At 37.1% G+C, this 72,089-nt stretch overlaps 2 protein-coding genes across 3 annotated transcripts; one reads left to right on the top strand and one right to left on the bottom strand.

Moving 5' to 3' along the window:
* Positions 1–13,580: 13,580 nt before the first annotated feature.
* Positions 13,581–30,033, bottom strand: LOC145043584 (ARM repeat superfamily protein). Its single transcript, XM_078992284.1, has 44 exons — positions 29,701–30,033; positions 28,960–29,145; positions 28,720–28,809; positions 28,480–28,553; positions 27,717–27,872; positions 27,485–27,602; positions 27,316–27,371; positions 27,069–27,123; positions 26,918–26,974; positions 26,719–26,820; positions 26,476–26,556; positions 26,311–26,363; positions 25,715–25,784; positions 24,712–24,775; positions 24,406–24,554; positions 24,197–24,324; positions 24,031–24,088; positions 23,300–23,397; positions 23,033–23,120; positions 22,857–22,922; positions 22,699–22,758; positions 22,158–22,244; positions 21,880–22,066; positions 21,777–21,820; positions 21,555–21,674; positions 21,347–21,469; positions 20,796–20,848; positions 20,670–20,718; positions 20,059–20,117; positions 19,831–19,970; positions 19,591–19,751; positions 18,669–18,797; positions 18,325–18,410; positions 18,102–18,217; positions 17,900–18,012; positions 17,330–17,453; positions 16,803–16,924; positions 16,130–16,307; positions 15,836–16,055; positions 15,435–15,762; positions 14,760–14,899; positions 14,348–14,472; positions 14,030–14,231; positions 13,581–13,891 (listed from the first exon to the last, which is right to left on the bottom strand). The coding sequence occupies exons 1-44, from the start codon at positions 29,803–29,805 to the stop codon at positions 13,804–13,806; spliced, it is 4,908 nt and encodes a 1,635-aa protein (XP_078848410.1). The 5' UTR covers positions 29,806–30,033; the 3' UTR covers positions 13,581–13,803.
* A 31,757-nt stretch (positions 30,034–61,790) lies between these two features.
* Positions 61,791–67,189, top strand: LOC145043583 (uncharacterized). 2 transcript variants are annotated; one of them, XM_078992283.1, is made up of 16 exons: positions 61,791–62,128; positions 62,446–62,513; positions 62,586–62,707; positions 62,810–62,869; positions 62,963–63,082; positions 63,153–63,278; positions 63,480–63,621; positions 63,685–63,834; positions 64,031–64,186; positions 64,300–64,406; positions 64,498–64,588; positions 65,127–65,268; positions 65,355–65,511; positions 65,598–65,717; positions 65,796–65,919; positions 66,657–67,189. In XM_078992283.1, the coding sequence occupies exons 1-16, from the start codon at positions 62,071–62,073 to the stop codon at positions 66,891–66,893; spliced, it is 1,980 nt and encodes a 659-aa protein (XP_078848409.1). In that variant the 5' UTR covers positions 61,791–62,070; the 3' UTR covers positions 66,894–67,189. The 2 variants fall into 2 exon arrangements, with proteins under 2 accessions (XP_078848409.1, XP_078848408.1); XM_078992282.1 differs by having other exon boundaries at positions 63,685–63,855.
* Positions 67,190–72,089: the final 4,900 nt, after the last annotated feature.

The raw sequence follows: 72,089 nt of genomic DNA, 5'->3' as shown, positions 1-72,089 counted from the left end.
ACACACGATTTTCCGCATATGAGATTCTTGGGATTTGTACTTTGACATTTTACTATTTTATGACATTCTTTTGAGACATATGATTTATGGTTTTTATGAAATGAAATAACTTCATGATGTTTTCTTTAAATTGTTTTATGAATCCTTGTATTACAAATGAGATTTTTGGTAATGATTTTTGGGATGTTACAGTAATTCAGGCGATCATCAATCTGAACATCATCCAAAGGAATGACCTATGAATCATCAGTCACACACTTCTGTAGCGACGAAACATGGAAGGTGTTGTGAATATGACTGAGTTCATCTGGTAGATCCAACCTATAAGCTACCTTGCTAACCCCGACAATTACCCGAAATGACAAGATGTACCGGGGACCCAATTTTCCCCTCTTCCTGAAGCATATTATATCCTTCCAGTGTGATAGCTTTAGCAAAACCATGTCACCGACCTAAAACTCCAACTCATATCGACGCTTGTCAGCATAACTCTTTTGCTGACTTTGAGTTGTCTGCAACCTCTACCTAATTTGTTGGATGAGCTCTGACGTCTGAAGGACCACCTCATTCCTTCCCAATATTCTGTGACTAATCTCTCCCCAACATACATGGATATGACACTTCCTCCCATTAACAAACTCGACAGGTGGGGCATTGATACTGGAGTGATAGTTGTTGTTGTAAGAAAACTCAGCTAAGGGAAGGTAGGAGTCCCAACTACCACCGAAGTCTATCACACAGGCTCTTAACATGTCCTCAAGTTTCTGAATGGTCTGCTCACTCTGACCATCAGTCTGCGTATGAGTCGGGCAATGGACCTCATGTGGCTTCAGATGTCGAGGAACATAAGCGATAACCCTCCCACACTACATAAGCACCGCTCCCAAACCACACTACATAAGCACCGCTCCCAAACCGGTGATGGGTGCATCACAAAATACCACAAAGTCCTCAATAACCTCAGGGAGGGTCAACACAAGTGCCTCAAACAACTTCTATTTCAACGTCTCATATGCAGTCTGCTGCTCAGGCCTCCGACGGAAGTCCACACCCATCCTCGTCAGATGAGTGAGGGGTATTGCAATCTTGGAGAAGTCCTGAATAAATCACCGATAATACTCTGCTAATCCAAGAAACTTCTGACCTCCAAAGGAGACTTCAGGACCTCCCACTACATAACCGCCTCGATTTTGGAGAAGTTGCAAAATAGTTGATTATTTGACATTAAAAAGTAAATTGAGTGGTTACATCTGATTTTATAGTTTTATTCTGATCAAATTTACATAAAAAGGATCAATATCTATCACATTCTATCAGAATGGTTGTATTGTGTTCTTAAGAAAAATTTCACTTCTTTATTGTTTACCATATTCTATCAGAATTTATAGTTTTATTCTTTTATAATGTACATAATTTAGAATGTTCATGATGAATGTATAGAAGGCAGTTGTTCTCATAGAATGGTCGATTTTAAGGAAGTTATTCTCAAAGAATGCATGAAAGGAACATGATGATCAAGTGCTTGAAGGTTGGATGATGGCATGTAGGATGAAGATGAACAATGGTCAATGATCTTCACAAAAGAAAGCACTGGCAGAATAATTTACAATATAATGATAAGACTATATCTTATAGTATATTTTGGTAGAATATTCGGTTAAAAATAATCTACAAATTGTGTTTGTTTTGTTATTAATGAGTATTTCATTATGATAGAATAGTATATTAAGATTTTCCTTTTTCAAGAATGTGATGACAAAAATTGAACTTGTATCAAAAAAATTGTTAATCTTAGAAAGTTGATTAAATCAAAAAATGTTGTTATTTCGTTTGAAAAATGATATGATCTGATATCCTCGTAGAATATAGCATTCTAACAAAATGTCATTCTTACAGAATAAATTCAGTTATTATAAAAAAATACATTAGAATTAATACTGAATTACTTTTAAAAAATCAGAATTTAAAAATAAGAGAATTAATTATCCCTAAATTTCCGAAAATTTCCTTGTTTAAATATAGTTAATTGTCCAAAATACCCTTATGCTGAAATTTATGTAATTAAATTGATTACTTTTAATTAGTTAATAAATATAAAACCCTTACTTAAATTATCCCAAATGATTGGTTCAAAATCAATTTCACATGCACACAATACTTAGTAGAGATAAAATAACCTAAGCCTATATATATATATATATATATATATATATATATATATATATATATATATATATATATATATATATATATATATGTGTGTGTGTGTGTGTGTGTATATATATGTATATATATGTATATATATACACACACACACAAATATAATTTTATAAAAAAATATAGATACACCTATTTGTGTGCATATATATATATATATATATATACACACACACACACACGTCTACTATGAAATAGGTGTTTATTTACATTTTTTATAAATATTTGTTTGTATATATTGTAACATCCCAAGGATACGGTCCGAAAATTTCATTTTAAAACTTTAATAAAAACCATAATTCTTAATCATAAACATAACTCGTTATATCAAATCAGAGTATCATCTCAAAACATGTTCTTTTTATCAAAGTAAATATCTCAGGCTAAAACTTCTTGGTGTGTGCCATGCAATCATCCCGAGCTCTTCCCTCCGCTACTAGAAGTACCTGAAACCAAAACTGAAAATTGTAAGCACGAAGCTTAGTGAGTCACCAACCTACCACATACCACATATAACACATATTAGGCATTACCCACTGCATCGTGCCCCGCCCGGCATCGGACTGAAGTCCGGCATAACTTGGGCCCCGCCCACTGCATCGGGCCCCGCTCGGCATCAGACTGAAGTCCAGAATAACTTGGGCCCCGCCCACTGCATCGGACCGAAATCCAGTATCAGACCAAATTCTGGTATAAATAAGTTGAACATAACATAAACATAAACACATAACATAATCACATATCCTGCATCGGGCTTGCCTGGCATCGGACCGAAGTACGGAACATATAACACATAACATAAACATGCATGAATCACAATGACATCAAGCATACATAACTACTTCTCAGGACCACCTCGGCATCGGAAAGAATTCTGAAAACATACAAACTACATCGGGCTAACCCCGACAGTGGGCTTACCCCGACATTGGGCTTACCCCGACATACTGTAACTACATAAACGAGCAGGCATTAGTGCCTTATACGCGTTCCTACTGGAGGAAAACTCACCTCGCAAGGCTGACTGTAGAATCCTACAAATAACCCCTCGTTGTTAGCTGGCAAATCCCCGAACTGCTGATCGCTTGACTCCCCGAGCTATCAATGCCAAAAATATCACTTAGTCCAAAACAATAATCCTCCTTAGGGTAAAATGACCATTTTACCCTAACCCAACTTGGTCTAACTAAGGCTCAAAATCATAATATAAAAAGGCCCAAGACTAGATGGGTTTCCAAACCCACTAGTGGCCCACTAATGGCGCAATTTTCTAAATTGGACCCAATCCCTTTAATGGGACTTACTCTAAGCCCAAAAATCTTCTTGGTTCACATTATCTGACTCCTTATGGCCCATCAAAACCTAAATACCCAAAGATTGGCCCAAACCGAGGCCCAACAACGTAAACCCCAAATTTGATACGTACGTGGGGTGTACATCTATGTACGCTAAGCGTACTAGCTGATGGCTTGTACGTCGTGCGTACCTGTTTGTACGCCCAACGTACAACCCTCTTAAGCCACTTTTCCAGTAAGTGCTTAATACTACAAACCAGAAGCTACAATCACAGATCCAAGTCCTCATTGATGTCTTAATCCATAAAGTCAACTAGTTGGTGGCTTGCAACCCACCAAAAGAGCCTAAACTTGAACTGTAACAACATACTTCCATGGAAATGGTCTTAACTCGTGCATGAACCCATTAGGACATCCAAGATGGAAACTTTCTGCCTTAGGGACTCATTTAGAACTAAGAGTAGCAACTCCAAGTCCTAGAAATCATATTGAACCACAAAACTTCAACCTTTGGACCAGAATGGTCCAAAAACTCAATCTAAGAGTTCTAAGGAGATAATCACCAAGTTTACATCTTTATACCTTGAAATGGTTAGAAATGAAGCAACAATCCCAGATCTACAACCTCTCCTTTGAACCACCACATTTCCTTTGCTCCTTTCTTGTTTGGAAAATAGATCCACAACACCAAGATGCTTCTCTAGTGACCTTCTAAGCTTCAAGAACACTCAAATATGGATTGGGGTTTTGTAGTAGCTCCTTTAGGGTGGAAATGGAGGTTGTCCTTCGAGACATAAGGTTCTTTATATAGGGCTCAACCCTAAAACTAGGGTTTTGGAACTCTGAGCGTGCGTTGGGCGTACGCCCCTCCGCATCCGCGACTATTCTCGCTTATACGTTGAGCGTAACCCAGCTTACGCCGGGAGTACACTTGCGTCTACCACCTTGCATGCATGGTACTTTCTTGCCACCTTTCTTCATTAAGGACCAATATTGCCAATAACTTCAAAGTGCTACAACTGCTTCATTCAAAGTACGTTTCCGGCGAACTTTATACCCACGAAAAGGTGGCGAGAAGCCCTATGCTCCTGACTACACCCCCCAATCCTTAAAACCTTTGTAATAAAACCCGATACCCATAAAAGACCAAATCGCTTATACCCTGGGCCTTCGAACCCGCAACCGAAGTACTTTTCAAAACGAGGTGTTACATATATACATTTACTCTGAAATATATACACGTTTACTTTAAAATATGTGTTTGTATCCTAAAAAAGTTTTTTAAAAAAATATATATATAAAATATAAGATTTTTTATGTGAAACTATGTTTTATTTTGTATAAATATGATTTTAAAAAGAAAAAACATATTTGAAACAAAATTTTGAGAAAAAAAGTTGTAAAAAAAAAACTAAAGTTAGGATGAATTCATAACAAAATTCTAAAATTTGGGCCAAAAGGATAAATTTTGGATCAAATTTGTAATAAAATTTAAAATTTGGGCCAAAATTGTAAATTTTGGACCAAATTTGTAATAAATATTAAAATCTTGGCCAAAAATGTAATTTTTGAAAGTTAGATGACCTGTTGACCGGGTAAAAGGGTTAAATTGAATACGATTACTGGTTTTTGGAACTTAATTGAATAAAAAAAATATAATGACTAAATCCATTATGAGACCGATATATAAGGACTGTATTGCACTTTTTCCACACACACACACACACACACACACACACATATATATATATATATATATATATATATATATATATATATATATATATATATAGGCTTAGATTATTTTGTTTTTATTAACTATTGTGTGTCAGAATGAATAGATCTGGACCAACGGATGAAACTAATCAATGGACATGATTTGAGATTGTATGATATTACAATGGGATAGCATGTACCATATAATCAAACAAATTTCAGAAAAAGTGTATTTCGGACAATTAACTATAATTATAAAAGGAAATTTTCGGATTTTTAGGGATAATTAATTCTCCTAATTTTAAAAATCTGAATTTTTTTAATTAATTCTATTTTAATTCTAACGTAATTTGTAAGCATAACCGATTTTATTCTATCAGAATATTTTTTTGTTAGAATGATGCTCTTTCAGAATTTTATTCTATTAGAATATTATTAAAAAGTAACAAAATTCTTGAACCCGAGGTTGAAAAATAACAACATTCTAATATATTTTTATACATCTGAACTTAAATACAAATTCATACGTATTCTTACAGACTAAAAGTCTTATACATTTTAATATAATTATACATATTCTAAAAGGATATCAACAAAAATGAATAAGATTCTTAAAAAATAAATACATAATTAAAATGTGAGTATGATCAAAATTTATTCATTCTTCAAGTTATTTCTATTATGTCTTCAACGCATTCTTCGAGTCATTTTTATCACAAATACAAAAAAAACTAATAATGGTTAAAAACAGTTACCTGCAATTAACTATCACTTTATATATTCTGATAGAATACATAGAATAAGATAGAATACATAGAATACATTCTGGCAAAATACATAGATTTTATTCTGGCAGAATATATTCTGACAAAATACATAGAATACATTCAAAAGTATCGTATTTACTGTTAATATAATTTTAGATTACAAATACACAATAACAAGGGATAATATAAATTGGAATTTAAAATCACAAATTGAACAAAAATAATACATAGACAAATTAATTACCTTTTAAAAAAATCTAGAACAAGATGAGTAGCTTTCACCAATCTATATATTAGTGATGTATACAGATCTAAGTTGTGAGAACTAAATCTACAAAGAAAACATAATCAACTTTGAAATATTAAAAAATCCAAAGCATTCTAAGAGAATAAAAGCTATAAATTCTGACAGAAGGTAGTAGACATTAAATAACTGTAATTTATTCTAATAACATTCATTACTCGTTATTCTGCTAGAATATACTATCGTTCGCCATGTTTTCTATCTTTTCCATATCATAATAGAAAAAGTTGTTCATTCTATAAGAATATAAATATTACATAAAACATAGGTTGCTATTAATTATGGCAGAATGCATATCATATGGTCAGATTCTTTTTCAGGCATTTCAACAAACATTTGTTAGACATTATCATCAAACAAGCCAAAATTCATGTAAAACAATTATCATTATGTTTTATTCTACTTAAAATGCTATTGATTTCTAAGCCACAAAAAAACAAAGACATGGTATTGATTTCTAAATAGTGAAAAATAGAAAAACAAAGAAATTGATTTAATTACCTGTTGCTGATGTGAGAGCCGAAGTTGAAGTCGTAACCGGAGTTGGAGCCGGGAATGGAGTATGTTCTGATTTGGTTGCGATTTGGATGAATAAGAGTTTAGGAATCTTAAACGGTGGCCCTCGTTGGGTTTAAATGTTGTAAGTAAGCTTCTTGATGACCGATAAAAGCTTCCAGATAAGAGTTTAAGAAACCAATCGAGCATGATGCTACTGATGAAACATGATGGATTCCAAAAAAAAAAAAAAAAAAAAAAAAAAAAAAAAAAAAAAAAAAACTTTGGTGATTAGCAAACTATATTTTGATGAAGGTGAAGAATCCTTAATTTACACAGAGGTGGATAGATGATTTTGGTGAAGAGGGGCGTTAATATTTTTTGGCCAGCGATTATAAACAAAGAAGATGTGGCCGGCGGATTTTAGAGAAATAGAGGGAATAGATTATATGTTTATAGGGTTTGTGAACTAGTATCCTAATATAACGGAATATTAATTGACTTAATTTTTACCATAAATAATTATGTTTAGATTACTATTATACTCTTTTATGATTTATTATTGAATTTATTTTTACTTAATTCTGATTGGTTGTTAGAGGCACACAATACTTATTGAAAACATTTTAACCTAATTCTATCTCTCTCTCTCTCTCTCACTATATATATATATATATATATATATTCTCTCTCTCTCTCTCTCTCTATATATATATATATATATATATATATATATATATATATAGAGAGAGAGAGAGAGAGAGAGGAATGATCATTTGAGAACTCATAGTTTCCTGAGAACCCGAGAACTAAAAGTAGAATGTTGGATCAAAATAAAGGACGGTCAAGACGGAAGGTGGCATTTTTGTAAATAATCAAAAAACTAAAGAGGTTGCGGTGTTACCAATTAAATTACTGAAGGGTATTATCGGAAACAAGTATATTATTAGTTTATTACATTTGTTAAATCACTAAAAAGAAAAAAAATCCCCAAACTATTCTAGACGTAACATTCGATCTTCCCCAAACGCTCCTCACCTTCTCCGATTCTGGTGTCACGATTCCGCTTCCCCCATAGCCGATGCCGGCGAGTCGAATCTTCAGCACCGCATCTAGGTCATTATCAGAGACCACTGCCTACATCACCAATCTCCCTCAGCCGTTATCAAAAACAAAGAAGAAGCTGAGAGTCAAGCCCTAATTGATCAGTTTAGGGCTCCGAAATGATGCCAAGGAGCTTCAGTCTTTGCTTGGAATCGAACGGGTTACTTGGGATCGTTAGCATCATAATTGATTTCATCTGGTTTGGGGCTTGGTAGTTGAACGTATTGAGGTCGACATCAAGTTGTTCTGTGGAAAGTAATTTCGTTGTGTGTTGCTAATCTTCATTTTCTTCCGACAAGTGAAGTCGAACGTGTCTGATTGAGGTCAATTCCATATCGAACGTAGTTTGCCCCTACCCTAGGCGTTGCAAAACCGGTCGCCCTCGCACTAAATCAGGTATCGATCATCTAGACATCTGCACAACGATCTTAGATTTCATCTTAGCTTTCGTTTGTGATTACTATTAATTCATAAAGATCTCCTGCTGAATTGGAAATATTGAACAGAGTTTATGATGATCTGTTAAGTTTCATCGATCAAGCCCTAAATTTGAGTAAATGTCTAATTTACCCATTATATTACAACTGTTTGATAACTTTACAATACGAGCAAAACCTACCTACAGATTATAAGAACACGGTTGGTATTTGATGAATCATATTTACGTCACATATGAATTACATGTTATTAACATGTGGATCACATGCAATTCACAAATTCATATGTAAATCACATGTGAATCACATATGAATTACATGTGATTCACATGTAAATCACATATGAATCACATGTAAATTACAAGTAAATCACATATGAATTACATGTGATTCACACGTAAATCACATATGAATTACATGTGATTCACATGTAAATCACAAACGAATCACATATGAATTAAATGTGATTCACTTGTAAATCACATATGAATTACATGTGATTCACATGTAAATCACAAGTGAATCGCATATGAATCACATGTGATTCATATGTGAATCGCATTTGATTCATATGTGAATCGTATTTGATTCATATGTTAATCACATGAAAATCATATATGTATTTTTGTGAGTATTTTTGCATTAATCATTTTTTTTTAATTTTCTTGTAGATTTGGAATAAATTGTGGTGAATATTGAAGAGATGAAAAATGATAAATTGAAGAAAATAAGGAAATATTGACACGATGACATGAAAATGCTTTGAAATTTGTAGCCTTTTTTATTTTTTATATTTTATTTTGTATCGAATAAAATACTTGGACTATTATATTTATAGATTAATTAATAAAAATGAGATTTGTTGTGATTTTTTTACGAATATTACAGTATAAGAAATATACATATATGCATTTGTAGTTTTTTTTTTTTAAATACAGTTTTTTTTTTGAAAAAAACGTAACTTTCTTTAAAATACTTGCAGCTTTTTTTATTTAAAATGCAGTTTTTTTTAAAAAAATTCCAATTTCTTTTGAAAAAAATGTAGATTTCTTTAAAAAAATTGCAGTTTTTTTGAAAAATAAATAAACACTTTTTTTAAAATTGTTGCCTTTTGAAAAAATTGCATTTTTTTTTAAATATTTTTTCAATTTTTTTTCAAAAATTATTGTTTTCTATAAAAAAAAACTAAAAAATCTGTATATTTTCTTAAAAAAACAAAAAAAAATATTTTAAAAAAAATATGAAATTTTGATTTATGATGTAATTTTTAGACATTTATATTAATATATTAAATAACACAAAAAAATTAAAAATTAAATGAGATTTGTAAGATGACGATCACGTCCTTAATGAATTATTTTTGATCTAACGTTCCACTTTTAGTTTTCGGGTTCTCGGGAAACTATGAGTTCTCAACCGATCTCAACCCTATATATATATATATATATATATATATATATATATATATATATATATATATATATATATATATATATATATATATATATATATATATATAATGTTGATGTAATAGTTTAGGTTAACCTTTGTAACCCATTTTGAAATAATAGAAGTGTATTATTTGAGTATTATATGTCTTGTGCTTAATTGTATGTCTTAAATGAATTAAGAATGAAAATAATCGTGAAAAAGAAATGTTAGATAAGCCCAATATCGATACATGAAGACGTAGTGGTCGTAACGAGCTTTCCGAATATATAAAGAATGCCGAAATCCGAGTTATAACGAAGAAGTTATGATTTGTCGAAGTTTCGCGACAGAACCGGCACGACACTGAATGACGTAAAATACGAAATTAAGATAGAGCGATATTTAGCCCTAGTGATCTAAACGAATATTGTAGAGTTCGTTAAACCGAGAGCATGCATAAAAAGAATGCCCAAATCTGACTTCATATGAGGCAGCTATGATTTTTCTAAGTTTCAGTTTAGCAATATGCAGCCCAAAACAAAAATTCGAGATCGAGTGATTGTTGGTCGAAACAATCTAAATGAGAATCGAAGATCTCGTTGATAGTAGTGCAATGGTGAAAAGACAGACGAAAACGAATGTCAGATGAAGAAGTTATGAATTTATAATGGAGTTTTCCTGTCCCAGCCTACTAACAATAAATAATAAAAATAAAGTCAAAATTAGACGACGGAATCTAAACGAAAGTTGTAGAGTGTAGTCTCTCACCTATGCGTGGATATAAAGAACATCGAAAACGGAGCTCGTATGTAAAAGTTATGAATTTTTTAAGATCGTGGCACGCATACCAAAGCTTATCCGAAGAGAGCATGGGGATGCAAGGTATGCCCAGCATACGAGATGGGTACGCGCAGTGTACTGCTGTTTTCCTCGATCCAGAAGAGGCCACGTTCCCCCACCCGAAGTTCGCCACGTGGAAGCCTTATCTGGAGTACGCCCAGCGTAGGGCCTCGGTACGCCCAGCGTAGCCCGAGGTCTCGCTGCTATAAAAGGGCATGCGAGGCTGCCGATTTCTTTTGCCAAAATTCTTTCTTTCTCTCCCCAATTTTCCTCGTTTTGCGTGCAACTTATACCCTGAAGCCCCAGTATTATTCCCGAGCCCCGAAGCAAGTCCCGAAGCCCCGAAGATCCCGAGAAGTGCAATTCTCGAGCCGAAGCTCTGCCCTCGAGAAGCCCAGTTTTTGTGAAGATCTTCCAGATTTATCGACGAATATTACTTCTACAGGTCGTAGTTATGTCCGATCATCTTCTGATCATGTGAGTGTGTAGTTACCTTCTTCTAACGCATAATTATGAAGTATTTTATACGAAATACGTGTTATGTGTATATTTTGTTGTTATATGTGTGAATGTATATTCATTTTCTTCTATCTTATAGATATGATTTATTCTCTATGAAATACGTGTTATGTGTATGTGTCTCATATGTTGTTTGGAATATGTATTGAATGAGAATGCTATACAGGTTTTAAACTATGTAGAAAAATATATATTTTTATCTACTAATATGTTGGGTAGAACATGGGTAGATAGTTGATGTGTGATAAACAGATGAGAGGCATCGATGTTGTTGTTGTTGATCTAGTTATTCAGCGGAGTATGGATAACGACCACAGACTCTTTCTAGATAGTCATGTGGAACGTTAGCAGGCTCATAACCTGTAGGTGTTGTAAACGATGTGTTCACCAGTGTACTCTATCCCCCTCATGGTTGCCTTTAGAACATCTATTGTTGAGGAAACCTCTTTGCAGTATTGTCCGTCCCGATGAAAATCCTAGATTAGGTCCCTTGAGATAGATGTTGTTTTAGGAACGTAAAGTGAGGATAACGGGAATGGGTAATCGGGTTATTGTTGGTTGGTGAAATTAAATATAATTATTTATTGCGGGTTGAAAACCATATATGTTCACCAGGCTCCCAAGTCTGACCCACTTAGTTTATTTGTATTACAAGTAGTGACGCGAGGGCATAAGATGGATGAATCATCAGGTTATTTTGTTTATTAGACCAATTGTTATATGTAACTGTTGTGTGGTCTATCTTTTGTTGTTTATGTTTTGTTTCTGTATCGGAACATAACATCCTGAGTTTTGATTATATAATGAAAATACATTTCTTTATGAAATGTTTTGGTAAATATTATTTTATCATACTTTGTTTTTGGGAACAACTTCCGCAACTCTTTTAAATCAAAAAGATTTACTCTGAAATTATTTTAAAAACATAAATGAAACCGGTCTTTTCTGGCCGTGATTTTGGGGATGTCACATTATTGGTTCTTCAAGGAACCAAATCTTTTTTTCAATTTCTAAAGCTTATTTTTTATCGAAAAAATATCAAAAAATATCTAAATTCATATATTAACATTGTGAATGTGAAAAATATTTTTCGGATTCACCGTGTGAATCCGGATTCATGTTGTAAATTTTTAAAAATTCACATTATCAATTTGACGTAAAAAAAATAATAAAAAAAATAATCGAATTTGATATCATTGGAAAAATGATAAAAAGTTATGAATTTCTGTATTTTTTTATAAAAAAATAAATTCTAAAAGTTGAAAAAAAAATGGTTCCTTGGTTAATTATTGAACCTCACCCTATATATATATATATATATATATATATATATATATATATATATATATATATATATATATATATATATATATATATATATATATATATATATATAAAAGGTCAAAATATAATTATTTTATTAGAATTTTTTTTTTTTTTAAGTTGAACTTTTAATCGTACCCAATTGAGCTATAAACCTTTTATTTTTGGTTTCAATGTTACCACAACCAATTATACCGTCATATATGTATTCATTTTACTTACGTTTTAATGTCGATCATAACCTTTCATTTTAATTTTTGTGTCAATTATAGTATTTTACTTTAACTTTAATGTCAATTATAGCATTTTGCATCAGACAAACCTTTTTTGCGTTGGATCAAACAAATTTTGCACCAGGCCAATTTTTTCTTTCATCAGACCACATTCTACTTACATTCCTCAATTCATTTCTCGATCGACCCCCATCCTCCGTATTTGCCATAAACAGGTTTGGCTAGCTTGGTTAGTATTTTCCTTCATATTTTTCCTCTTCTTCATCTTGTGTGTGCTTGCTTTACAAAGGGACAAAGCTCAGTCAAGAACCGATTAGTATCATCTAACATACCATCGGTATGAATATTAACCTCAATTATCTCATCTTTTCATTGAGTACATTCTAAAAAACAAAAACCCAGAGAAAAAAAAAAAAAAAGGCACTCAGTATGACATCTGAAAAAAAAAACGAAATCAAAAAGAAATGTTCAATGCGGAATTGCAAATACAAATCAAAAGAAACAAATTTGGAAAAAATAAACCCAACTATGGTTCACATAACAAGTGGTATAATAAAACAAAAAATAGAAGTTTACACGCCCAATTGGATAAGATTAAGCAAATATAATAGTATTATTGGTTTTCATTCTCTAACATTATCCTTTAAAACTGTTTGGTTTAATACACAAAAAGTAATAATGGTATTTTCGATAATTGGCATATAATTTTGTAATGTCTTTTCTTATATGGCAAATGTGGTGAATTTGATTGTAATTTAGTACCCTAAAAAGACTACACATAGCAACAATACAAATGATCCCTACATCCAACTATCATATTTTATCTACCGGGCGTCATTATATTCGTTTACTCCAAACAAATAAAAAAAAAAAAAAAAACAATTGAAAACATATATAGATTGTGGGTATGTGAATAATAAGAGAAAAAAAAAAAAAAAAACATTCTAGAGTCGACTACACTAATTGTTAAAATCATATCACGAATCACGCCTACATTCTATTATATAAATAAATTACAAATACACAAGGAAATCAAAAATTAAAATACAATTTTAATAAAATAATTGAGAAAGAAAGCCAAGCCAAGATCAAAACTACCACGTGTACAAATTAAATCCTCTCTCAGTTTGTCAAGCAAATTTTATCTAGTCCGAGTTCTGTACTCACGAGTCTAAGTAAAGCTTGAACCAGATCTCTAACTCGAGAATTCCTGAACAATAAATTAATTCCAATATCAAGAAACAAACTTATATTTCTAACTTTAGTATTTTTGTCCATGTAAGGAAATGCAAAGTTGGACTAAAGTTGTAACTTCCACTATACCACAGGGATCGTTTCTGTAATTTACCTGGACTTAACGAGGTCGCATAAGGGGGAAAATAAGACGAATAAATGTGCACGTTGACCGGGATTCTCCTCTGAGAGACCGCCTTTCAAAAGTGGATGCAATGGAAGAACTGAAGCTGTTTTTGGATGCAAGACAACACGCGCCATCTCTTGGAGAACAAAAGCAATCTCACTGATTCTTGCTGCTGGAAACGCCTTTTCACCTTTTCATAATATAATAATAATCCAAACAAAAAACTTATCATAACTTATAATACAATTACAAAGCTTTGCTTGTGTTTGTTACATGGGATAAGAAGCATTTAAAGATGTTACGCACCTAATTCCTTTTCGTTAGTCAAGAACTTCTTGAGTATGTATTCACATCTTGTCACAAGTATCATGACAGAAATTTTGCTTATTTCACTTCGAGTTGGGTTCCAGTTGTTAGCTTCATTGTTGTAACTGAGAAACACAAAACAGAAGCATCCAGTAAAACAATAATTTAGATGATTTGAAAGTAAAGTAGGGGGAAACATGAGCTAAGCATTAATAGCAATAATCATAGGTTTAGTGTTTTTATCATTGACTATTTCCTCAACTATGTAGGTAAAAGTGTTATTTGGAAAGAAAGAGCAAGACTGATGTTATTAGGCATTTAGTAAAAAATATATATTCCAATAACTCAAAATCAATAAAAAAAAAACTATTTGAGAAGAGATGAAAGGTTGGAAGTCATAAATATTAAATACCTGCTCAAGGAAAACAACTTATGTAAGCAAGTGAGAGAGAATCTGCTACAGTGAGGAGGCACAAGTTCAACTGTCTCAACAGGCAAAGAACATGTACGAGAAGCACATCGGTCAAGGGTAATTATCAACCGTTCCAAGATCTGTCAAGAAAGGAATTCGAACGTAATTTTATGTCAAATCACCAAAATACCCTTTATAGTATTTTCTTTCTATTACAACATTGTACTTACAAGAATCTACCGACATATAAAGCAATTTTCAAAGTATAGGGACCATTTCTGTAATTTTGTGAAACAGAGGGACCATTACTGTATTTTTCTATTAGGCAGGGACCATTTTGTGATTTTGTGAAACACATGGTCCATTTCTGTAGTTTTGTGAAACACAGGGTCTATTCCTGTAACTTTGAGAATTGCAGGGGCTATTTTCAGCAATTTTGTGAAATACAGGGACCATTTTATAAAATATTCTAGCATTTCTATAATTTTGTGAAACACAGATCATTTCTGTAGTTTTGTGAAACACAGGGTCCATTTCTGTAACTTTGTGAACTGCAGGGGCTATTTTCTGAGGCTTTGTGAAACGCAGGGACCATGATATGAAATATTCTGTAATTTTGTGAAAGATAGGGGCCATTTTGTTAAATATATAAGTAGAATGGTGAAAGGAAGTTACATCAGGAGAAGCATCGATGTCTGACATGAGAATTTTGTCTCCCAAAACATCTAAAAGTTCCATTTCAAGGGATTCATCATCCTCCTTTGATATTGCAGCAAGTGAGCTGGAAGGAAGAGCACGTCCACAATAGCCTACAAGGAATATCTCATACACATCAGCAACTTCTTTCCAAAGCCGAATTCTTGCAGGCTTGTTATTGTTACTGTTGATGCTGCTTATGTCTTGTGATAATTTGCTGATGTCATCAACGAGTAACTGGTTGAAGCTTTTGACAGCTAGTCCCCAAAGTCCACCATCAGGATTTTCTCTTCTTGTTATCATGCACCTGTAATGATGTAGTAATAATAATAAGGATTAAATGTAACTAAGAGATAGCAATTGATATGTTTTTACTTTACCTTCCAAGAGCTTGAATAATGTAAGGAAATGTAACAGCCTTTTCAGCTACTGGAGCCTTTAAGAACAAATCTACCAACACAGGAACAAGCTTTTCAGCAAATAAATCACTTGAGATGGTGATTGCAGGGGCTTTTTTTGAATCAAAGCTTGAAGATGAAGATACTTGAATTTTTTCGCTAAAAGTGGTTCCATTAGTCACATCACTCATCTTCCTACCATCTGTGGGAGATAATACATGAAACTTTTAGCTTCAAACAAACAAAAAAATAAAAATAAAAAATCTTAGTGAATACCAAAAATGGAGCCCCTTGATTCAACACGATTTGCAGCATCTCCTTCTGAAGAATCAGAATTTGGAAGATATTGCAAGAGCTTTTGGAAGAAGACTGCCCACAATGATGGAAGGTGTTCAGGTGGACTTAATTGTGGGATGATGTCCAATACTACACGTTGTACAGGTGGTATGTGTCCCTGTAAAATATATGTTTTTAATAGTAAGCAAAATATATGTTTTTTATCGTCATTATTTTGTAGATATTTCTATAGGCTAAGAATCTGTAGTGTAGCTTTAGGCTGCTATTAAGAATCTCCTATAATATCACAGTAATGGCTTCCACATGTATGATAATATTCTTCTAATAGTGTATGTTCTTTACCTTACTCATGAAGGATTCTAGAAAAATGATAGTGCAAAAATGCTTTGTTATTTCTTCCATTTAACCCAAGTAATTATTACTATTGAGCCTTTAGCCTTAATTGAGTATTTTTTTTGTTCGTTATTTTCATTGGTTCCTATTACAACATTTCACGTTTAATAATATACCAATTATAGCAATGTCATCTAAATACAAAGCAATTTTCAGTAAATTGCAAATAGAGAGAAATGAAAGTAGGATATGCTGTAAGAGACGAATATATGATAGTAAATTGCTAGCATCCAACTTATGCAAAGATTAGCACACTCACAAATTCAGCTTCAAAGTTGTTCTGAGTGATCTTTGCTTCTTTGATAGCAGAATTGATGATGGAAAGCAACTGCCCATACATGCTGCTGTCAAACATCCCTTGTGCATGTGCATACACTTCTCCTGTTAAAAAGAGAAGAAATTCAGAATTTTTTTGGTGAATGTGATGGTTTATTGAAAACTGTTATATGAGCAGCAGGGGGTTGATAAAACATGAAGCACATGTTTATGGTCAAAATGCAAGAAATAGCAACATATTTTTATTGATTTGTTTATTATATCATCATACTTCCATTTCTTCCTATTACAGCATTCTACTTTGAAAAATATATCCAATTATAAATACAAAGGATTTTTCAATGCTATAATTAGGCAGATTTTTCAAAGCACAATGCCTTAGTAGGAAAATATATTTAAGTACAATGTTATAATAGAAAGAAATGGAAGTGGGATGCTATAATACACAAACAAATGAAAGTATGTTGCTATTTCTTGCAATTAGCTGACAAAGGTCATGGAAACTATTACCTAGCCCGTGTATTATCTCCTGCTTCACCTTGTTTGCTGCCATGTCACCACATGCAGTTGGATTGCGGAGAACAATATCATAAACATCAAGAACAGATTTGAGATATTGCATTGGCAGATTTCCCTAGTCCAAAGGATTACATTATAAGTAGATGGATGAACGTTTAACTAAATTAATTTTGAACCATTATAGCAAAATAGTTTCCAACACTTAAAACGAGATTGCAAGAAAAGAATTTCACATAACAATACCAACAAGGCTACATGTGTGTTTAGTTCATGGATTCCGACGGAATTTGAATACGAGATTCCATTCCATGGCCTCTTTGCCAAATGGGTGGAATTCAATTCCGCCGGAATCCTTGGAATTCCATGTTTGATGGATTTCACCATATTCCTAGGAAGGAATTCAATTTCATTCATCTTTTTTTATCATATGACCAAAATTATATTATATTAAAACAAATAGAAATAGAAACTTCAATCGTCTACATTTACAATAAAGAAAAAAAAAAATACTTAAATATAAATCAAACTTTGAAAGTTAATTAAAGAAAATAGCATGCATACCTTGGGGGAATGAGAGAGGACTGTTGACTGCAAACACCCTACTGCAGCAAGGGCAACCTCTTTACTGCCATTTGCAATGCTGTTCTTCACAGAACAGAGCAAAGACTCCCATCCTACACAACAAATATTCAACTTCACCATTGTTCTTTTTTAAAGCACACATGTTTTTGATGAAATTATAATCTTTTAAATGAAGACATACCTGACCAAAAATTGGTTAAACTTATTAATAGTGGAAAGAAAGTACGCAGGATACGAGCAATTCCACCAAATACAAGCACAAGTGTTTCATCCCATTGTTTTTGAGCAGTGTTACGACTGGATGTTTTTAAAAAAATATATTAAAATTAGAGTTATTGTAAAACTGAAAAGAAGAGTGAAATTAGTGTAGAAATATGAATGAAACAAAGTCTATGTTGACATGCCTATGATGTATGAGCATATGAACTGCTTTTCCACCACGGACACCGAGTTCTTTCCCCTGCCATTCGTCTTTGGAAGATGTTGCAGCCTGTAAATATATATATATATTTTTGTTTTTTCTTATTAGGGCATTATACTTTGTAAAATCTATTAAATTATAGAAGTAAAAATTATTTCATATTTGAATGACATTGCTATAATTGGGTTGAATTTTCAAAGTATGATGTGGTAATAGGAAGGAATGTAAGTATGATTATATAATAAACAAAAAAACGGAAGTATGTTGTCGTTTCTTGCATGTAACTGTAAACACTATGATGTATATCTTGCATACACTAAATCTTACCATGTGAGAAGCACGATCCAAAGTGGTGAAAACATAATTCCATAAACAATCTTCCCACATGCTTTTTGAAAGCTTTTGCCCATGGCTCCCAAGGGTTTGGAAAAGTGTTCTCACAGCTGAGTTCCTAACCTAAACATGAATAACAAAAGTAATAGCCAAAGTTACATGTAAATAATAGCTTCCATATGTAGACATAGCATATATATGAATCATAAGCATTTTATATACAAATGTATACATGAGAAAAGGTATTGCTTGCTTTAATATTCTACAATCTACACTACCAAAGAAAATATTTTATCATATATGAAGGATATCACAGATACCTAAAGCAATAACCCAAAAGCCTTAACATATCTCCACCATAACAATAACCTTTCCTCAACTTATTTATGGTCCCCACCAATTTTAAATTATTCTTTTTTATATAAATCAATCTATTTGAAATTAAACAGTGCATATAATTTTCTTATTACATTAAATAAATTTAAAAGATAAAACTTATTTAATATATAATTTTATTATCATAGAGAAAAAAAAAATTAAAATAAATATAACTATTAGTATAAATTTAAATTGATTTTTAACTTTTTATATTGTTCATATAGATATTTTTATTTTGCATTATTTTAAATAAAGTATTTATATTTCAAAATGATATTAAAACTTATAAAGTAATTAACAAATTGAAAAAAAAAAAATGAAAAGGGTTTGAAAAAACTCATTGGCAACAAGTTGCAGAGAGATAAGTGAGCTGAAAAAGCTCTTGCAATGGTTACCAACTTTTTCAACACAAAAAGCAAAGTAATAAACCCCAATTTCTATTCAATGATATCATTTAATTAATTTCAGGCTGGAGTATATTCTATAAGTTTCAAGAAGACAAATATGGTTGTCTAAAATCTAAATAAATAGATATTACCTCTGGCCTGTCATCAGCTCCCAGTTTTTGGAGTAACGAAAAAACAGAAAACAGCAATTTTTCATGTTCAGCTACAGTTACTGAAGGATCATGTTGGTTAACTTTTTTAACAATATTCAGACTCTGTTCTATCTTGTCACCATTCTTGTTCTCTAACATTTCTGCAAAATAAACAATCTAAAGATATAACTTATTTGTAAACTGAAGATAACAAAATGATATACCAAATCAGAGCCAAACCTCTTTCCCTATCCTCTGTAGGGACCTCTAAAAGACCTTTTGCTATAAAATCAGTTGAAGTCCACAGCAGGCCAATTGCTGTTAAACTGATGTTCAATTCAGTCTTCTGAGCACTATATGCACCAGTAACATCTAAACATCTGCATAACTCCAAGAACAAGCTCAGTAAAGAACCAAAATAATTATTTATCAAAACTCATAAATATTTTGTTGAAAAAAAAAACTCACACGTGGAGAAATTCTGGAGGTACAGTTGAAAGCCCATCATTCATGATGACTCGTAGGCTCTACAAGAAAAGAGAGAAAGATGGGTAAAGTAATCAATGATAAAACAGTTTTCAAAGCATGGGATAAATGTAAAATTAAACAAATCCATGAATATGCTACAACTGTAGTTTTTTTTGACTTTTCACCAGAACTGCTACTGCTTTCAGTCATTTTATGCAATGGTTTAACTAGGTATGTAGCCCCCAAACTAATAACATGAATTAAAAAAAAAAAATGAAAATAGTCTGCTGCATACAATATGGTATCTTATCTTTTTTCTACTTCTAGCATCATTTTTGTGATTTGTTATAATATGAATCTACAAGAGGTATGCTCAGTTCTGGTGATTAACTAATCAACTGGTCTATCTGGTTGGATGGAATGGAATAAAAATGTAATAGATTGGACAAGCTAATGGAATGAGTGATTACATTCGGTTATCTTTTTAGGATGACCTATTGGAATGGAATGGCTATTTAACTATATTGTTTGATATGCATTAATAATTTAATATACACATGAACTGAATTAAATGGTTAAGCAAATACAAATACAAGTTCCTTTTTACTAACCTGGAATCCGAGTGTGACAAGATCCTTTTCAGATGATCCAGCAACTGATCTAAAGAAGAAAGGAATGAGAGGTTTAACCAACATCACAGCATACAAACACCAAACAAAGATGTGACCAATTGTTACCTTAGCATTTCAAGAATATTTGGCCAGCTATAACACAGCTTATCACCATGCCTCTGCAAAAAAAAAGTTTCCACCAAAAGAAAGAACATGAACTATGAAACAAAATAAAGTACATACTCCATTCATCCCACAAAATTGGAGGATTATAAAATCTTGAGTAAATTACAAAAAGTCAAAAATGGTAAATGTGGGACAGTAAAATGACAGATTTACCCCCATTTCATCCCTTTGTTTTTTGTCTTTTATACACACCATTTTAACAATTCCAATGGAGTTATATTTTATGATTATGATAACAATAATATTACAAATAAAAAAGAGGGTAAATAGGTTATTTTATGATGTTAACACATGAACAGTTAGAATTAACGGCCCAGGGACCAAAACCGCATCAAATAGAAACCATGTAACAAAATCTGTAATTGGGCTATGTGAAAAAAGTCAATTGATATCGGGCATCTTTAAATTGGAACCAAAAGAATTTATATGGGAAAGAGGATATACCAAATACACACACACACTTGAACATTTAAAAAAATGAAACACGTTACCTCTAAAACATGCAGAAGGATTTTTAAGGATCCAGCCTGAACATCACTGCTCTGACACGAACCATAGAGGACATGAAGTGGAGATATCACAGAGATTTCAAGTGCCTTCATTTCTGTTTTGCTCTAGTAACAAAAAAAAATGTTTTTTTAATAAACTGAAGTGTAATTCTTGTATAGAAAGACATAAAATTGGAACATTTTCACATACACCAACGTGTCTTGACAATGCATGCTCCTCAAACTGATCTGAACCTAAAACTGCAGAAATTGATTGGTCCAAAGCATTAAGCGCCATAGCTCGCAAGTGGTGATTAGGGCTATTAGCAAGCTGCAAAAAACACCTTATCATGTTAATTACAGGTTTGTAATGATGATGTCAGCATGTTTCAGAATGCATAAAATGTGATGTAATCATGTAAAATGTAATAACCTCAACAAAATGTCCAACAACTTCTTCCCACAGTGGCTGAATCCCTGCATGAAAATAGGTAAGCCACAAACTAAAGCAAATAACAAGCATTAAAATAACTTACTGTGAATATTATTGACTAGAATGGATATCATTCTCTCAACTGCAAAACTAATGCTTCCTGTTTTCTGACTTGATGTTTGTGAAATACCACTTAATGTTCCAGCCATTGATTGATGTGACAGCTGGCGGAGTGCAGAAAGAAGTGATTTAACTGCAGATATATGCATCAATCCAGAGCTTTCAAACAACTTCACACAACAAAAAAAGAAAAAACAAGAGGTTAGTAAATTGATAAAATATTTGGTTATATTTATTGTTCAAGGGAAATATAAAGGTCACCTGAGAATTTAAAGATGAGAGAATACTGAATTCACTATACTGGCCAGATGTTTCTCTAGGAAGCTTTGAGACAGCTGCAGATGCATCCTGAATAAAGAACCAATATTTTTTAAAATGATAATGGGTCAAACAGTTGATTTAGAAAGAAAAAAGTAATTAACATTTACTCATTATGAGCTGTAACCCAAACCCGCCAGTTTTACACCTCTGAAAGACTTATTATTTTTGCCACATCATCTTTCCAGTAATATTTATTTTACAAAAAACAATTAACACAAACCTTCTCTAGTAGATTAACCTTTTTCAAAATCGTTTTTTAAAAGTTAACTAACTTATCCTCCTCTGTCTTATATATTTTATAAAGTCCACTCATCTAAGTAACTTCTGGTTTTTTAAGCACGTGTCACTTAAATTTAACTAATTTATCATAATCTACTATCACCAACCTTCTCCGATATCTTAATTTTTATTTTGTATATTTAATATATAGATAGATTAACTAGTCAAAAAATAATAAAGAAAAAAATGACCATTGTATTACCTGGGTTGTTGCATGTGGAGAATGAATTACTCGATCAAGTGCTGCTAGAGTCTCCAAAACCTACATTGTAGAAGATAAACTGCTGTTATATTTATATTTATATTATTTTAATTTAAATTATTATTATTATATACACACAAAAGTAAATGGTCATATACCAACACCCACGAAGGTCCTAGAACATTGTATAACCGATGAGTTATGTTGAAGAGAGTCCTGAGGGCCTAACTTACATGAAACACAAAAGAAAGCAAGTTACTGATTGGATGATCAAAATAGGCAAAAATAAAAAAGGGAATTTAACAACAATGGCATTCACATAAACCATATATACCTGAACGTTCTTAAGTGTAAGAATAACAACATCCCTTTGATCTACCACTACTTCTATCCGCTTTGACCCCACAGATTGTAAACTTCGGCTAAAAATAAACAATATAATTAATGTAGATTTTACAAATGAACACATGGTAATCTTTGAGCTTATTCCTTTATAGATAAGAATTGGAATGCAAAATGAATAATGCATCAAGAAAAAGGGATGGAAGAATAAAGCTCATATAAAACAACCATAGAGAGAGGAGTAGTGAGTACTGAGTACCTTCTCCTTTCAGATTCATTTGATGAACTTATGGTGAATTTGCAAAGTGATGCAAGAAATGAATTTAAAGGTTCCACAGCTCGAAGAACACCACATGCCTGCAAAAAAAGCGGAAATACCCAATGTACCCTTTAAAAAAGATAGTGATTAATAATGCAAAGTAAAGAAAAAGCAGGACCATATGTGGAATTACATGTGAAAAATCAACCACACTGGATTTATTTCTAACTAAGAATAAAGATACAAATTTATTCATCTATGTATATATACATGTAAAAGGCACATGGCACAGTTCAAAACAATTGTTTGACTATTGGTTAAATATCTAAAATACCCCTTAACATGGACAAAATAGAGAAAAATCGTAGAACAAAGTCAACTCATCGACATCAAGTAATAAATAATAATTAGCATGATCCTAAATTTGAATTTAAAACTTAACAAAAAAGAAAATAGACACAGTTTTTAGGGCAACTCAAAATAAACAAGTATTTCATTTTTTAGTAAGGGATATTTGTAACTTATCCAGACTATAGTGAACTGGTCAGAGTTCTCTTTTTCTTTTACATTTGCTATTTTTGTCTTCATCTAAGGGTATTTTAGTCACATTACAAAGTTCCAAAAAGAACACAGTGTGTACTATAAATAGATGGACAAATATATGTGTCCCTATATATCATTGACCTTTTATACAGCATATTGTTCTTTAAGAATTAGAATTTAGCAGCTACCTGTGTGAACGCTTGATAACCCTTCAATATCTCTAACACTATAGCCTCACCCTGTGTTCTGTTTGTTAAAAAAAACTTCAGTGAGAAACAATAATTTGTTTTTACAATAAAAAAAGAGAAACAATAATTTGTTTTTACAATAATTTAAAAAAAAAAAAAACAGTACTTGGATAAAATCAAGGATAGTGCATCAAGGACAGTCAACCACACTGAATCAACCATGGTTGTACATAGAACTGCAGTTTTTCCAATAAGCTTTGCAGGTGGATCTGACTCACATCTTGGGGATTCAAGCTGAGTAAAAAAAAAAAAGCATGTCATGTTACATAAGAATTAAAGCATAGAAATAAATAAAATAAGAAAATGCAAAGTTACCTCACCAACATCCACTGCCTCATCTGTCAAGGTAGCCACTGTGAAAACAACTCCAAGTAGGCCCTCAATGGCTAAAGTTACTGCATGGGCTTCACTTGCAACCAAAACAGCAGCATTGGATGCATCATTATCTAAACTCCATTCAACTCCTGAAAGAGAGGAAGAAAGGAATTGAATTCCATTTTGGAAGGAATGAAATCTGTCATCGGAATTGGAATTTGAAGGAATTCTAATATGAAGGGATCATAAATGCATAGCAGTTGAAAATAAGCATAAAGATATTTCCTGTTTATTGATCATCATTACCTTTAGCTTTACTAGTAAACATTCCCGCAACAGCTGCCAAGCTCTCTTCACTTGTCTCCTGAAACTGGGAAATGGAATTGGAGTGATATTATATTTAGAGCAAATTACATTATTGGTCCCTGGAGATGGAATATTTTTGTAAATTTGGTCCCAAAATGTTTTTTCTTGCAATTGTTCCTTAGTATGGCTAATATTTGTAACTTTGCTCCCCAAAATATAGTCATTTTATTTGGAAAAGAAACCAAAAATGTTAAATAAGAACAAAAATAGCAAGAGAAAACTTTTTGGGACCAAAACTGAAAGATAAACTATACTTGGCGACCAAAAATGTAATTTTAACCAACATGAGAAGACTTGGAGAGAAAAGTATGAAATATTCTATGATTGAATGACCAAACCACCCTCCCTGACATAAACCAACTCATTTTATATGATAAGGGTACCATTGTAAAATTGACAAGTTTCTTTCCTTTCCTTCCAACACGAGGAAAAAAAAACATTGTCAACAAAATAATAATTTAAGAACTCACAAATCTAATCTGTAAAAGGAAGAAGAATCCACTAAGTGATTAAGAAGAAAGGGAACACTCCATTAACACCAAGATCAAAGATTTCTAAAAGATGAAAATTTCTGGAAAATAAAGGGTATTCTATATAACTTCATATATCTTTCGAAAACTGACTATTACAAAAGTACAAAACCCCTAGACTCTACAGGTTTAGTGGACAACCTGTCAACCTCTAGACTTATATACCTTTTATATATGCAAAATTACCTTTTACTCAAGCAAAGTATTTAACCTAACTAAACAAGTCAAAAAAGCACAAGCAATAGAGAATTTGCATTGAAAGAGTAGTGTTCGAAGAAAAGAGGATATTATCACAACTTGAATTTCTATCAACTAGATGAAATATTTAGACAAACTATAAGTTATTGGATATATATATATATATATATATATATATATATATATATATATATATTAAAAAAAACATGTAGTACCTGCACACTTGAAACCACTCGAGCAAGAGCTTTTATCATACCCTCAACTACATTTGTGTTCTTTGGGTTCCTGCAAAAAAATGGCACTTTGTTATCTACTTTATCAGTCAACTATGTGGAAGTATTTTGTAGACTACTTGATGAAGCATGTAGACGAACAAAGGAAGATCTAATTTTTTTGTGTGAATTAATCTAAATAAGCAGAAAACATATGAAATAAAGATTCATTAATATGTATTGTTACAATATGTAGTCAGGGTTCTTGAACGCTTTTAGGACAGATATTGTAGTACATGACTATTACCAAGTTCAAGATCATGTAACAACTAAACATCATTTATTTCTTATATGTTTTATATAAGGAAACATGATGATGCTAGAAGAGGTCAGATTTAATGTCTAGTGTCCACTTAGTCATCACATTATTCAAAAGACATTAATCAATTGCCCACCCTGTAAAATAGAAATTCATTATGAACAAATGCATGATTGCCACAGCTTGAAAAACTATCCGTTTGTGTGTGAAAAGGGATGCATAATGAATAGGTTATCTTAATTAACTTCAACTAGCAACATAAGTATGTTAACTAGCTTACATGTCAAAATTCTGAAATAGAATTCTCAGAGTATGTGCTTCTACACAGAAACCCTGCAAAATGTACAGCAACTGATAGTTGGATGAAAGGTTTTGGGAGGTAATATTTATATATAAAAGACTAAAAACTGCAATAGTTAGCTGTATTCAACCCTTCCAGATTTACCCTCAAGATTTCAAGTACAAGAATACGATGCCACAATGGCAAATCAAGTGATGTAGCCCTCACTAACATGCTGAGAAACACCTGTACATTCAAAATTAAAACTGCCAAATCAAAATTAAAAAGAAAACAGAAGTGTCATTGCAAAAGGCTAGTTCTTCCATTAAGATTGTACAGAATTAGTGGTTAGCTTTTCATTTTTTAAACATTCACAATTGCTAAATAAACATAAATAAATAAACATACCTCAGATTCAGTGATGAGGGATGAACTATAATGCCTAATTATATGAGCTACAGATCGCAAGACAAGGCGACGAAAATAAGGCTCTCCAGTTTCTCCTTCAATCTATTATGAAATACAAAGTTAAGTAAAGTAAGCAATATGATTTAAATTAGAGCATGTTGACTTGTTGACTTGTTGACTAGTTGACTAGACCATTTACCTCTGAATTAGTACGGAGTGATGTCATTAGAAGTGAGCATATTTGGTGACGTAAGACCTGTACATTTTTAAGGCTTGTAGCAATTTAGAACTCTTTTTGCTTCATGAGAGAGAAACTCTATAAAGAAAGTGGATTACTAAATATTAATCACCTGCTCATAAGGAAGCAGAGCTCTAAACACAGCCACATAATTAGATAAAATAAACCTGAATATTAAAAGAGAAAAACACAAATATATTAGGTCAGTTGGAATGTTGGATTTTCAATAAAGATGAATAATAGAACAGTGTAATAGTTAAAACTAAAAGAGCCTTATTTTGCATGTCTAATTTACTATAGGGAAAATTACAGATAACCCATTATATTTTGATACCAAAGATTGAAAGAAGAATCCTTACTCAAGTATATCAAGTGCAAAAGTCCGCTGAATGGAACCAACATGTAACCAAATGGCCTGAAACAAGGAGACACACACCTTTTATCTTACACATCTTCAATAAAATAAACTAAAAATTTAGAAATTTTTACAACTTTTGGAAAATAATAGAAACAGAAATTATCACATACAGATCCACCTGCAGCAAGAGCTGTCAGGTCCTCGAGCAATCGTAGCCCAAGTTTTCCAGCTTTGGTTGATGTGTCTCTCATCTTTGCCTTTTCTAAATACATCAAGCCTTCCATTGACCTGGTCAACGGAATTTAGACATGTGTGAAATACAGATGAGTTATTACTTATTAGTATTACACAAATAAAAAAGAAAAGAAAATCATTATGTTGAAAACATGGTGTACATAATACCTTGAGTTGTTTATACTATGATTAATGTCAGAAGAAACTGAAGAACTTCGTGACATGTATCCTCCATGAACAAACTTGCTAGCTGGAAGTGACTCAGTAGACACAACATGATCAAAAATTAATGCCACTGCTTGTCTGAAAGTAGCTGCTGCAGTACTGGGAATGATTTGTGTTAAACAAAAAAAAGTGAAACATAAATTAGTTAACACAGAACTGAATATAGCTCAAACAAAAACATGGAAATATAGAAGTATCATCAACATATATGAGAAAAATAAACAGAGAACATTAAACACCTGATTTAGAAAAGGGGGTAATCACAAAATGACCAAAATGGTAGGGTCCATTTAACAAATTTTGTGAAATGACACCATCATTTCCCAAAAAATGATGTCATTTGGGAAAAAAACGATAAGGTTTTTGTGGAATATTTGGAATTTCCAAAGTAAATTAAATTTTACTCCTTTTATTTTGTGCGATATTTGGCATCTCAAAAATCAATAACAAACAAATATTATGGTAGTTTGTTTGCATTTTATTTTAAGCTACGGGTAGTATTTGACTATTTTTTGTTCATCCTTCAATATAAATGCAATGAGTATTTGTCATATTACGAAATTACTTGATAAAAAAAGGAGCAACAAAGAGGGGTAAGTTAATGTGTATTGATGATGAAAGACAGTAGAGTATGTTACTGACATTTTCCATAAAAAGATTGGGCTCAACCCAGGTAAATATGTAGTATAATTCGGTTGCATCTTACTTTCGTACACTATCAGAAGATTTGTTGTTCTCAAGAAGATGGAGACAAATACCAAGAGCTTGGGCAGTATGCTCCTGCAATCCACAAAACAATCAACTCAAAAAGGATATGTATAGACATAGAAAGAAAGAGAGGAAAACTAATACACAAATACAGATAGTTTGAAAAGAAAAAAAGCAAGAAAAAGAAAGAAAAACAATCAGTAAAGAAAGAGTTTAAAAGCATCTTTGCAATTCTCACCTCACTATCAGGTTGTAAACGGGATTGAAAAATTATGAGTACTGTTTGAAGGGTCTTCAGTTGAACACCTTCATCTGCCATCTCACCATGCTGGAAAACAGCAAAAATTATGTATGTATGTATGTATGTATGCATACACAAACCAAACCATTTTGCTTATTATAGAACACTGGTGCATGGATAAATCCATTATGGTATGAAACAATTAACAGTAAAGAAGAAAGATACAATGGCACTTACATCTATTAAGGTGGCAAGAATCTCATTCAAAGCTGATGGGGCTACAGCATCATGTGCTATGAGCTTTTGTAAGCAGGATAAACCAATGACACTCAGTTTAACTGTCTTAACTTCACATGCCATCAAAAATATCCTCAAAATATCATCATGTTGTGCAATTTCACTAGAACTTGACAATGAGCGGAGCTGCAAGTTAAGAAAATAGACATGAATCTCAAGGTCAATCATCAAATATCCAAACAACATAGCACTAGCTCAAATTGGATCACTTATCCAAGAGAAGGAAATCATCTTATTAAGTTTCTTTTGTATGTGACACGATAAAGTAAAGTGTAGTAAATGTAAAATTGATTGTAAGGCATGGCATCTTGTTTGCACTAACAGCAGGATTTAGGTGGTAGACTTTTTAGCATTGCTCAAGTAGTATTGAATTAAACTAGTTTAACTATTGATTATAGTTTAATGTAAAGCTGTAGAACCCTAGGCTGCACAAGAACCTTCAAATTAAGTTTTTACATGTTGATCAACATAGACAGAATTATGTACAGCAGCTGCTGCTAAATGTTCAGGTTCATGAAGCAACAATTCCTTTCAATAGCAATATCGAATGAGAATGTACACTAGCTCATAGAAAGGTCAAATGTTCAAATGTAAGAATACTAGAAAACAAAAATTAAATCAATCGAACAGAAATGTCACAGCCTAGGGAAAGAACAGAAGAGGAATTAGAGTAAAATTAACCTTCAAGATTGCGTGCTCTGCTCCGTCTTTGATGGCGGGGTACCTACGGCGTGCTTCGGCGGAGAGGGCCCGTAGATCTGACTCCAAAACCGCCATGAAAGCCATCCCCCTTCCTCTGTTTCTCCCTCCCTCTCTCTTTCTCTATTCGCACATATGTCTGTGTGGCTAATTCGATCGATCGAAATCTTGAGCTCAGATTTTTCGCTTGCAGATCTTCTTCTTAGTATCAGAGTGGCGAAGCAAAAAAAAAAAAAAGATCAGTTTTGTTTAGTTGCTTTTCACGTGTGACGTGAAGAAGCGCGCGATCAGCGAGTTGAAGCTTGAAGTTAACCGAGCCAAGTTTGATCGAGATGGGGTTTTGGTCATTTTCTTTGTATTGTTAACCGCGACAATGGCAAAAAAAATAACACTCTATGGGATGTTTTTTTAACCAACTGAAAATGTTTTCTATCAATCGCTGATCTTATATTTTTAAGAGTAAATTACATGAATATTAATTACCTATCCTTTACACCCCGTTCCCGAGTTGTAGCAGAGAAAATAAGAGAAGAGAAAAGAAAGTAAGGAGAGAAAAGAAGAGAAGAGAAAGGAAAAGAAATTTGTGTTTTGTGTTCTCGAGTTGGAGAGAAATGGAAGGAAAGTTAAACATTTTGTTCTTTCTCTCCAAATCCTTCCAAATCGGAAGGAAAGTTAGGAGGGAAAGTGATCCCTTCATTTCCTTCCACTTCCCTCTTTTAATGAAACTCGGAAACACCAATTTCTCTTACTTTCCTCCCACTTCCACCCATTTCCTTTCTTTTCTCTCTTTAAATTGAACTCGGGAACGGGGTGTTAAGATACCTTGTTGCTGAACATAACTGACAGCTCAAGCCAAGCTCCATCATGCAAGTCTCATTGCGTGTCAATCCGATTGACTATCGAGACAACGCGCTCTTGTGGGCCCATCACTGGCACGTGAGCATTGTGTGGAAAGGATGACTCAACATGTACGGGACATACGTCAGCCAAAGTGGAATTTCATGCCACTAATGAAGATTCCTTCCCCACCAATCAAAGTCACGGAAGATCTATCAGGAATCACATGGACCGATAAAGACGTTGAGCAGGCGGTCTCGTACCCATGTGATCTTAGTGGTCAACTACGAAAAACCCTAACTATATAAGAGTATGGACATTTTAGGTACATGATACGATCTCTACTCTCACTCATTGCAGACTTACAGAATCAATCACCAATCACTAACTTGATCGTTGGAGTGCCTCTTCGGGATCTCCTCCCGGTACGTACGTGACTTACATTATTCATTGTTGAGTGTGACTGCTAGTCTTGAAGGATTTCACCAAATCGAAGTACTTCGGAGATTGACGTCACATCATTGGCGTCATTCCTTTGTGTGCAACAGCAAGGAAAAGGCCACACAATCAAATTCATCATGTAGCACCCGGTTCCTGGTACGTAAATGTTATTGAGTATTTCCTTTCTTTTTTTTGCCTTGGACTCGGCGAGTCATAGGTCCGACTCGCCGAGTGGAGGCGTGAACCGGGACACGTTTAAGTTGGTGACTCGGCGAGTCCATATCCTGGACTCGGCGAGTCACAGCTGTTGGATGAAACCCTAAGTTTCAGGGGTTTGCACCCTATTTAAAGGACTTATCAGCCCCAAGCCGGTCCCCATTGACCCTTACAGCCCTGTATCTCTCGTTCTAAGCTATTTCTTTGAGAGTTTGAGGTTAGTGGGTGTGTTTTTGAAGGCTTTGAAAGAGGAAGGAAGTAGATCCAGAAGAAGGGAAGCCATCCAAGCATTATTTGTGTCCTTCCAGCAGTTCCTTTGAGGTATAACCCGTTTTCCCCTTGATTCTATGCTTAAAACTTCATTTGGGTCCTTCTTGGTCAATTCCCCAAGTTTGTATGTGCATTATATGTCGTAATAAGGCGTTTGGCCTTTGGATCTATGCAAGATTGAGCTCCAGGAGCTCAGATCTATTAGCTTTTTGGCCCCATGAGGCTTGTTAGCCCTAGATCTACCCTTTTGAGACATTTTGAGCCCTATAATCCATATTGGTGAATATCCACACGTAAAGTTGGAAACTTTACGTGTGATTCGTGTCCTAGAAGTCCAGATCTATGAATGGCATGGACTGGAATCGAGCAAATCGGTATATTTAAGGAGTGCATGGCAACGACTCGGCGAGTCGTTCATGTGACTCGGCGAGTCTGCTCGCGAGTCTTCGAGTTTGTCCCTTCTTCATGTGTCGAGTTGAGCCATGAGTCACAGGGGGTGACTCGGTGAGTTGGGAGCTGAACTCACCCATGTTAGGACTCGGCGAGTCAATGCCCTGACTCGGCGAGTCCAAGGCAATCTTCATAGATCAAGAACAGACTCGGCGAGTTGTTCATACAACTCGGCGAATCTTGCATAAAGTGTTCATCGGATGAAGATGAACTCGACGAGTTGTTCATGCAACTCGGCGAGTAGGATGAAGGAGTTGAACGACAGTTAGAAGGTGAACTCGTCGAGTCATAGCCCGACTCGACGAGTAGAACCAGGGACCCAGGACAATGGTTTGCTAGGGACTCGGCGAGTGGTGATCCACTCGGCGAGTCGGGTCAACTGAAAGTTGACCCTAGCATTGGCTTAGAGCTAAACCAGGGGTAAAATGGTCATTTTACCTAAAGGACAGTTAGCAGTGTTTGATTGAGTATGTTGTGGGAATTGCAGCCGGAGGACTCCCGGAGCAGCAGCAGTCAGTTAGTTCCCGATCAGTTCAGCAGCTACTTTGAGGTGAGTTACCATCCAGTAGCAGTGGGCCTAAGGCCACAACTGCCGACCCACCAGTAGGAGATGTATGATAGATGATTGTCTTTGTGATATCATCTAAGTTTGCTACTACCTGATATGTTATATGCTAGCATGATATGTTGTATGTGATAGTAGTAGAGTTTGGTTGTTAGGACCAAAGGGTAGTCAGACACCCCAGATACGTCTGACAGTATGTGATGATATGTTTGCATGCTGGCTTGTTATGTTATATGTGATCGTAGTAGTAGGGGGTGAAATAGTCCCCGAGGATCGGTTGTTAGGACCGATGGGTAGTCAGCACCCCAGAATGGCTTGACATGGGTAGGTCAGCACCCCAGAATGGCTTGACACGGGTAAGACGGCACCCCAGAATGGCCGTATGGGTAGGTCGGCACCCCAGAATGGCGGTACCGGGTAGTCAGGCACCCCATAATAGCCTGGCAGTACGTATGTTATGTGTTTGTATGGTATGCGGTACGTTGGGGGAACTCACTAAGCTTTGTGCTTACGTTTACAGTTTTGTTTTCAGGCACCTCTGCATCGAAGGGGAAGGAGCCGGCGCGGTAGCGGCACGTCATACACACACTCTTCGGTTTCCGCATTTATGAGATTTACTGGGATTGTACTCTGATATTTTGATGTGATGTATGGTTTGACTTTCTGGAACATGGTTGCGATGTGTTATGGTGTGAACAAACAATGTTTTTATTTATTAATGTTTTTCTAAAGTAATACCTTAAAAATGAAATTTTTCGAACGTAAAAATTGGGTCGTTACAAGTTGGTATCAGAGCCCTGGTTTGAGGGATTCGGACACGCCTTCGGGAGTGTTTGGACTCAAATCGAGGGATTGAAAGATTTTCCAAAAGAAATTGTTCTTTAAAACCCGGAAAAGAGTCATAAGAAAGAGCAAAGTGTGTGACGTGCGCGACCGGCCGAGCTCAAGTAAGTATTCCCCATAGTACCCATACAAGTTTATGTTATGTTTATCAGCTTTATGAATATTGCATGCTAGAATAAGCTAAGGATCTAGGAGTGATGCCTTATGTGCCTGTTTATTTGCTACAGCTTTATGGATATTGCATGCTAGAATTGAGTAGACAGCAGTAGGATAGCCTGTTTAGGTTATGCCTGATAGTGTGAGCTTAGCATCCTATGTTACGCGTCGTTTCTTGTTCTAAGAACGGTTTTGGCTTGAGTCTGTTTTTCTTTATCCGAATGCTGCTTGCTTCGTGCTTGGTGGGATTCTGAGTAATGGGAGTGAGCCACTAGGTAAACACGTCACACCACATGTAATCAGGGTTGAATAATCCCAAAGTGTTGGAACTGGCCCTATTGCGCAGCTCTTGTTTGAGTCCAACCGTTATAGGGACGGATCTTTTACTTGAAGGATTATCTAATCCTCATCACATGTGATGGTGTTTAGGTGGTGGCTAACTGGCATTATGAGGAGACCTACAGCAGCTGAGGACCAGTTGTGTTGAACTTGAGTTTTCCCTAGGGCAAGCCTAGGACGAGAATATCAGAGAGTAGCAGTAGTAAAGGGGAGTTGGTGGAGTCGAGGAATTCCTCGGAGAAGGTACGGATAGATGTGGAAGGTAGTATGGGCCCGTACTACTGAAAGCAGAGGATCCGTACCCGAGCCGAGGAAGGCCAAGACGAGACCAAGGAACTTGTAAGTAGTTGAGATCCCTCAGAAAGTAGCAGTACCACTAATGATTATTATGATGTTTTGCAGAATGGTGGTACTTCGACCGAGACCGACAGATGGCGGGTCAGGAGAGGGGTCAGGTTCGGGATCTGGCACCGAGCCGATTGAGGAGAGGCTACGTGAGTTCATCACGTCGGAGATCACTAGGGGCATCCTTGAGTCGACCCACATCATCTTTGGGTCGATCAAGGAAGGGATCGTGGAGTTGATGGAGGATCGCCTACGGGCATTCAGGAGCGACTTGGCCTCTAGCCAGTCGGGATCTCGCACACTGTCCTTCAAGGACTTCAGGGGCAGTGGTGCGCCGGATTTCCATGGGGTGAAGGACCCCATTGTCGCCAGGCGGTGGATTGCGGATATCGAGTCCGCCCAGTTGACCAGCTTCTGCCCCGAGGGGTCGAAGGTGAGGTACGCAGCAGGGTGTTTGCGGGACCGGGCCCGAGATTGGTGGGAGTCAGTGGGTGACTCGTTGGGAGCCTCGGCTATCGAGGCAATGACCTGGTCGGACTTTGTGGCTAGGTTCAGGGCAGAGTTTGCGCCAGCGGTCGAGCTTCAGCAGCTGGCCAGGGAGTTTTTAGACATGAGGCAGACGACAGAGACCGTGGCGGAAATCACTGCCAAGTTTCGGGAGAGGGCTTTATTGGTGCCCCAGTATGCAGGTGACGAGGATATGAGGAGGACTCGTTACCATGATATGCTACGAGCTGACATTCGGGAGCATGTTAGCTTTTCGGCTTGCCCTACCCTGGACTCCATGATTGCCAGGGCTAGGGAGAGAGAGATAGATTTGGAGCACATTCGGAAACGGAAACTTGAGGATGGTCAGGCATCAGGGGCTTCGGGGAAGAAGCCCAAGGGATCAGATGGGAGGCCAAAAGGCCAGTCGGGACCGAGCCGCTGCAGGAGGTGCGGCAGGCCGCACGAGGGGGCGTGCAGGATGGGGTCGTCAGGCTGCTACAAGTGCGGTAAGTTTGGGCATATCAGCAGGGATTGCACTGCTCCTGCGACAGTTATTCAGACATCGGAGTTGCTGTGTTTCCACTGCAACCAGAGGGGCCACAAGAAGGCCAATTGCCCCATGTTGACAGTTTCAGCGCCAGTGAAGGCGCCAGCTCCAGCGACCCTGCGGATCACGGATGGCCGTCAGGGCAAGGCAGAGGCTCCAGTGGTGAGGAGTCGGGCATTTCAGTTGACTGCTGAGGAGGCACGCGCCGCGCCCGATGTGGTGACGGGTATGATTCCTTCCTTCTATCTTTTATTTTACGTTGTTATGATATTGATATGTGCTCCGTGTGTATACATGTGTATTAGGATCGTTCCATGTGAACGGCATCCCGGTTCAGGTATTGTTCGACTCGGGTGCATCCCGATCGTTCGTTTCTCTTGCTCTTAGCAAGAGATTTCATGAGACTTCAGGTGAGTTAGATTGCCCGTTAGAGGTAAAGATTGCTGACGATCGATCGGTGCGAGCATCGATGGTGTTTCGAGATTGTGTTCTACGACTGTTTAAGGAGCGTTACCTGGTAGACTTGGTTCCCATTCCATTGCGTGGGAACAAGGTGATTATTGGTATGGATTGGTTGAGCCCTAATGGGGCAGTGATAGATTGCGCACAGCAGCTAGTGCGAGTCAGGACCCCAAGCGGGGGAGAGTTAGTGATTCATGGAGAGCGGCCGCAGTGTGGACCCACTGTATGTTCAGCAGCGAGGGCTAGGCGCTACCTTCAGCAGGGATGCGCGGGTTATGTCGCGTACGTGATGGACACCCGGGAGGCGGGTAAGGCGACCGTGAGCGAGGTCCCGGTGGTTCGAGATTTTGCTGATGTTTTCCCGGAGGAGCTACCTGGGATACCTCCGGAGCGACAGGTGGAGTTCAGGATTGACCTCATTCCCGGTGCGGCTCCGATAGCCAAAGCACCGTATCGGTTGGCTCCTCCCGAGATGCAGGAGTTGTCTACGCAGCTGCAGGAGCTGCTGGACAAGGGATTTATTCGGCCGAGCAGTTCGCCCTGGGGAGCCCCGATTCTGTTTGTGAAGAAGAAGGATGGGTCGCATCGGATGTGTATAGATTATCGGGAGCTGAACAAGGTAACGGTGAAGAACCGTTACCCGCTTCCGAGGATTGATGACCTCTTTGACCAACTTCAGGGCGCGTCTTGGTTCTCCAAGATTGATTTGCATTCGGGTTATCATCAGATGAGGGTCAGGGAGGAGGATATGCAGAAGACCGCGTTTCGAACGCGCTATGGCCATTACGAGTTCGTGGTGATGCCGTTTGGGCTCACCAATGCTCCTGCCGCGTTCATGGACCTCATGAACCGTGTATGCAGACCGATGCTGGACCGGTCTGTGATAGTCTTTATCGATGATATCTTGGTCTATTCCAAGACTCGGGAGGAACATGAGGAGCATTTGAGAGAGGTGTTAGAGACCCTGAGGAGGGAGAGCTTGTATGCCAAGTTCTCCAAGTGTGAGTTTTGGTTGCGCGAGGTGCAATTTCTGGGACACCTCGTCAACCAGAACGAGATTCTGGTCGATCCGGCCAAGGTCGAGGCCGTGATGAGATGGGAGGTTCCGAAGTCTCCATCTGAGATTTGGAGCTTCCTGGGATTGGCAGGCTACTATCGGAGATTTATCCAGGATTTCTCCAAGATAGCCGTGCCCCTGACGCGGCTGACGAAGAAAGCCGTGGTCTTTCGGTGGGGACCCGAGCAGCAGGCTGCATTTGAGACGCTGAGACAGAGATTGTGTGAGGCGCCGATCTTAGCCCTGCCTGAGGGCGTAGAGGACTTCGTGGTTTATTGTGATGCGTCCATTTCTGGGTTGGGCGCGGTGCTGATGCAAAGGGGGCATGTCATTGCTTACGCTTCGAGGCAGCTCAAGCCTCACGAGGCGAACTACCCGACGCACGATTTGGAGTTGGGGGCGGTGGTATTTGCCCTCAAGATATGGCGACATTACCTCTATGGGGTTCGGTGTACCATCTACACGGACCACAAGAGCTTGAGGTACCTCATGGATCAGCCGAATCTGAACATGAGGCAGCGTCGGTGGTTGGATGTGGTGAAGGATTATGATTGCGAGATCCTTTACCATCCGGGGAAGGCCAATGTGGTGGCCGATGCGCTTAGCCGCAAGGCGGCGCCGATCAGGGATGTTTGCATGCGGATGACCGTGGTGACTCCCCTGTTGGAGCAGATTCGGGAGGCCCAACAGGAGGCTATCAAGGAGGAGCATCGGAAGAGCGAGCGTGTAGTAGGTCAGGTTTCCTCCTTCGATTATGATAGCCGAGGGTTATTGACACTACACCATAGGGTGTGGGTGCCATATCACGGAGGCGTGCGCCAGATTTTGATGGAGGAGGCGCACAAGTCCCGATTCTCTATTCATCCCGGGGCGACGAAGATGTATAGGGATCTTCGTCTAGACTATTGGTGGCCCTGCATGAAGCGGGATGTGGCATGGTATGTCGAGCGATGTTTGACCTGCAGGAAGGTCAAGGCCGAACATCAGAGACCGCATGGCAAGATGCAGCCGTTGGATATTCCACTGTGGAAATGGGAAGATATCACGATGGATTTTATCACGAAGCTTCCCAGGACCGCACGTGGAGTGGATTCGATTTGGGTCATCGTGGATAGATTGACCAAGAGTGCTCACTTTATTCCGATTCGGGAGAGCATATCGGCCGAGAAATTGGCCGACATCTATATCAGGGAGATTGTGGCACGGCATGGGGTGCCGGTATCGGTGATCTCGGACAGGGATGTGCGTTTTACTTCCAGGTTTTGGAAGAGATTCCATGACGAGTTAGGCACTCGTCTGCATTTCAGCACCGCCTTTCACCCGCAGACAGATGGTCAGAGTGAGCGGACCATCCAAACTTTGGAGGACATGTTGCGGGCGTGTGTTCTGGATTTCGGTGGTAGCTGGGATACCTATCTTCCTTTGGCTGAGTTCTCCTACAACAACAGCTATCACGCGAGTATCGACCGCCCTCCCTTCGAGATGTTGTACGGACGGAGGTGTAGGACCCCGATATGCTGGGGTGAGGTTGGCCAGAGAGTCATGGGGAGCACCGAAGTGGTGCTCAAGACGACTGAGAGGATCCAGCAGGTCCGGAGCAGGCTTCAGACTGCTCAGAGTCGGCATAAAAGTTATGCCGACAAGCGTCAATCCGATTTAGAGTTCCAGGTCGGGGATATGGTCCTCCTGAAGGTGTCGCTGTGGAAAGGCGTCATCCGATTCAGGAAGCAGGGCAAGTTGGGCCCGCGATTCATCGGACCGTTCAGGGTCTTAGCCCGGGTGGGCAGGGTAGCATATAGGCTGGATCTGCCAGCCGAGCTTACCCAGATCCACAGCACTTTCCATGTTTCGCAGTTGCGGAAGTGCCTAGTGGACGATTCTGCAGTAGTACCTTTGGAGGATATTCAGGTTGATGACAGCCTGAACTACATTGAGCGCCCAGTCGCAATCCTCGACAGGAAGTCGAAGGATTTAAGGAACAAGAGGGTGGAGCTAGTGAAGGTGCAATGGCAGCACCGCAAGGGTTCAGAGTGGACTTGGGAGCCGGTAGACGAGATAATGGAGCATTATCCCGAGCTGTTTCAGGATCGAGCAGCAGACTTCGAGGACGAAGTCTAAAATAAGTGGGGGAGATTTGTAGCACCCGGTTCCTGGTACGTAAATGTTATTGAGTATTTCCTTTCTTTTTTTTGCCTTGGACTCGGCGAGTCATAGGTCCGACTCGCCGAGTGGAGGCGTGAACCGGGACACGTTTAAGTTGGTGACTCGGCGAGTCCATATCCTGGACTCGGCGAGTCACAGCTGTTGGATGAAACCCTAAGTTTCAGGGGTTTGCACGCTATTTAAAGGACTTATCAGCCCCAAGCCGGTCCCCATTGACCCTTACAGCCCTGTATCTCTCGTTCTAAGCTATTTCTTTGAGAGTTTGAGGTTAGTGGGTGTGTTTTTGAAGGCTTTGAAAGAGGAAGGAAGTAGATCCAGAAGAAGGGAAGCCATCCAAGCATTATTTGTGTCCTTCCAGCAGTTCCTTTGAGGTATAACCCGTTTTCCCCTTGATTTTATGCTTAAAACTTCATTTGGGTCCTTCTTGGTCAATTCCCCAAGTTTGTATGTGCATTATATGTCGTAATAAGGCGTTTGGCCTTTGGATCTATGCAAGATTGAGCTCCAGGAGCTCAGATCTGTTAGCTTTTTGGCCCCATGAGGCTTGTTAGCCCTAGATCTACCCTTTTGAGACATTTTGAGCCCTATAATCCATATTGGTGAATATCCACACGTAAAGTTGGAAACTTTACGTGTGATTCGTGTCCTAGAAGTCCAGATCTATGAATGGCATGGACTGGAATCGAGCAAATCGGTATATTTAAGGAGTGCATGGCAACGACTCGGCGAGTCTGCTCGCGAGTCTTCGAGTTTGTCCCTTCTTCATGTGTCGAGTTAAGCCATGAGTCACAGGGGGTGACTCGGTGAGTTGGGAGCTGAACTCACCCATGTTAGGACTCGGCGAGTCAATGCCCTGACTCGGTGAGTCCAAGGCAATCTTCATAGATCAAGAACAGACTCGGCGAGTTGTTCATACAACTCGGCGAGTCTTGCATAAAGTGTTCATCGGATGAAGATGAACTCGACGAGTTGTTCATGCAACTCGGCGAGTAGGATGAAGGAGTTGAACGACAGTTAGAAGGTGAACTCGTCGAGTCATAGCCCGACTCGACGAGTAGAACCAGGGACCCAGGACAATGGTTTGCTAGGGACTCGGCGAGTGGTGATCCACTCGGCGAGTCGGGTCAACTGAAAGTTGACCCTAGCATTGGCTTAGAGCTAAACCAGGGGTAAAATGGTCATTTTACCTAAAGGACAGTTAGCAGTGTTTGATTAAGTATGTTGTGGGAATTGCAGCCGGAGGACTCCCGGAGCAGCAACAGTCAGTTAGTTCCCGATCAGTTCAGCAGCTACTTTGAGGTGAGTTACCATCCAGTAGCAGTGGGCCTAAGGCCACAATGCCGACCCACCAGTAGGAGATGTATGATAGATGATTGTCTTTGTGATATCATCTAAGTTTGCTACTACCTGATATGTTATATGCTAGCATGATATGTTGTATGTGATAGTAGTAGAGTTTGGTTGTTAGGACCAAAGGGTAGTCAGACACCCCAGATACGTCTGACAGTATGTGATGATATGTTTGCATGCTGGCTTGTTATGTTATATGTGATCGTAGTAGTAGGGGGTGAAATAGTCCCCGAGGATCGGTTGTTAGGACCGATGGGTAGTCAGCACCCCAGAATGGCTTGACATGGGTAGGTCAGCACCCCAGAATGGCTTGACACGGGTAAGACGGCACCCCAGAATGGCCGTATGGGTAGGTCGGCACCCCAGAATGGCGGTACCGAGTAGTCAGGCACCCCAGAATAGCCTGGCAGTACGTATGTTATGTGTTTGTATGGTATGCGGTACGTTGGGGGAACTCACTAAGCTTTGTGCTTACGTTTACAGTTTTGTTTTCAGGTACCTCTGCATCGAAGGGGAAGGAGCCGGCGCGGTAGCGGCACGTCATACACACACTCTTCGGTTTCCGCATTTATGAGATTTACTGGGATTGTACTCTGATATTTTGATGTGATGTATGGTTTGACTTTCTGGAACATGGTTGCGATGTGTTATGGTGTGAACAAACAATGTTTTTATTTATTAATGTTTTTCTAAAGTAATACCTTAAAAATGAAATTTTTCGAACGTAAAAATTGGGTCGTTACACATCAAGCAATGGCAACTGAAGGCTTCCAATGAAGGTTTTTCTTGGACGCGTATATGGGCTATCATTAAATATTTATGAAGAAAGAAGACGAGGAAAATACAACATTCTACATGGACCACGAAACCTTCTGTTACAAGAAGATGCCTTTTGGGTTGAAGAATGTTGGGGTGAGGTATCAACGATTGATTGTCAATATCTTCAGGGACCATATTGGCATGAACAGTGAGGTATATGCAGACGACATGGTAATCAAAAGCCTAGTTGAAGCAGAGCTACTTAGAGAAGTTGAAGAAACGCTACGAATATTTGAAAGAGTTCACACGAAGCTCAACCCAACAAAGTGTACATGAAGGTAAATTCTTAGGGTACTATTTCAAAAACACTAGGATACAACCAAGCCCATATAAGGTAAATGACCTGTTGGACATAGTAGAACCAAGGAATTTAAAGGACTTTTAAGCGCTAAATGGGAAGATTACTGCCCTGGGAAGGGAAGGTTCATAGAAAGATCACCAGACAAAGGTCTACCATTATTTCAAACAATGAAAGGTTGTGTAGACGATCGCAATTTTTGCTAGACACCACAGGAAGAACAAACATTGTGATACTTAAAAAAGGCTCTACGTTACCAATTTTAGCTAATCCGTAACGTCCTAAAAACCCATGCTAAATTTTTCATTTTTAAACTAATATAACATACATTTTAAATAAAGTTACATTCAGGATATACCATGTAATGTCCCAAAAATTACTAAGTAAAAATTTTATTTTAAAAACCAACAAAAACATCATTCATTCATTTCAAAACCCTTTAAGACGTGGTAATGTATAAAATAGTTATCAGAGTACTAATCATGTCATGAAATGCGGAATGATGGTGGATGTAGTGTGATCATGTCGGGCCCTTCCTATTCGAACTGAAAGTACCTAAAACCATAAACATAAAACTGTAAGCACAAAACTTAGTGAGTTCCCCCAAAATACCTCATACTATACATATATTGTTGGATTAGGTGTCTAAGCCCATAACTATAATCGGTATGTACTTGAATTGATAGCAGTACAGTCCTTTTGGGTTACCCTCAAACCTAGCAACCGGACAAGGAAATTATGAAATGAGAGATATTGATTTATCATAAGATTAATAAATTAACATAAATGATTCATTAATATGTTAAAAGATTGATATATTAATTAGAAATCATAAGGTTTAATTAATAGTTAGCCACAAATTAATTAGAATTAATTTTGGGGTTAACTAAAGTATAGAGACTAGTTTGCAATTATCAAATAGTTGAGTCGAAGGTTCCAGAACCTCCTTGAAAGTGGGTGGACGAAATCTATAGGGGAAACCCTAATGATTTCGTCCAAGGGGCTTGGATAAGGCCTTTGGATAAGCTTAGGCCCCAAGCAAAGGAACATTAGGGTTTTCCCTTAACCGTAGATCCCTTAGTTATATAAGGAGCCTCCTGGCACCTAAAACCGGCCACTCCTTCCTTGAAGAAACCATAGGGTCGAAATTGCATACCATACACACACACACACACTCTCTCTCTCTCTCTCTCTCTCTCTCTCTCTCCTTCAAGTTTCCTTCTTGTTAGCTTTTGGGTGTGACTCCATTAGAGGCATTACATTTATGGTGCTAAGCTTCCAAGAAGATCAAGATCAAAAGGATTACCAATTATTTGCTATAACAATTGAAAGGTATGTAACTCTTAAACCTTAATTGGTTAATTTCGAAAATAGCCTCTCTCCTTAGGGTTATTATTTTGCAATTCAAAGTTATATGTTCAATAGTTAAAACATAGATCCAAAGTAGGCTGCATGTGAACTTAGGAATTGTTTTTCTAGTTTATTTGTTTTACCTAAAACCCATCATATATAAGGGTACAAAATCAAATTGGGTATATTTCACCCCCTTCAGCCTCTTTCAACCAGTATTAGGTCTATTTCACCCCCTTTGGTCACTTTCAACCGATATTGGGTCTATTTCACCCCTACAACTAAGAATATAATCATATCAGTAAGAGTCACAAAGACAACAAGCAAATAAAGTAATATCAACAAATGTCACAAAGACAACTATCACATACAGGCATACCAGTAAATGTCATAAAGATAACTATCATCCTACATACATAATCCAATGGGCCGACATTTGTGCCTTCGACCCAGGAGTATAGTGAAGGCACTCACCTATCAAACGATGATCAACTACAACTGCTACTATTGTTGCGAACATAGATACTACCAACCACCTATTCAGCCATATAAAATACACCCTTAGCTTATCTTCCAAGACTAGGGGTTTGGCCAAAAGTCAACGCAAGTCAAAAATCAAAGTCAAAGATCAAAGTTGACCCTCCACGTTGTGGCCATCCTTGGCCACATTGTGCCCTTTCAAACGAAAAGACAGTCGCATTTTTCCCAGTCGTCACGCCGTGGAAACTAGATCCAAAATGTCTTAATGAGTTAAGTCAAATCCTCGAATACCAAAGGTTCCAAATTCTATATCTGATCATTTCTAATTCCCAAATGGATAAAGTTCCCGCCTTTATACATTGAGACCCACCAAGAGGTCTAGATCTCAAGTCTTAGATCCAAGAAGGCGAAAAATGGCAATGACTTAACCAAGAAGCACTTAATCCTTTAAGTCTCAAGCCTATCTGTAACGACGTAAATTCCCAAAACATATTTTAAACACAATAAAGATTTGTATCTTAATTCTTAAAACACATATGTCTCAAATGTTATCAAAAGAAAAGACAATCCTATAATCATAGAAACAATCTCCTATCGGTGTGTACAATCATGTCAGTGCCTTGCCGCAATCCTCAGAACTACCAGAAACACATAACACATAACACATAACATGGTAAGCATAAAAGCTTATTGAGTTCCCCAAAATACCACACATATCACATTAGCCACTCAAGGCTATAACTCAATTAGACCTTCTGGTCAATGTGTCTCAGTGGGACCCTCTGGTCCCACAACTCATGTGGACCATCCGGTCCCTCCACTCAGCATCACAATATATTACTCATAAAGCATAACACAAGTAAATAACAGGATATCTCATCACATAGTTCATGCGCATAGGACCCCCTGGTCACACATAAGATTTACCACTCAAGGTGAGTATAGTGAGAAGACTCACCTCAGGAAATCTCGGAAAGTCTCGAACTCGAAATACTGATCTAGCCTCCGCCTAATTACACAAGTAAATTATCTCTAATTAACAACGATTCTCAAATGCTAGACTAATCCCTTCCTATAATCTCTCAGAAGAGGAAAAGGCCATTTTACCCCTTCACTAGTCCAAATGTCTAGATGTTGACCAACCCTACAAGTCAACGAAAGTCAACTCCAGTCAACGGTCCAACCTTGACCAGACTCGTCGAGTGCACTCGGGTGACTCGGCGAGTCCATGTGTGTTCTCTGAATACTCCTAAGGCTTCACTCGACTCGTCGAGTTAACCTTTTATGTCACAACTAGCATTTTCGCTAGGAAATTCTACTCTTATGCAATCATTCACCTAGTGTGATAACTTGTACTCTAAGTGAATACTATGCTCCATTCCTATTTGTATATACCTCATATGCTCAAATAAGGGTTGGAAACCCTAGATATCCCATTTCAAGTTCACTATGGCCTAGGATTCTCTTATTGGGCCTAATGGACCAATAAACCTTCAAGTTGACTATCTTGGGCCTAGAAACCCTAATTGGGCTCTAAATAGACCACATTCATAAAACCTTAGCATTTTGGGCCATGTGGGCCTAAAATAATTCATCTTATCACTAATGAGACTTATTGGGCCATAACTAATCCAATTAACCCAAATGGGCTATAAATCCATTCCTTTATGTCAAAGTGGGCCAAGAATGCACTTAAGGACTCAATAGGCTGAAAAATGATTTTTGGGCTTCATAAATTCAATCAAGACCAAAAATGGGCAAAAATTACCTCATCCTAATTTACCTTAGCCCAATCTCGGCCCAAGATCATTCCAAAACAAAAATAAATAAATAAATAAATAAACAAATGAAAGGAGGTTGATTTAGAATTTGCCAACACATGATTATCTAGCATATATCTAGATAATCACATACATCTAGACAATTATTACCCTTCATGCGATACTCCTTATCTCCTCTCCTTCTCTTCTTATTCCTCTTGGCCGAGAAGAGCACACACACACACACACTTCGCTTCCAAAAATTTCTCTCAAGCTCTCAAGAACAAATCTTCCATCATCCCCCCAAAATTTCGAGATTTAGGGTGTTTACAAGAGGATTTTTCACCACAATCTCCATATTGGTAAGTTATTATCAAACACCAACATCTCCTTTCAATGTAACCTTAAGAACTCCTTCTTACATAATTTTATTCCATGATCACACCTTAGAAACTTCATAAGCTCGAAAACTACTTCAAGGTGTTGCTAGGACTAAAAATCTCCTCACCTCTTCTTCAAAACCGAAACATCAAAGCAAAGGTGAGCTTCATACCCCCTTATTTTCGGTTTTTATAAGTTTTTGTGGGGGAGAATACAAGCAAAGGTGTAGATCCATCATTATGTGTATGTTTTGGTTGATTTCTATGATTATATGTGTGTTTTGTATGATTTTGATGCTAGATCTAGTTATGAATTGCTAAAAACCGAGATATATTTTATACTAGCATAAAATATACTACTACATGCAAAGTATACCAAGAAAAATAGCCAAATGGCTTGACAACACTTATTTTGGGCTAAAAACTCATTTTTTTTTTTGACATAAAATGTTAAAAATACAAAGTTGAAGGGCCTAAAATGAAATATTTCGAAATCTGATGGGTGAGATGAGTCAAAACAGTTTCCATAATGTATTTACTGAAAATATACTATTTGGAGGATTAAAACATAAATTCCAAGCTTAATGGGCTAAAAATGACAATTTCGGCCCAATGGGGCCCATTATGCGAAATTTTCTGTTTTGGAGGGCCAAAACTGTGTTTTTCTGTAAACCAATGGACTACTAGTGTTACAAGTACTTTTCAAAGGTTTAAAATGCTTTTCAAATTTAAAAAGGACCAAAGTTGCAAAAAATTTCCAATTTGGGCCAAAAATGTAAAAATTGCGAAAAAGAGGGGTTATAACCGAGAAAACTGCAATTTTAGGGACTTAAACTGTTTTCAATGAAAAATATGCTGAAAAATATTAATTTCAATAATTTTTGGTGTTAAAATGTCAAGAAAAATGGGTTAAGGACTAAACCGGAAATTATTTTACCTAAAGGGGTGAAAAAGTAAATTTACAAAATTAAGGGGGGTTGTAAACAGAAAATTTTCAAGGGTAATTCAATACACTCATTGTGAACAAAGATTGACACTACGACTCTCGATAAATTACAATACACAATATCACCAACAATCGTTATCAAACGAATTGATTCGGTCTCGAATCAATAACAAATCCAAAACTACTAACACTATAACGCTCAATACACATATGAAACTCTTGGAACTCTTTACTCTCGTGGAATTACTCAATACGTCGACGTACACTCCTTAGGCCCAAAAGTTGCAAATCATGCTTGTCGCGCCTAGCTAGCCCGATGACATGATCTTTAGGCCCAAAGGATACTTGCTTACATGTAGTTGGGTCTAATACGACTCGACCGCGCGTAAGAGGACTTTCAATGGCAAACATGCTGCTGGTCCCCCAGGGTCCTTCAGTGCTGCTAGTAAAGTCGGTAACTCACGATTGCGGGATGGGCTTTGGGCCCTTCGCAATTGCAATGGTCTTGAACGACGCAGGGAATTACCGAGGGTTTCGCACCTTCACTTTTTCTCTCCGGTCGTAGGACTACACAAGTCCGGGAGGATTGAGTTGTGTGAATAAGTGCGAGTGATGCCTAAGGGATCACTAGCACGGTTGCCAATTGGACGTTTTCATTAACGTACGATACAACAATTCACCACCCTCTGTATACTCAATGCCTCCGGAGCTCAACGAATACCTCTAACGTAACGAAATAACAGTACCCAAAATAACTAAAGCAAAGTGATAGGAAAACGTCGGGTTTTCCTAGGGTTTTCAACAAGTACACTTACGAACTACATACCGAGTTTTACAAACCATACGCTTACATCTATAGAAAACAAACAAGCATACTTACGGATCTTCACACTTTTTACACTATACTATTTTCAGAAAATATCGGATTTTCTGGTGGTTTTCGAAACAATACAAACATTGGATTTCAAACATTACTTATGAACTCACCAACATTTCATATGTTGACGTTTTTCAAAATACTTGTATTCTCAGGTAAAGATAAAACGAAGGGATAAGTGTACTCAGTGACGTTTTGTTGCTTGTTTAATTAGCACCGAACAATCTACTTTTTGGGCATGTAATGTTAGGGAACAATGTACTAAATGTAAACATTACCAGTTGTATTATTCCAATGCTTGGTGATGTATGATGTTATGTTTCATGTATATTCATTGTGATGGTATTCAATTGAGTCACAACAGCCCCCGGACGTTTCCGCCGTCTGGTTCGGGGGTGTGACAGGTTGGTATCAGAGCTCTGTTTATAGTGAACTAGCATATCTAACCATACATTGATATGCAACTATAAACCAAAAGAGGGACTAACATAACTCTGAACAAAACAAGTAAAACATAACAATAAAACACCCTTGCATGTATTAGGAACGAGAACCTAACACCGAACCAAACAAGATAATGGTAGTATCTCGGTTAATCCAGGACTGTTCTTGGTTGTATCAAGGAGTGGATGTAGCCTGATCAACTACATTCCCTCCAAGGTACAACCATCACATGCCTAGAAGAAATCGTGATAGTTAGGGAATCTAAAAACATACCCCTTAATCTCCAAGAGGGGAACCCCAACTAAATCTATGCAATAGTTGTAGAATTATAGGAGTAATTGGTATGCTATTTGTTTCTAGTATTCATAGTCCTTCGTGCAATGTGCTATAGACAAGTATCATTAGTCAGGAAAACCCTATCTCCCTAGTCAAGGAACAGTAGGGTGACTCGATCCAGAGGAAGAACCACCGGAGGAACACAGAGTAGAACTCGCAGGTGAACCCGCTGAGACAATAGTGGACCTCGAGGAGAAAGAGCCCAAGGGCAGAGATGATGATGACTCGGATGCAGAATCTGATGTCATCAACCATCCATGAAAAGCCAGAATACCGACTTATCTTGTGGGCCCCAGTGGCCCCATGCCCCCCTTGGACATACGAAATTTGGAAATAGAGTCACCAGCAGGGGATACGACCACACTAGGGCAGGAACCGAGGTCTCTCCAACCATCGGCCATAAAGGACCCGTTGACCAGGCCCTCCCAGTCTTGGTCTGACACACCCGAGGTATTGATAATCAAGCTCAGGACACCCCAAATCGAACGAAACAAATGCGGTTTGCTAATAGGAGGGATGAAAGGCAAACACGGGAAGTGAATGGAGACTCACGAGCAAGACAGTTAGTTTGGGAAGTACGCCTACGAGATACCGAGCAACAAGTAGCTCGTCTCCAAGGTGCATCCACTTCACCAGCACAACCACCAGACACTTCCCGCCACGATTAGGATCAGCCTTTTCTAGTTTCTCCATACTATCCGACATGACTCTCTTTCGTGTACTGAGATGGTACTTACCCCTGAAACAATTAGGTGCTATATTGATTTCACATTACTGCAGAGACTCAATAATATGCACAAGCGAACCCTCAAGACCGCTAGACACTCAAGGATCTCAAAACTAGAACAACCTATATACTCTAAGGATAGACGCAACGATCATGTCAAATATGTGATTACGTACTACCACAAATACATCATAGCGATGTAGATGGAAACACAGGAAAATGCCATCCCGCAAGGATAACAAGCGCGCCCGCGAGACACCGCTCCTGCAGATGGACTCTGCTACATTTCAAGTTGCTGTAATGGCGGCAGTAACCGCTACTATGGAACAAATCGATGCAAACAACCCAAATGGAGGCGGGAATAGCATTGACAACTCCAGCCAAAGGGACAAACATGGAAATCAACAAGTGACAACCTATCAAGGAACTCCAAACCCCAAGCTTGAGAGCAGGAAGCTGAGGTTTGGAAGTAAGAGAAAGGGACATCCCACTCAAGGGTTCTCAAGGAAGCAACATGTTGTTGCTGTTCATGAGACCATGACCCCCATTACACCAACAACCAGGAGACCATATGTTGGAATCCTTCCAAAATGCAACCAGTGCAAATTCCATCATAAGGGAGCCTACCGGGAGATGCACTGTGACGAATGCAACTGAAAGAATCACCCCGCCAAATTCTGTAGAACTTATCCATGCCAGAAGCGTCAGTCAAATGAAAACGACAAAAATCGAAACAACCCTAACAACAACACCAATAATGAGACCATTCACACCTGCTATGGGTGTGGAGTAACCGGTCACTTTTGGCGTAGTTTCCCCAAGGATAACAATCAAGGTGCAGAGAGATCAAAAATGGTCCTGACCTGGGGTCAAGGCGAAGCAGTCCAAGACCCAACGGTTGTTATTGGTATGTTCCCACTTGACGACTCTTTCGCTTACCTCTTATTCAATGGTAAACCCGAGCGAAGTTTCGATTAGTAACATATTCAAACACTTACTAACACAACATCCCCAAAGCTAAGCTAAGCCTTTTCAATGGACATGGCCAACGGGGAAGAACCGATTTAACCTAGGGTACTTATGTGGAGTACACCTTAACACTAAACAACCATTCATGACAAATAGATTTCATGCCAGTAAATATTAGGAGTTTTAATGTGATAATCGTCATGGTTGGGTTAAGCCCCCACCGTGCTGATACTATGTGTCGCGAGAAGGCCGTTTGCCTTCACCTTCCTAATCACAAAAACTCTAATAATCCATGGTGATGAACCTGGCACCAATCCTCTTCCTATCTCGTGCATCAAGGCGCAGAAGTGCCTGCACCAGAAGAACTACGTTCTCCTCACTCATGTTGTGGACAAGACCGAAGAAGAGGTAGGCATACAAGGTATTCCAGTAGCATGTGATTTTTCCAAATGTGTTTCCCGAGGAACTTTCGAGAATATCCCAGAGAGACAGGTCGAATTTCGAATCAACCTCATAGCGGGAACCACATCAATTGCCAATTCACCCTATAGGTTGACTCCGCCAAAAATTCACAAGTTATCCTATCAACTGAGTAGAATTGTTGTGCAAAGGATTCATTGGGCCAATCTTCTCATCCTAGAGAGCTCCGGTCTTGTTTCTGAAGAAGACAGATCCTTTCGAAGGTACATCGATTTTAGGAAATCGAATAATCTCCCTATTAAAAATCGATACCTACTTCCACGGACTAACGATCTATTTGGCCAGCTCCAAGGAGCTAGCTACTTCTCTAAAATAGATCTAAGAATCGGTTATCAACAACTTCGAGTCCGAGGAGACGACATTTCAAAAACTGCTTTCCGAACTCGTCACGACCAGTTCAAACTCATTACAATACCCTTCGGTCTAACGAATGCTCCCATGCTATTCATGGACCCTACGAACCAAGTTCTCTCAACCACTCCTAGTTAGCCTTTTTATTATCAATAGCATACTCGTCTGCTCACAAAACAAGAACAAACACTGTCGACACCTACGACCAGCCTTGAAGGCATCAAAGCCGGAGAATATCGTGAAGAAAACACTATATGGACGGATAAAACTCTTGAAGTCGAGGAACGAACTTATAGTTACGCAAGTTGAAATGGGCATTATCCGGGTGATCGTCGATAAGTTAACCCGATCCGCCCGTTTCCTGACAATATAGAAATCAAACAAGACGGAAAGATTAGTTGGGATTTATATCAAGGAGATTGTGAGACTCCATCTCGGATTGAGATAACAGATCTTCTTCAAGACTTTGACAGTCATTCCAGAAGGCTATGGGAACATAGCTAAATATGAGCATTGTTTGCTACTCTCAAACCACTAGCCAAAACAAACGAACCATTCAACCACTCGAATTCATGCGACAAGTCTGGGTGTTTGAGTTCAATAAGTCAGGGGATACCCGCTTGCCCTTGGATGAATTCTCGCACAATGACAGCTATCGCACGAGCGTCAAGATTGCTCGTTTCGAAACTCTTTATAGTCATAAATGCAGATCACTCGCCAGTATTCTTATGAGCCCAAAAACCATTTGCGAAACAACAGAGGAAATAATCCAAAACAAAGCTTGACTTCAAACATCGCGAGACCGACATAAGAGCTATTCTGACAAGCGGCGTAAGCCATTAGGATGTCAATTCGGGGATCGCGTGTTATTAAAGGGATCTCCTTGGAAAGGAATGATTCGCTTTAGGAGTCGAGAAAAACTAAACCCACGATACATCGGGCTGTTCAAGATTCTTGCCCGGATTGGTCCAAAGACTAACAGGCTGCAGCTACTTGTAGAGCTCAGCAACGTACACCCTGTGTTCCGCGTCTCGAATCTGAAAAAGTTCCTATTAGGCAAAACTCTTATCATTCCTTTATATGGGATCGAAGTAAACAAGAATCTCATGTTCATCAAAGAACCAGTCGAGGTGTTTTAGATAGGGAAGTAGAGCATACAAAACAAAGCCACATTTCGATTGTGAAGGTTCAATGGAGCACAAAGCGTGGACCGGAATTCACATGGGAAGTGCAAAGACCAGATGAAGTAACTATTCTCTCATTCATGAACCTATCTTTCAAAGGAATTTCGGGACGAAATTCCCTCTAACGGGGGGATGATGTCACAACTAGCATTTTTGCTAGGAAATTCTACTCTTATGCAATCATTCACCTAGTGTGATAACTTGTACTCTAAGTGAATACTATGCTCCATTCCTGTTTGTATATACCTCATATGCTCAAATAAGGGTTGGAAACCCTAGATATCCCATTTCAAGTTCACTATGGCCTAGGATTCTCTTATTGGGCCTAATGGACCAATAAACCTTCAAGTTGACTATCTTGGGCCTAGAAACCCTAATTGGGCTCTAAATAGACCACATTCATAAAACCTTAGCATTTTGGGCCATGTGGGCCTAAAATAATTCATCTTATCACTAATGAGACTTATTGGGCCATAACTAATCCAATTAACCCAAATGGGCTATAAATCCATTCCTTTATGTCAAAGTGGGCCAAGAATGCACTTAAGGACTCAATGGGCCGAAAAATGATTTTTGGGCTTCATAAATTCAATCAAGACCAAAAATGGGCAAAAATTACCTCATCCTAATTTACCTTAGCCCAATCTCGGCCCAAGATCATTCCAAAACATAAATAAATAAATAAATAAATAAACAAATGAAAGGAGGTTGATTTAGAATTTGCCAACACATGATTATCTAGCATATATCTAGATAATCACATACATCTAGACACTTATTACCCTTCATGCAATACTCCTTATCTCCTCTCCTTCTCTTCTTATTCCTCTTGGCCGAGAAGAGCACACACACACACACACACTTCGCTTCCAAAAATTTCTCTCAAGCTCTCAAGAACAAATCTTCCATCATCCCCCAAAAATTTCGAGATTTAGGGTGTTTACAAGAGGATTTTTCACCACAATCTCCATATTGGTAAGTTATTATCAAACACCAACATCTCCTTTCAATGTAACCTTAAGAACTCCTTACATAATTTTATTCCATGATCACACCTTAGAAACTTCATAAGCTCGAAAACTACTTCAAGGTGTTGCTAGGACTAAAAATCTCCTCACCTCTTCTTCAAAACCGAAACATCAAAGCAAAGGTGAGCTTCATACCCCCTTATTTTCGGTTTTTATAAGTTTTTGTGGGGGAGAATACAAGCAAAGGTGTAGATCCATCATTATGTGTATGTTTTGGTTGATTTCTATGATTATATGTGTGTTTTGTATGATTTTGATGCTAGATCTAGTTATGAATTGCTAAAAACCGAGATATATTTTATACTAGCATAAAATATACTACTACATGCAAAGTATACCAAGAAAAATAGCCAAATGGATTGACAACACTTATTTTGGGCTAAAAACTCATTTTTTTTTTTGACATAAAATGTTAAAAATACAAAGTTGAAGGGCCTAAAATGAAATATTTCGAAATCTGATGGGTGAGATGAGTCAAAACAGTTTCCATAATGTATTTACTGAAAATATACTATTTGGAGGATTAAAACATAAATTCCAAGCTTAATGGGCTAAAAATGACAATTTCGGCCCAATGGGGCCCATTATGCGAAATTTTCTGTTTTGGAGGGCCAAAACTGTGTTTTTCTGTAAAACAATGGACTACTAGTGTTACAAGTACTTTTCAAAGGTTTAAAATGCTTTTCAAATTTAAAAAGGACCAAAGTTGCAAAAAATTTCCAATTTGGGCCAAAAATGTAAAAATTGCGAAAAAGAGGGGTTATAACCGAGAAAACTGCAATTTCAGGGACTTAAACTGTTTTCAATGAAAAATATGCTGAAAAATATTAATTTCAATAATTTTTGGTGTTAAAATGTCAAGAAAAATGGTAAGGACTAAACCGGAAATTATTTTACCTAAAGGGGTGAAAAAGTAAATTTACAAAATTAAGGGGGGTTGTAAACAGAAAATTTTCAAGGGTAATTCAATACACTCGTTGTGAACAAAGATTGACACTACGACTCTCGATAAATTACAATACACAATATCACCAACAATCGTTATCAAACGAATTGATTCGGTCTCGAATCAATAACAAATCCAAAACTACTAACACTATAACGCTCAATACACATATGAAACTCTTGGAACTCTTTACTCTCGTGGAATTACTCAATACGTCGACGTACACTCCTTAGGCCCAAAAGTTGCAAATCATGCTTGTCGCGCCTAGCTAGCCCGATGACATGATCTTTAGGCCCAAAGGACACTTGCTTACATGTAGGTGGGTCTAATACGACTCGACCGCGCGTAAGAGGACTTTCAATGGCAAACATGCTGCTGGTCCCCCAGGGTCCTTCAGTGCTGCTAGTAAAGTCGGTAACTCACGATTGCGGGATGGGCTTCGGGCCCTTCGCAATTGCAATGGTCTTGAACGACGCAGGGAATTACCGAGGGTTTCGCACCTTCACTTTTTCTCTCCGGTCGTAGGACTACACAAGTCCGGGAGGATTGAGTTGTGTGAATAAGTGCGAGTGATGCCTAAGGGATCACTAGCACGGTTGCCAATTGGACATTTTCATTAACGTACGATACAACAATTCACCACCCTCTGTATACTCAATGCCTCCGGAGCTCAACGAATACCTCTAACGTAACGAAATAACAGTACCCAAAATAACTAAAGCAAAGTGATAGGAAAACGTCGGGTTTTCCTAGGGTTTTCAACAAGTACACTTACGAACTACATACCGAGTTTTACAAACCATACGCTTACATCTATAGAAAACAAACAAGCATACTTACGGATCTTCACACTTTTTACACTATACTATTTTCAGAAAATATCGGATTTTCTGGTGGTTTTCGAAACAATACAAACATTGGATTTCAAACATTACTTATGAACTCACCAACATTTCATATGTTGACGTTTTTCAAAATACTTGTATTCTCAGGTAAAGATAAAACGAAGGGATAAGTGTACTCAGTGACGTTTTGTTGCTTGTTTAATTAGCACCGAACAATCTACTTTTTGGGCATGTAATGTTAGGGAACAATGTACTAAATGTAAACATTACCAGTTGTATTATTCCAATGCTTGGTGATGTATGATGTTATGTTTCATGTATATTCATTGTGATGGTATTCAATTGAGTCACAACAGCCCCCGGACGTTTCCGCCGTCTGGTTCGGGGGTGTGACATTTTACTCGACGGGTTACCACTGATCACGAATCGCGGAGCAACACGATCCGACTCGTCGAGTCTTCTCATGGACTCGGTGAGTTTCCTCCGTGACAATGCTCAAGCGACCTTCTGAGGTCAGATCTGTTTCTCTAACTTATAAATCTGACCTTCTGCCAAGGACAATCTAAGGTTCGCCAAGGATTGGTCGCTTGTGGACAGTTGAAAGTATAGTCATGGATGGACCATATTGACATTATTATGAATAGATAAGATTCTATTTAGAATGAGTTGTCATGTGGAAAATATGGAAACGTTTCCATATTAGGAGTTGGATATCGAGAATAAATGTCTAGATTAGAAACTTTTATGCGAGAAGGATGTTCAAAGGAATGTACTTTGAATGTGAGACTTCATCACTATGGAATTGTCTTCGATTAGAGTGTTTTTGTAATTTCATTGGCCGAGTCTTGGTGACTTCTGTGCCATGACATTGCAAAAAGGAATGTTGCATGAAATGTTAGAATCTTACATATTCTAGTAGTGACAAGAATTTTGTATTCTTACACTAATGGATTAGGAATTGTGAAATGGGTGTGATTGAAAATGTTATTCAATTATACTATTTCACAAAGTAAGGACCATAGGTAAAGATAGTGTGCATGCTAAGAGCATTGGACAATTGTTGTTATAATTCAAGTAAGAAGTTGATTACCCGAAACAACAAATAATGAGTAATCAATATGATGATTAAATAAAATGTTTTATTTATACCCGGAGTTTGGGGTCATATGGGATTAGTATTATTCTTGTGTTTCACTTTGCATGTTTTGACTTCCTGAATAATTAAATTATTTCAGAATAATCAAATTATTCGAACGGTCCACAATCGTTCATATGTTGGAAGTAGGTATGAATGAAGACTGTCGTGAATTGGTGTGTGGATTGTCTAAAGTGTATTAGACATAAGCAAATGTTTGCTGCAACATTCATGAGTGCTTATGAATATGATTTGAGCATTGGATTAAACCCACACTCACTTGGATCACTTCATGGATTTTATCACGAGTGATTGGTGAGACGATAACATCTTATATTCTTGAAACCAAGACGTGTGAGTGGTATTTTGCGAGTCGGTTACACATTGATAATATGTAAACGCACCAGTAACTTGGTGTTATAAAACGTATTGTTGTGTGTGATTCGGTAAGTGAGTACAAGCGAACATTGAGTCGAAGTTTATCCATTTCTACATACAGATAACAAGAGTATCATATCAAATAATTATTTTGTATAGTTATTTATACTCTACTCAGTATACAAATGATTTCAAACATGAGAACAAAAGAACAACATGTAATCTAGTCAATACATGATTTTGAGACATCTCTTCATTATACCCTTCGGGGTACTGGTGAATCCTCTACATTTAGTATACCCAGAGAATCCTGGAGGGAAAGCGTGAGATTTGTGAATAGATCTATCCGGGACCAACAATCCTACACTTGAATTGTTAGCTACAGTTAAGCAGGCATGCCTGGGGTGACAAATTTTGTAACATACGACGCCTGAAGAAACGTCGCGGAGGTCATCAGTCACATTAGCATGGCTATACGAACTCACAATAGTATAAACTAACATTTGTTTACAGGATTATCATTCTTCAATAGTTTTATTTTAATTAATAAGACTACCTACATACACTGGAGGGTATTCCAGGGATTCCTCACTTGGTTTTATTTTAAGTAATAAGACTACTTTACATATTGGCGATAGTCAGGGTTTTCAAACAAGAACATACATACTGGTAGCCAGGGTTTTCAAACGGATCGTACTATTCATATTGAAATCAACAAACATTATAGAAAATATCGGATTTTCTAGAAAAGCAAACAAACATTTATACAAATTAAGTGACTGGTTTTAAATTCAAAACATACTTATGAACTCACTAGCTTTATGCTGATACGTTTTCAAAATCGTTTGTATTCTCATGACAATAATAGACTGGCACCCTTGCCAACTTTTAGAGAAGGCGGAGCATTTTGGAGTCTCATCTTTATCTTTTGCTACTTTTGATATATATACAAACCTGTACCAAACAACAATGTAAATATTTATATTATATTGTAATGGTTGTGTTTACTTTGATTACTATGATGCAGTTGTTATGATACTACATATGACACCATCCACCTCCGAACATTTCCGCCATTTGTTTTTACGGTTCGGGGGTGTGACATCTTCTTATAAAACTTTCGTTTCTCTTCAGCTTGCTCAAAAAGCTAAGAAACATATCTGAAAAATTGGTTTTCCATCTCTAGGCTTTTAAAGAAAGCACCAAATAAACAACTTGAATGAAGTTATATACATAAAATTGTAAACTGAGGGTGGGTTCTTTGATAAAAATAACTAGAGATAAGATAAATAACCACAAAATTTTCTCTTATTCTCAAGTTGTTTGATAAAACATAAATATAAACAAAGATGGGTTAAGAGCTCATAACAACCTCTTTTTCTCCCACTTACTTAAAAACCCATTAAAATATAGATGAAAATTAGATCTGATAAAGACTTTTAAAACTTGAGAGTTGCTCAAATGAACTAAAATGAAACACATCTAGATATCTGAGCAAAAACGAGGTAGATCTGAAGATCTAAGCGAGAAAAACTCAAAAAATCAAGAGATTTGAACGAAAAAGTAAGCAAATCGAAAGATCTGTACAAAAAACTAAGCAAATCAAGATATATGAACGATGGTGAAGCAGATATTGGCAAGAGCCAAACAGATTTGAACAAATGGTGCTAAATGTGAACGAATCTGAGCAAACATGAGCTGAAAGCACAACATATCTGAATAGATATAGGCAAGAACGAGATGGTGGCTGCTCGTTCAAGTACGGGATGGTGCCAAATGATGTGACATAGAACTCTGACCAATTTCTCTGAGGATGTGCTTCTATGCCGGAGAGGATCTGCGAGGTCACAACAGACAAGGCCGTTAGATCCGCCCCAGGGACTGTGCCCTGGGAACGGACTCTAACGATCAAGTTAGATTAGCTAGTAGATATGAGATGGTTCTCCTTAGCTGGAGAGGACCATGTTGGTGCTGGTGGTGGTGTATGATGGCTGACGGTGGCGGGTGGCGGTTGAGCCACCCGGATGGAGTACAATGTGGCGGCTGAGCCATGGGGGAAGTCTAGTGGCGGCTGAGCCTCTTGGGAAAAGGTTCCCTTCCATAGAGGAGACATTGCTCTATTTATAGTGGACAATTAGGTCAATGGGAATTAGGTCAAAGGGAATTAGGTTAGGCCTTAGGCCGACCCAATTCAGGCCCAACTAACAAGGAGTTGGGCAAAGCCGTTCGGAGGTGTCGGGCGGGTCTAGCGGGTGCGCGCCAGGCAAGGCTAGCAAGCACGCAATAGGAAAGGCCGACAAGGGGGTGTCATGCTAGGGAACGTCAGGTCGGGCCAACAGGAGAGTCCCCAGCAAGGCTGACAAAGGAGTCTCCAACAAGGCTGACAAAGGAGCGCCTGGCAAGGCTGGCGTGACAGAGTTGTCTAGGCCATGCTAATGGACCATATGTCATCACCTTGCATTTTAAGTTAGGTTTCCTGATCAAGTCCTTCACAAAAATTGCCTTGCTAACTAAGTAGATTTCATAAGCTTTGAATTGCTAAAACTCCTAACACATGTATGTAGGTCTACAATCTTTTTTACTTGGGATGACCTCTCAGTACTCGTCCAAGAAACCCTAACCATGAATGGGCACTTCTTTGGATCGCTACCATATATTGCCACTGGTCTAACACCATCACACTTTTTGAAATGAATTTGATAACCCTTACTAATAACATGGTTAGTTAAACATAATTTCAACTCATGTGGGGATTCATACCTTTCACGAAACACCTGTTTCATTATGTTCCATTTCACATTTGGGTGGTGGGTAGAATACTCAAAACCATCATCGATATCTTCTTCATCACTACCTTGCACATACTCCGAGTCCGATTCTTGGTTATTGTTTTGAATTTGAGCATTGTTTTGAGCTTGAACACTATTTGGATTTTTCCGATGATTTCCCATTTAAATAATTAGGGTAAATTACACCATTTGTCCCTCGTGCATGTGGCAAAACGCACATTTAGTTCTTATTTTTAAAAATTAACTCAAACCGTCACTCATTAGTTTAAAACTTACATACCTCATCCCTCCGGACATAAAAAGACCATTTTTCCCTTATTTATTTCCTTTTTGATTTGTTATTAATTATTAATCTATTAAAAAATGTTTAATTAAATATAAACACCATCACTGCTATTGATTAAATGTCATATTTCTTCCCAGTTCTTTCTCAACTTTAGCTACCACCACCTATCACTACTTATGACCACCGTCAACCACCACTTATCACCACATAGGGTGTGCAAAAAACCGCATAAACCGCACAAACCGCCCACACCATAATGCGGTTTAGAATTTCACGGTGGGATTTGCGGTTCGTAATTTTGTCAAACCGCACTATGTGGTGCAGTTTGCGGTTTATAGTTACCAAACCGCGGTTCGAACCACACCACATCATATATATATATATATATATATGTGTGTGTGTATATATATATATATATATATATATATATATATATATATATATATATATATATATATCAAAGTTTCCAATCACCAAATGCTTCATATTGTCCAATAACTTTTTTCTATATCACGATGGTTAAATATGATAATTAAAGATTTAAAAGACTATATATATATATATATCAAAGTTTCCAATCACCAAATGCTTCATAGTCCAATAACTTTTTTCTATATCACGATGGTTAAATATGATAATTAAAGATTTAAAAGACTATGATATCAAATTTCATAAGTCATAACAACTTAGCAAAACATTATGTGGTTTTTTTGTTTGCAATATCTATGTCTTTTAAAGGGTATGCAATATAATTAATAAAATTTGAAAGTGTTTAAATGGAATGAATACCAACCAAAGTTATAAACTGAAACAACTTATCAAACCGCATAAACCGCACAAATCGCCCGCATGAAATCGCACCGCATAATGCGGTTTAGAGCTTTTGTGGTGCGGTTTGCGGTTTCCAAAAAACTCAAACCGCATGTGCGGTGCGGTTTGCGGTTTCAACTCTAAACCGCACAACTGCATCGCGAACACCCCGATCACCACCAGAAACAACCACTTTTCACTCCTATTTCTCTCCCACCACCTATTTTGGAAGATATGCATTATGTCCGTCCACCATTGAACACATCCCACATTTTCCTTACCAAAAATCCGGCGGCCACCTAAATTTAATAAACAAGAAGTTGAAATCAAATATAACTAAACCCTAAACATGAAAATCAAACTATAAACCTATAAATCGAAACCCATAAGTTACAATATAAGAAATAGGATTCATATTGACCCATGTTCAAATCCTAGCACCACTCAACCCTTGTGGCCATGGAGGTTCACCTGCAGTGACTCCAGGGCATGAGGCAAAGCTTTATGTTTGCAGCGGGGGATTAGTCGGTGTGCGAAAGCTGGCCCGGAAACCCTCGTTAGGGAAGTTCCCTTTAAAAAAAAAAGAGGATTCAAAATAAAACGCATTGGTGGTCACCTCAAATCCCGTTGTTATCAAAGAACCTCATATCGATGATGCTGAGCACCACCAAACGTGAAGAACCTGACCTCCGACAACCACCACTTCATCTTGCTCACTTTATTTCTAGTGTTACTATCCCCAGACAAGCGGTGGAGCTTGATCTGAAACCCTAGATGCGGTTCGAAGCCCTACGCAGCGACAACGTCTTCATCTTTATGTAGAACCCACCAGAAACCACCTCTCCCCCTCTACGATGCCATTGATCTGGACTTTACTCTTTTTTTTTCCAACATCATCTCCATCAATGGTTTGGATTCAAAGAAAGGTGACATGAGTGGCAGAGACGGAGAGGGGACCGCCGGAGATAGTAGTCTTGGTCCATATAGAGAGGGGATTGTCAGATTCACTATGGTGAGTCTATTTCATCTAAACATGACATCGAACAAGCAACAATTACAACAAACCTTCTTTCGTTAAAGAAGCAGATCGAATATTAGAATCCGAGAAGAGGCATTGATATGAAATTGATATCCTCGTTTCTAAGGCTGAGGGAGTTGGTTGGAGATGGTGATAGATGGAGATAAAAGGTTCACCTTAGGTGGAGATGATGGTGGTGGCCGACGATTTGGGTCTCTATTTTCCATCTCATCGAATCTGTGTGTTTATTTCTGATTAGAAGCATGGGGAAGGTGAAGGGGCTTTATTTAAATAATAATAATAAGGGTAAAACATTAAATTAATTATAAAATAAAAACATAAGGGTATTATCGTCATTTTAATTCTGGAACAGATTAAGTTTGCAATAAAATTGCATTTGAGGGATGAAACGTGCAAGTTGAAACCAAGCGAAGGACAATCCGAGTTAAAATTTTAAAATAAATACTATATGTGCATTTTAACAAATGTAATTTCCCTAAATAATTAAGTTTGAAAGTAAAATTAATCCTAAACAATTTTTATCAATCTCTGGGCACACAATTGGTCCGGTATGTACCAAACAACAAATGCTATTATTGAGAGGGGTGTTTGGATAAATAATTTTTAGCTTATTAGTTTATTACTTATTTGCTTATTATTGTGGAAATAAATATTTTTTTAAAATGTGTTTGGATTAATTTAGTGTAGTGAGAATAAACAATAAGCAATAAGCATTTTAAGTGTTTGGAAAAAAAAAACAATTTATATGAATAAAATGATCAATAATCAATAAACAATAAAGAAGCTAATTAAATTCAGTTTATTTAACTTATTAAGGTGATTTTTAAATTTTAAAGACTTTACGGGCACTTAAATTTCTTTTGCTGTCAATTTTTTCCCTGTCAAAAACCCTGAGATTTGAGATCCAAAAACCGGTGTAAATTTCAAAGGAATAAACTGTCTGCAACTGATACCCCCTCCAAATTCTCCGTTCATTACGGACATAACTTTCCCATTTCACACTTGCGTACATTCACAAAAAGATGTCCTCCGGTTGAGCATAAGGCGGTGGCAGCGAAATCCTCTTGACGGTTTGGGTAGGAACGTGTCCGTGGCAGTTTATGGCGGCGATAAAATGGCAATTGGATTCTGATTTTGGTTATTAAGCTACCAATATCGGGATTTGATGGGAATTTGCAGTAGTTTCAGAACAGTGATTACAAGTGTCTGCACATGTGGAGAAGGTAACAAACTAACAATTCCTTCTCTATATATAATAACTCAGACTACCGTGGATCACTTTTGTTGGAGTTGCACCATGAACTCTTCATTCCAAATCACTATATAATTCTATTCTGTATCCACGGCAAATTCTATATGTATCAATCTGCAGCGATCATGAAAGTTACCCTTATATATGGCTATTTGTTTTTTCGTTTGTACAAAGCTAAAGAGGATATGGCGATTAGACGTTTATAAAGAAAAAAAACTGTGCTATATCTCATTCCATTCAGGGAATCATCTTATATAATGTCATTTTGCTATATCTCATTCCATTCAGGGAATCATCACGAAGGACTTGGACCAATGTCTTGTATGGGTGTACGATTGCGGATTCAAGATCACCATGTAACTTCATCCGCTTTTCTCATTTTTTTTTTTTTTTTTTTTTGGGGTTATTCAGCGTAATGGTCCTTTCAGGTGGTGATTGATAATGGCATACTGCAAGTGACATTATCGAAACCAGAAGGCCTTGTGACTGGGGTTCGATACAATGGCCTTGACAACATCCTTGAGGTTCTTAATCACGAAGGTAACAGAGGGTAAGTTGCAATCCAAACCAAAGTTTTACATTTCAACTTGTAGCTTCAGGCTATCAGTGGTATACAAATTTATTTATGAAATAAAATAAATAAATAATGCAGGTATTGGGACATTGTGTGGAGTGCTCTAGATGACTCAGGAAGAAAAGGAGTATTTGAAGTGTACGTTGCTATTCTGAAAATTTCCCTATAAATATTTGGATAGAAAAGTGAAAGAAGTTGTACATTTCCCATAGTGATTGCATTTTGTTGCAGGATCAAAGGAACAAGCTTTAAGGTTATAGTGGAAACAGAGGAACAAGTAGAGGTGTCTTTTTCAAGACCTTGGGATCCTTCCCTTTGGGGAAAAGTTGCTCCTATAAACATAGACAAGAGGTTATCGATTTTGTCTTCTATGATGGTTTCTAGTCAATGAGGGAAAGCGATTGTAATTTTTTTTTTTTAGGTTTGTTATGCTTCGTGGTTCCTCTGGTTTCTATTCGTATGCCATTTACGAACACTTGGGTTCTGAAGAATGGCAAGCTTTCAGTCTTGGAGAAACGCGAATTGCATTCAAACTTAGAAAAGACAAGTAAGTAAAGTTAGTAAACTACATATTCTATTTTCAATCAACTCATGCAAAGTTGTCCCGACTTTTTTGTCCAACTGACATCAGTCCCAGTCCCAGTCTAATGAATGAAAAATGTAGTACAAGATCACGTGTTGTATCTTGTCCTACAAAACAAAGTGTGGGATTTTGAATTATGAATTATGAGTTTTAGGGTTTGGGTAGGTTTCATTACATGGCAGTAGCAGATGATAGAAGAAGATACATGCCCTTGCCAGAGGATCGACTACCAGGAAGAGCCCAGCCCCTTGCCTACCAGGAAGCTGTTTCACTTGTCAACCCAGTCGTGCCTGCCTTCAAAGGAGAGGTCTTTTTTTTTTTTTACAAGTTCAAAAATCAAAATATTAATGGTGTGCTTGTGCTTGTGTAGGTGGATGACAAGTATCAATACACTTGTGAAAACAGGAACCTCATGGTACATGGCTGGATATCCAATGATCCTCCAATAGGGTTTTGGCAAATTACACCCAGCAATGAGTTCCGCACTGGTGGCCCTCTCAAGCAGAATCTCTGTTCCCATGTGGGCCCCACTTGCTTAGCTGTAACTACCTACCTTCAATTATAGCATTAATATTTGTTAGTAGGACAGTATACTTTAAAAAACTGCTTTGTATTTGAATAAAATTGTAGATATTTTCAAAGTAACAATTCTGTAATAGGAAGAAATGAACATCGCAACCAAATTACATTTAATCTGGCCTCCAATACATGACCAGGTTTTTGTTGGTGCTCATTATGCTGGGGATGATTTAGTCCCAAAATTTGGACAAGGTGAGCCATGGAAAAAGGTGTTTGGGCCGGTTTTCATGTATCTAAATTCAACAATGTGTGGTCAAGATCCTCTTACACTTTGGGATGATGCAAAAAGACAGGTTGCTATTATGTCTATACTCAATATATATATATATATATATATATATATATATATATATATATATATATATATATATATATATATTATTTTCTTGAAATGAAATAATACCAGATGACGGTTGAAGTGGAGAGTTGGCCGTATAGCTTTCCAGCGTCCAGGGATTTCCCAAAATCACATGAGCGAGGAAATGTTAGAGGCAGATTACTTGTTAGAGACAGGTAACTCTATTTTTAGACTGATGACCTATTTATTTTAATTTTTTCTTTTTCTATTTTGATTTCAAATATAACATATTTATTTCCATTTAAGATACATTCACAAGGATGACATACCAGCAAATGGTGCCTATGTTGGGTTAGCTCCACCGGGAGATGTTGGATCATGGCAAAGAGAATGCAAGGTGACCCCCCCCCCCCCCCCCCCCCCCCCCCCCCCCCCCCCCTTCTTTTGTTTTTTCTTTTTTACGGTGAGTTTTGGGGCTAATTTTGATGATAAGGACGAGGGCGTTAATGACTTTGTGTTTCACATAGATAAGAGATTGAGAGTGAGCCACCTTTTTGGATGAGATAAGAGATTACAATTTTTGTCCTATTGACATTAATTCCTGTTCAACTTAATAAAATTCATATTAATTTGAAGTTAAAAGTTAGTTTGGCTGACCTCGTAAGTCAAAGTTTTACCTATTCTTTTGAAGTAAGATGATTAAGGTATGATGGAATTAAAAAAGTTATTTGTTTTGTCTAACAGAATGGAATGGCCAATTGTTGAAGGGATGTAATTCCTTCCATTTTGTTAATCTTTATTCTCAACCAGTTAGTGTGGTGTGTGTTTTTTTTTTTTTACATTCCTTCATGGAATGGAATGGAACGAAACATTAGAAAGAATCCATTTTTACTTATGTAATTTTATAACTGCAATGGAATATATATTATATGCAGGATTACCAGTTCTGGAGCGAAGCAGATGCCAGGGGTGATTTCTGCATTAAGAATATAAGAGGTGGAGAATATAATTTGTATGGTTGGGTGCCTGGATTTATTGGAGATTACCGATATCATGTTCCCATCACCATCACCCCAGGTAATCAAGGTTGCAATCAAAATTAAAAAAAAAAAAAATCAAATCATTCGATGTTGAACCCTTAATCTTCTTAATCTGGTTTTTAGGGTGTGATATTGACGTGGGGGATCTCGTTTATGAGCCTCCCAGAGCCGGTCCTACGTTATGGGAAATCGGTATCCCAGACCGGTCTGCTGCAGAGTTCCATGTCCCAGACCCTAACCCTAAATACATCAACCCACTTTTCCTCAATAATCCCAACAGGTTTAGGTTTTTTAGGTTTTTCTTTTCTTTTCTTATACTCTAAATAAAGAAATGCATTTTCATTGGTTTATTTTGCTTTGTATCAGCAACTTTAGGCAGTATGGCTTATGGGAAAGGTATGCAGAGTTATACCCTCATCAAGACTTGGTATTCACCATTGGGGAGAGCGATTATCGCAAACACTGGTTTTATGCTCAAGTTCCGAGGTATATAATAATTAATATTTCAGAGTTATATCCTCATCGCATTGAATTATTTTATATTGTGACGAATTTGCATAACAGGAGAAAACAAGACAATTCGTATGAAGGAACCACATGGCAAATAAAGTTCAGACTCCAGAATCTCCAGCGTGCTATATATAAGTTACGCATAGCACTTGCTGGGGCATCTCTTGCAGAAGTACAGGTATATAGTAAATCTCTGCACACATAACCTACTACTTTCATTCATTCATTTTATTTTTATTTTTATAGAAAAATCAACCCAGTTATAGCAATGAAAATTGGTTTGTATTTGTTAGAAATTTGGGTGTAGAAAGGCTTGGAATTCTGAGAATTGTGATTATCACTTTCAAATCGAAGTATTTGGTGATACTCCCAAATCTTCAATTGGATAAGACTCAGAGAGACAAGAACCGAGAATGTTTGATGATATTTTCGTATGTACCAGAAAAATGAGACCAAAACCAACTTTAACAACTTTGTCTGAAAACTGTCATATGACAGTTTTAAACTGTCATAAAACCATAAAAACTGTCATAAAACGGATATATGAAAACTGTCGATCCCAGCCAGGGGCTCTGCCCCTTGGACCCCGCTCCCAGGGGCGCTGCCCCCGGACCCTCGTTCGTTCAGGGGCTTCGCCCCTAAATGACAGTGTACTTTGAAACTTGATCAAACTTAAACAAGTGTGTACTCCACACCTTCCTTACTTGTTTAATATTTATCAAGATCATTTTTGGTCAACACAAAGTAATCTCATTACACTTAAATAACATTGATGATCAAAATCACCAACATTATTTTGATAACATTTGTATAATTGGGTAGATTTTTCCATTTAGTATGTTTTCTTTTTTGCATTTAACACTTTTTTTAGGTGTCTTAGTAACTAAGAAAATGGGATATTTTGTTATTTTGTAGGTTCGGGTAAATGATCCAAACAAGCCTCGTCCAGTGTTTACAACAGGACTGATAGGAAGGGATAATGCAGTTGCGAGACTAGGGATTCACGGGCTATATTGGCTATACAACATAGACATTTCAGGCTCGCTACTTGTTGAAGGAGAAAACACTATCTATCTGAAACAACCCAGGAACCAAAGCCCATTTCAAGGTATTATGTATGATTACATACGTCTAGAAGGCCCACCTTGCTAATTAATCAATCTCCTTCTTCAGTGGAATTTGGAGGGTTTTTATTTAAATAAATGGGCCACATATTGTTTTGGAAATCACATCGTTGAAAACTAATTAATGAATATCTTTATTGTTCGTCTTGTATGCTAGACCATTATTTCTATTGTAAATATCTTATCGAGCCATCTCTGTTGCTTTTTCTAATTGGTTTGCACTTTGTAGAGTCACATCATGACACCTTTTTTTTTATTTTATTTAATTGACGCTGTAATATTTTGAAGTCAAGCCCATTCTTATTATAGCATTATTTTTGTTTATGTATTGTATTAATTTATAATTTCATAGACGTGTTTGTATAAATTTTTTACATTTTAACCTTATCTTCGATAATGTTACCCTTTCTTTTTAACCAAAATAAATAAATAGATAAATAAAACGTGGAATTCATATATGAGATTTTAGTAATTAAAAAACTTTTTTTTCTTGAAAAAACTACTTTTTAATGATTTTTTTGGAAATAAATTGATTTTTTTAGTGGTTTTCATGGAAGAAAAAAAATTATGCTCCAAATGAGAAAATACCGGATGTTAGTACTCTGCTCTTAGTTTGATGTATAAATCATTTATTAGAGTTGTTTGATGGTTGCTGATTGAGTCGAATCTGATTTAGTATGATGCTGAATGAAACTTAATTGTTTGATTTTGCATATGATTGACTGTGGACCGACTGTGCTGACCGTGTTGAATAATAAAATATTACCCTTTTGTTCTATCTTGTGACGGGTAAATGTATTGTATGATAAAAGCAACGATAAAAATTATATAGACAAGAATCATTATAAGAACACGTTTTAAAATAACAACATATTTAATTACAATATACTCATAGTTTATGCATCATTGTATAACATGTTTTAAAATAGAATGTTTACATACAATATACTACTAGTTAAATTATCATTATATGAACCTGTTGGTGATTTTGTATCATCAATGTATATTTAAGTATAATGGATTGACTTGTTGACTAAAAATCAATCTTGATGAATATTAAACAAGGAAGGTGCGGAGTGGATACTTGTTTAAGTTCATTCAAGATTTAACGTAGACTGTTATTTAGGGGCGAAGCCCCTAAACGAACGGGGGTCCGAGGGCAGCGCCCCTGAGAGCGGGGTCCAAGGGGCGGCAGCCCCTAACGGATTATTAACCCGGATTAGTGACATGTTTCAGACATCAAACTGTTTTTTGTGATAGTTTTCAGACATACAACTGTCTAGTGTCAATTTTCTAATGGAAAGGTTACTTAACTAATTTTTTGGTCTTCATTTGATGATGCACACGGAATACATAACACCCATATTCCTTGTTCTTGCTCTCATTTCTGAGTCTTATCCAATCAAAGATTAGGGAGTACCACCCAATACTTTGATTTGACAGTGAAATCACAATTCTCAGAATAGCCAAGTGCCTTTATTACCCTGAAATTCTAACAAGAATCAAAGTATTATGTGATCATGGCAAGTGGTGATTTTGTGAAGGATATGACAAGTAAGTTTGACAAATTGAACAAGTTTGGAGGGCAAAATTTTCATAGATGGCAAAAGAAGATGCACTTTCTCCTTACCACTCTGAGAGTGATGTATGTTTTGAGTATACCCATGCCAGTTTTACCAGAATCTGTTGAAGATGAACCTTTGGAGGAAACAAAAAGGAGATCAAAGTGGGAAAATGATGATTACATATGTCGTGGTCATATTCTCAATGGTATGTTTGACTCTCTTTTTGATATCTATCAAAATTTCGAATCTGCAAAAGAATTGTGGGATTCTCTTGAATCCAAGTACATGGCTGAAGATGCTTCTAGCAAGAAGTTTCTTGTTAGTAACTTTATGGGTTACAAGATGGTTGACTCCAAGTCTGTTATGGAACAATTCCATGAAATGTTAAGGATTTTGGGACAATTTGCTCACCACAATCTGAAAATGGATGAAGCCATTTCTGTGGCTGTGATCACTAACAAACTGTCCCCTTCCTGGAAGGATTTTAAACACAATCTGAAACATAACAATGATGAATTGACTTTGACTCAACTTGGAAGCCATTTAAGGATTGAAGAGTCCATAAGGACTCAAGAACTTGATAACAATCCTAAAGGCAAGAACCAAGTTAGTTCCTCTTCTGTGAACATGGTGGAAGGAGAAAGTTCAAAGAATCCCAAGAAATCTAATGGAAAAAGGAAGTTTAAAGGAAAAAATGACAAATATTCAAACAAGAAGGCTAAGTTGGTTTGTTGGAATTGTAACAAACCGGGTCACTTCAAGAAAGATTGTCGTCTTTGCAAAGTGAACAAGAATGGTGCTAGACCAAGTGGATCCAAGGATCCAGAAAAGCAACAAGGTCAGATTTTTGTTTCCATGTAGAATTCTATGATTTTTGAAGCATTTATGTGCAGGCTGATGATGTTGCATGGTGGGTTGATCCGGGAGCAACAAACCATATATGTAAGGATCTTCGTTGGTTCACGGAATGTCAACCAATTGAAGATGGATCTGTGGTGAAAATGGGAAATGTTGCAACTGAACCAATCAAGGGTTTAGGATCTGTTTCACTTTACTTTACTTCTGGAAAATGTTTATGTCTAAACAATGTTTTGTATGTACCGAGGATTCGAAAGAATCTTGTATCTGAAATTGTTTTAAATAATTGTGGTTATAAACAAGTATTAGAAAGTGACAAGTATATCTTGTTAAGATATGGTTCTTTTATGGGATTTGGATATGTATGCAATGGAATGATTAGACTTAATATTAATTATCCTTTTATTGATAATTCTATTTGCATGGCTTCTAATAGTACTAGCAATAATTTTAATAAATCTGAATTATGGCATGCTAGACTAGGACACATTCATTACAAGAGATTAAAAGACATGTCTAAAATGAGTTTAATTCTGCTTTTGATATGCAAAATAATGAAAAATGTAAAACATGCATGCTAACTAAAATCACTAGACAACCTTTCAAAGATGTTGATAGGGAAAGCAAGGTGTTGGATCTTGTACATAGTGATTTCCATGTAACACCTTCCCTTGGAAACAACAAGTATGTTGTTACTTTTATTGATGATGCATCTAGATATTGTTATGTCTATTTGCTACATTGTAAGGATGAAGCACTTGATAAATTTAAAATTTATAAACAAGTTAAGCTTCATAAAAATGAATTAATAAAAGTCTTGCGTACTGATAGAGGTGGTGAGTATTATGATCCAATTTATTTTGAATCAACTGGAGTAATACATCAAACCACAACTCCTTATACACCACATCAAAATGGTGTAGCTGAAAGGAAGAATAGGACTTTGAAAGAAATGGTTAATTCCATGTTATCCTATTCTAGATTAAGTGAAGGGTTTTGGGGTGAGGCAATGTTAACTGCATGTTACATTTTGAATAGAACTCTAAATCAAAGGAGTAAGAATACTCCTTATGAACTTTGGTGTAAAAAGGTTGAGTTATCTCAAAGTTTGGGGCTGTAGAGCAGTTGTAAGGCTCACTGAACCCAAAAGGAAAACATTGGGTGAGAGAGGTGTAGATTGTATCTTTATTGGATATGCTGAGTATTCCAAAGCATATAAATTCTATGTTATAGAATCTAATGACTATGTATCTGTAAACACTGTGATAGAGTCAAGAGATGCTATTTTTGATGAAGAAAGATTTACATCTATACCTAGACCAAGGGACATGCTTCATCAATCTTCTATCAAGAGTAATAATCAAGCTAAAGATGTTTTTGGTGGTGCAAGTTCTGTACTTGAACCTAGGAAAAGCACAAGAGTTAGAAAAACTAAGTCTTTTGGATATGATTTTCAACTTTATATAGTTGAAGGAACAAGGAATGAGACTATATATCATCATCAATATTGTTTTAATATTGAGGAGGATCCAAAGACTTTTAGTGAAGCTATGACATCTAGGGATGTTCATTTCTAGAAAGAAGCAATTCAGGATGAGATTGATTCTATCATGCATAACAATACTTAGTTATTGTCAGATTTACCTCCTGGTTGCAAGGCATTGGGATGTAAGTGGATCCTCAAAAGGAAAATGAAGGTGGATGGTACAATTGATAAGTATAAAGCCAGATTGGTTAAGCAAGGCTTTAGTAAAAAAGAAGGCATTGACATCTTTGATACTTATGCTCCTGTTGCTAGAATTTCAACTATTTGATTATTGTTAGCTCTTTCAGCTATACATAATCTTGTGATTCACCAAATGGATGTGAAAACTGCATTCTTGAATGGTGACTTAGATGAAGAAATTTACATGAAACAACCTGAAGGGTTTGTTATGCCTGGAAATGAACACAAAGTGTGCAAGTTGAATAAATCATTATATGGTTTGAAACAAGCACCAAAACAATGGCATGAAAAGTTTGATAATGTTGTCTTGTCTAATGGTTTTGCATTAAACCAAGATGATAAGTATGTATATAGAAAATTTGATACTTCTAGTAAAGGAGTCATGATTTGTTTATATGTAGATGATATGTTGATTTTTGGTACTGATTTAGAAGAAGTTGATAAAAACCAAGAAATTCTTATCATCCATTTTTGATATGAAAGAAATGGGGGAGGCTAAGGTAATTCTTGGTATAAGAATTAGAAAAGGAAACAATGTGATACGTGTATGGATAATGAAGGCCCAAAAGGTTATGGGTAGCTTAATATTGGGCTCGAAAGTTTTTTGGGCTTAATGGCCTATGGGGTGTGCATGGTGACGTAGTTGATGGATTAGGGTTTTCTTAAGTAAATTAATAAAAGTTTAATAAATCCAAGACTTCATTGATTGTTTGATTCAAAGCTTGGGTGGTTATGGAAGCATTTGGAAGGTTATCATTGATGGCCCTCTTTAAACTTTGGGAGTTACACTCTTATCATTGATGGCTCTCTTTAATCATTGGGAGTTACACTCTTTACATCTTCTCATAACCAATTACTAGCAATTGAAGAAAAATTGAAGACATGAATGTTTTTTTTGTTATTCTTAAGTGTGGTAGATGTTTTTTTGTGTTATTTCAAGAGTTTCCTTAATTTTCATTTACTAGTTTTAATGAGTAGTTGGTTGGTTGGCTTGTAACCACCAACTTTGTAATAAAGGCTTCATATAAAGCCAAGTTTATGCATGGAAAAAGTAATAGACGAATTTTTAAGAAAA

The sequence above is a fragment of the Lactuca saligna genome, chromosome 4, assembly GCF_052625555.1.
Source record: "Lactuca saligna cultivar CGN05327 chromosome 4, ASM5262555v1, whole genome shotgun sequence".
NCBI lineage: Eukaryota > Viridiplantae > Streptophyta > Magnoliopsida > Asterales > Asteraceae > Lactuca > Lactuca saligna.
Note: the sequence above shows the minus strand (reverse complement) of the source record. Positions and strands in the feature narration are given on the sequence as shown.

Coding starts and splice junctions, on each gene's coding strand:
- LOC145043583 (XM_078992282.1), top strand. CDS start 62,071: ATGGGAATTTGCAGTAGTTTCAGAACAGTGATTACAAGTGTCTGCACA. Junction 64,589..65,126: donor CATGGCAAAGAGAATGCAAG/GTGACCCCCCCC, acceptor TATTATATGCAG/GATTACCAGTTCTGGAGCGA. Junction 65,718..65,795: donor TTTTATGCTCAAGTTCCGAG/GTATATAATAAT, acceptor TTTGCATAACAG/GAGAAAACAAGACAATTCGT.
- LOC145043584 (XM_078992284.1), bottom strand. CDS start 29,805: ATGGCTTTCATGGCGGTTTTGGAGTCAGATCTACGGGCCCTCTCCGCC. Junction 22,245..22,698: donor CTCCACATGCAACAACCCAG/GTAATACAATGG, acceptor TTCTTTATTCAG/GATGCATCTGCAGCTGTCTC. Junction 18,013..18,101: donor TTTAACCAATTTTTGGTCAG/GTATGTCTTCAT, acceptor TTTGTTGTGTAG/GATGGGAGTCTTTGCTCTGT.